At 43.1% G+C, this 60,784-nt stretch overlaps 1 protein-coding gene and 1 non-coding gene across 2 annotated transcripts; both read left to right on the top strand.

The window, feature by feature from the left end:
• Positions 1 to 1,863: 1,863 nt before the first annotated feature.
• On the top strand, positions 1,864 to 37,830 carry PELP1 (proline, glutamate and leucine rich protein 1). Its single transcript, XM_053570358.1, has 17 exons — positions 1,864 to 2,161; positions 23,001 to 23,065; positions 23,457 to 23,562; positions 26,792 to 26,941; positions 27,180 to 27,251; positions 32,568 to 32,627; positions 32,910 to 33,060; positions 33,224 to 33,353; positions 33,501 to 33,588; positions 34,000 to 34,088; positions 34,168 to 34,284; positions 34,400 to 34,547; positions 34,699 to 34,858; positions 35,557 to 35,612; positions 35,774 to 35,980; positions 36,090 to 37,553; positions 37,686 to 37,830. The coding sequence occupies exons 1-17, from the start codon at positions 1,913 to 1,915 to the stop codon at positions 37,776 to 37,778; spliced, it is 3,405 nt and encodes a 1,134-aa protein (XP_053426333.1). The 5' UTR covers positions 1,864 to 1,912; the 3' UTR covers positions 37,779 to 37,830.
• Positions 37,831 to 52,466: 14,636 nt separating this feature from the next.
• LOC128571371 (U6 spliceosomal RNA) lies at positions 52,467 to 52,574 on the top strand. The gene has a single exon (XR_008375799.1). It is a non-coding gene; the product is annotated as a U6 spliceosomal RNA (small nuclear RNA).
• Positions 52,575 to 60,784: the final 8,210 nt, after the last annotated feature.

Here is a 60,784-nt window from a genome sequence, read left to right as displayed (position 1 = left end):
GATTCTGGACGGTGCCTGTGGCTCAAAGAGTGTGGTGCCAGTCCCATATGCTGAGGGTGGCGGGTTCAAACCCAGCCCCGGCCAAAAAAACAAACAACAACAACAACAACAACAACAAAAAAAGAAGTATGGAGATTCCTCGAAGAAGTAAAAGTAGGGCGGGGCATGATGGGTCACAATCTCAGCACTCTGGGAGGCTGAGAGGGTGGATTGTCTAAGCTCATGAGTTCAAGACTAGCCTGAGCAAGAGCAAGACCCGTCTCTAAAATTAGCCAGATGTTGTGGTGGGCACCTATAGTCCCAGCTACTTGGGAGGCTGAGGCAAGAGGATTGCTTTGAGCCCAAGAGTTTGAGTTGTTGTGAGCTATGATGCCATAGCACTCTACCGACGGGGACAAAATGAAACTGTCTCAAAAAAAGAAAAAAGAAAAAAAAAAGAAGTAAAAGTATACCTATCATTTGACCCTGCAATCCCACTATTAGGCATTTACCCAAATTAAAAAAAAAAGGACATTTTACCACAGGGACATTTGCACTCAAATGTTCATAAAAGCTCAGTTTACAACTTCAAAGATGTGGAAGCAACCCAAGTGCCCATTAACACGTGAATGGATTAATAAACTGTGGCATATGTATACCATGGAATACTATTGAGCCATACAAAGGTGGAGATTTTTCCATCTTTTGCAACAACCTAAATGAATTTGGAGAACATTCTCCTGAGTATCACAAGATTGAAAAAACAAGCATCACATGTACTCAATACTAAATTGAAACTAGGAGATTAACAATCACAAACCCACCCTAAAGAAAATCTCAATTAAATTCAAAAAGGAGGAGTTAGAGGTAGGGGTAAGGGGTTCAGTAGCTTTCCTAATGGGTACGATGCGTAGACACATGGCACATTCCCTGGATGTAGGACAAAGATACAACTCTGACTTTAACCTTTCATGTGTAAATTAATATAACCTAATGTTTTGTATCCTCACATTAATCTGAAATTTAAAAAATAATAATCAAAGATAGAGGTATTTAGGTGTTCTCTGCAGTGACTGTATTACTTTTTTTTTTTTTTTCTTTTTCAGTTTTTGGCCGAGGCTGGGTTTGAACCCGCCACCTCCGGCATATAGGGCCGGCGCCCTACTCCTTTGAGCCACAGGCACCGCCCTGTGATTGTATTACTCAATGAGGCAGCCATTAAGTACTCAGCAACGGAATTGTTGAGCCTCAGTGCGCGCATTTCTTTCCTATCATGGTGTGTATCTCTTGGAGCTGCCATGAAGATTTAAAAAAAAAATAATATATATATACATATATATAGTGTAAATAAGCCCACGATATATACTGAATGAACACAGCCAAGGGCTGACCCTACTCTTGTCAAATAAACTGCATTTATGTATTTGTGCATGGACTAATACTAGGAAAAGTATGCAGGTTACTGGGGGGAGGGGAGAAAAGAGGCTTCTCTTGTTATTTTATGCTTTTTCGTATTGTTTGAATTTGTTTCTGTAACGCACGTATATTGTATAATTTCTGAAGCTGCAGTTCGGTAGGTGGCTATTAACTTATTCCTAGGCAGACGATTTCCGGAGATTCCGTTTACTCAAGGGAAAATCTTTCGGACTCTGGCGCCTTTTGTCCGGACCACCTCCGACTCGCCTCTGACCCGCCTCCAGCACGCCCCAATGGCCAGGCATCCCTTAGCAAACCGGGAACCGAACGCCTGCCGCCCGTGTGCAAGAGTCCCTCTACCCGGCGCAAGTTCTTTCCCGGCCTCAGCCCGCGTGTCCAACCTCCTTTCCCCCAGTGCGCAGGACCACAGCCTCCTCCTCACGCCCCCTCCCCATGAAGCGTCCGTCGCAGTTTGTTTGCGTCAGCGCGCCACGCCACAACTAGAGCCGTGGGGAAGATGGCGGCAGCCGTTCTTAGTGGACCCTCCGGGGGCTCCGCGGCTGGGGTTCCTGGCGGGACCGGGGGTCTCTCGGCAGTGAACTCGGGCTCGCGTCTTCGCCTGCTCCTGTTGGAGAGCGTTTCCGGGTTGCTACAGCCACGAACGGGGTCCGCCGTTGCTCCTGTGCATCCTCCGGTCCGTTCGGCCCCACATTTGCCCGGGCTCATGTGCCTATTGCGGCTGCATGGGACGGTGGGCGGGGCCCAGGTGAGTCCGAGGCCTGCTTGTCCGCGGCCCTGTAAGAACGTTGGCGGGTTACCTGTGCGCCGGGATTGCGGTGCACTGCAGCAGCAGTAAAGAGGTTGAGGGGAGAAGAGCTGAGGGCAGACAAGGAATCCGGGTTATCAGTCCGGGCGAGATTCATGAATTTGCTCTTTATCCGCTATTCATGAGTTTCCTTAGAGGAAAAAATGGGCCTTATTTCTGTTAATAAGCTGTTGGTAGACACGCAGGAATGGATTGATTTAGGCTAGGTCATTCACTGGTGTATGATCTTCAGCTTCTTTTTCTCTGGCGATATCTGTTTTGGGGATTCTTTCGGTTGAGTTAATGGGCATATTTATTTGTTTATTTTGAGACAGTCACAAGCTGTCGCCCTGGTTAGAGTGCTGTGGTGTCACGGCTCACAGCAACCTCAAACTCTTCGGCTTAAGCGAGTCTCTTGCCTCAGCCTCCCAAGGAGCTGGGACTACAGGCGCCCGCCACGGCAACCAGCTATTTTGTTGTTGTTGCGGTTGTCATCGTTGCTTTAGTTGGCCAGGGCCGGGTTTGAACCTGTCAGCCTTGGTGTACGTGGCCGGCGTTCTACACGCTGAGCTACAGGCGCCGCCCTAATGGGCATATTTAGCAATGAAAATTTTCTGAGCTGTTACTGAAAGTCAGATACTACTCCAATTACAGACGTTGATGGCCACTTACAAAGTTCTATGAAATATCATGAGAATTGAATAGCGGAGGGTCTCCAGCTTAATCTGGAAAACTGCAGAGATTTTCTAAAGGAACTTGAACTTATTTATTTACTTTTTTTAATGACAGTCTCACTTTATTGCCCTGATAGAGTGCTGTGACGTCACAGCTCACAGCAACCTCCAACTCCTAGGCTTAGGCGATTCTCTTGCCTCAGCCTCTGGAGTAGCTGGGACTACAGGCGTTGGCTACAACGCTTGGCTATTTTTTTGTTGCAGTTTGGAGGGGCTGGGTTCGAACCTGCCACCCTCGGTATATGGGGCTGGCGCCTTACTCACTGAGCCACAGGTGCCGCCTTGGAATTTATGTTTTTAATTTTTTATTTTTTTGAGACAGAGTCTCACTTTGTCACCCTTGGTAGAGTGCCGTGGCTTCCAGCTGACAGTCACCTCAAACTCTTGGGCTCAAGCAATTCTCTTCTCTCAGCCTCCGGAGTAGTTGGGACTATAGGCTCTTGCCACAATGCCCTCCTATTTTTAGAGACTGGGTCTTGCTCTTGCTCAGGCTGGGCTTGAACCTGTGAGCTCAGGTAGTCCACCTGCCTCCTCCTCCCAGAGTGCTGGGATTACAGGCTTGAGCCACCACTTCCAGCCTAGGAACTGGAATTTAAACTGGGACCCTAAGGATGAATAGGGGTTGGGTAGGGAAAAAAATGGGAAGGGCAGTTCATGAAGAGGAAAGCTCTTGCCGGAAGGCCCTGTGGTAGGAAGAAACAGAAAAAAATGGCATTTGTTCCTGGGACTCATATGGAAGGGAAGAGAGTGGGTAGAGATGATGTTGGTGCGGTGGATAGGCACAGCTTTGTAGTTTGAGATAGCATCCTTTGGACTATTTTAAGAGCAGAATTTGACAAGCAAACTGGAAACCTAATTGTCACCCTGAACTCTTTCTTTTTCTTCACACTCTCCATAAACAATCTATCCAGTCCTGCTGATTTTATCCTGAAAAACTTTCAGATCTGTCCACTCTTTCCCATTGCTCCCATCCTAAGTTGAACGCCCATCATCTTGCCCATGTGAGGGTACTGTGTGGCTAGTCTGTGGTAGTTGTTCCTTTAAGTATGTCTTAACCTTCCCTACTCTCCTAGTAACCCTCAAATTCTACCCATTTTTCAAGACTCATGTACAAGAAGTCTTCCTAGTCCACGCCTTCATTCATGGGACCTTTCCAACTTTGTGCTTTCCAACTGGGTTGCCACAACCTCTTAGGTAATTCGGTAATTTTGGCCCCATGTTTATCAGTTTGCTTTAACATTGCTCCTTATTTGTTAGTCTTCCTTATCGCTGAAAGTGACAAAAGTATTTCTCTGCTATTTCAGCCCAATTTCAGAAGCAGAAACTGCTTATATATTTTCTCTTCTCTCTAAATCCCTGTCTGATTCACGTAGTTCTCTTTAATTATATTAGAGTGGTGATTTTTTTCTCTTATCTTGAAACAGATGCAGAAATGTCTTTCATAAGTATTTGTGAAATATTATCTATCCTGCTTTAAATGTGTAATTTCTTTCATCATCTCTTTTAAGACTTCTCCCTCATTGTTACCTACGTGAACTTATTTCTTATTTTCCCTGAATGTCTAAAGTTTAGTAGAATTTTGAGTAAAGAAGCTAAGAGTGATGTGGGAAACTAGGGTCTCCCTTTAATATTTTCTGTACCATATTTTGGGTACGACTGCCTTGAATTTTTTTCTACTTGTGTCTTTTCTGTTGGATTCTCAATATATGAGACCAGTGGAGGGTTTCTCTGGATTCCCCACAGATTTTCATTCAACAAACATTTTTTGAGTATCCGTTCTGTTTTAGGTACTATTCCTCGTCCTTAGGTAGGTGGGTAAATAAAACGTGTTTATTTCATTCAGAGAACTTATAGGCAAGATGAGAAAAGATGGTAAGTAAATAGGCTTGGCTCTTGAGAGAAAGAGAGCTCCATTATTATTATTATTATTATTATTATTTTTATTCTACAGCTCCATTATTTGATCCATCCATCTACCAACTTGGTGTTCTGCCATCTACCATGGGTGCCATAAACTCAGTAGTTTCAAAATGGAATTACCCAGGCACGGTGCCCAATTTCTAGCTTGAATTATAACAACAATCTTCTAATTGGTTTCCTTGCCTTCAGTCTTGCCCTCTTTTTTTTTTTGAGACAGAGCCTCAAGCTGTGCCCTGGGTAGAGTGCTGTGGCATCATAGCTCACAGCAACCTTCAACTCCTGGGCTTATGTGATTCTCTTGCCTCAGCCTCCCAAGTAGCTGGGACTACAGGTGCCCACCACAACGCCTGGTAATTTTTTGGTTATAGTTGTCATTGTTGTTTGGCAGGCCCGGGCTGGATTTGAACTCTCCAGCTCTGGTGTATGTGGCTGTCGCCTTAGTGGCTTGAGCTACAGGCGCTGAGCCAAGTCTTGCCCTCTTTAATCCATTCTCTCCAGGGGTCCTCAAACTGCGGCTCATGGGCCACATGAGGCGATGTGGTTGTATTTGTTCCTGTTTTGTTTTTTTACTTCAAAATAAGACGTGTGCAGTGTGCATAGGAATTTGTTCATAGTTTTTTTTTTTTTTTTTTAACTATAGTCCGGTCCTTCAATGATCTGTGGGACAGTGAACTGGCCCCCTGTTTAAAAAGTTTGAGGACCCCTGCCTGGAGTGAGCTTGCTTTCTTTTCTTTCCTTCTTTTTTTTTGAAACAGAGTCTAACCCATAGGGCCAAGTGTCAAGCTCATAGTAACCTAAAACTCTTGGGCTCAAAGGATCCTCTTGCCTGAGCCTCCCAAGTAGCTGGGACTACAGGCACCATGCCAGGCTAGTTTTTCTATTTTTAGTAGAGATGGGGTCTTGCTCTTGGTCACATTGGTCTCGAACTCCTGAGCTCAAACAATCCACCTGCTTTGGCTTCTCAGAGTGCTAGGATTACAGGTGTGAGTCACTGAGTGCAGTCTGTAGTGAGTTTTGTTTTTTCTTTTTGCAGTTTTCTTTTTGGCTGGGGCGGGTTTGAACCTGCCACCTGCGGTATATGGGGCCGGTGTCCTACTCCTTTGAGCCACAGGCGCCACCCTGGAGTGAGCTTTTTAAAGTAATTTTCTTATACTGTTTGCAGCCTTTTAAAGTACTTTATTATCTAGACTTTTTTGCTTTTTGCTTCAGGGCCTTTGTATTTTGCCATTCTCTTGGAATCCCTGTTTGTACTCACCCGCCCCCCCATCCAATTTTTATTTTTTTTCTTTTTTAGAGACAGAGTCCCACTTTATCGCCCTCCGTAGAATGCTGTGGCATCACAGCTCACAGCGACCTTCAATTCCTGGGCTTAGGCTATTCTCTTGCTTCAGCCTCCTGAGTAGCTGAGATTACAGGCACCTGCCACAACACCCGCCTATTTTTTTTTGTTGCAGTTTGGCCGGGGCTGGGTTCGTACCCGCCACTCTCTGAATATGAGGCTGGCGCCCTACCCACTGAGCCATAGGTGCTGCCGCCCCATCCAGATTTTTCAGTTCTCTTATTTGTGGCTGCCTCTGGGAAGTCTTTCCTGACTACCTATGATTAACAGTTTATTATACTGTCTCATATGTATAACTAAGCTTCCTTCCACATTCACACAGCTAGTATTTGTGTATGTAATTAAAAAATACATAAAATTGCAAAGATAGACAATTTTTTGAACCATCTTACCCTATGCTGTACTCATCTGAATTTAACGGTGAACATTTGCCAATCTTATTTATTTATTTATTTATTTTGCAGTTTTTGAGCAGGGCCGGGTTTGAACCCGCCACCTCCAGTATATGGGGCCGGTGCCTTACCCCTTGAGCCACAGGCACTGCCGTGCCAATCTTATTTCATTCCTCCCCAACTATGCCTCTTTTTTTTTTTTCCTGAGACAGAGTCTCAAGCTGTTGCCCTGGATAGAGTGCTGTGGTGTTATAGCTCACAGCAACCTCCAACTTGGGCTCAAGCCATCCTCTTGCCTCAGTTATTTATTTTTTGAGGCAGAGTCTCACTTGTTCACCCTTGGTAGAGTGCCATGGCATCTTAGCTCACAGCAACCTCAAACTCTTGGGTTCATGCGATTCTCTTGCCTCAGCCTCCCAGGTAGTTGGGACTATAGGAGCTTGCCACAGTGCCTGGCTATATTTTAGAGATAGGGTCTCGCTTTTGCTTAGGCTGGTCTTGAACTCGTGAGATCAGGCAATTCACCTGCCTCAGCCTCCCAAGTGCTGGGATTACAGGTATGAGCCACTGTGCCTGGTGCCTTGCTGTAGTATTTTTTTTTTCATTTTTTTTTATTAGTAAATCATAGCTGTGTACATTAATGCGATCATGGGGCACCATACACTGGTTTTATAGACCATTTGACATATTTTCACACTGGTTAACATAGCCTTCCTGGCATTTTCTTAGTTATTGTGTTAAGACACTTATATTCTACATTTACTAAGTTTCACATGTACTCTTGTAAAATGCACCATAGGTGTAATCCCAATAATCACCCTCCCTCCGCCCATCCTTCCCCCTCCCTGCCCTCCCTCTCCCCCTTCCCCATATTCTTAGGTTGTAACTGGGTTATAGCTTTCATATGAAAGCCATAAATTAGTTTCATAGTAGGGCTGAGTATATTGGATACTTTTTCTTCCATTCTTGAGATACTTTACTAAGAAGAATATGTTTCAGCTCCATCCATGTAAACATGAAAGAGGTAAAGTCTCCATCTTTCTTTAAGGCTGCATAATATTCCATGGTGTACATATACCACAATTTATGGGCACTTGGGCTTTTTCCATGACTTAGCAATTATGAATTGGGCTGCAATAAACATTCTGGTACAAATATCTTTGTTATAATGTGATTTTTGGTCTTCTGGGTATATACCTAGTAGAGGAATTATAGGATTGAATGGCAGATCTATTTTTAGATCTCTTAAGTGTAGTCCAAACATCTTTCCAAAAGGAATGTATTAATTTGCATTCCCACCAGCAGTGTAGAAGTGTTTCCTTTTCTCCACATCTATGCCAATATCTCTGGTCTTAGGATTGTGATATGGGCTAATCTTACTGGAGTTAGATGATATCTCAGTAGTTTTGATTTGCATTTCTCTGATGATTAAGGATGCTGAGCATTTTTTCATATGTCTGTAGGCCATGTGCCTGTCTTCTTCAGAGAAGTTTCTCTTCAAGTCCCTTGCCCAGCCTGTGATGGGATCACTTGTTCTTTTCTTGCTTATACGTTTGAGTTCTCTGTGGATTCTGGTTATTAAACCTTTGTCAGAGACATAACCTGCAAATATCTTCTCCCTTTCTGAGGGCTGTCTGCTAGCTTTACTTACTGTGTTCTCAGCTGTGCAGAAGCTTTTTAGTTTGATCAGGTCCCAGTAGTGTATTTTTGAAGCTGCTTCAATTGCCTGGGAGGTCTTCCTCATAAAATACTCACCCAGACCGATTTCTTCAAGAGTTTTCCCTGCACTCTCTTCTAGTATTTTTATAGTTTCATGTCTTAAGTTTAAATCTTTAATCCAGTGAGAGTCTGTCTTAGTTAATGGTGAAAGGTGTGGGTCCAGTTTCAGTCTTCTACAGGTTACCAGCCAGTTCACCCAGCACCATTTGTTAAATAGGGAATCTTTTCCCCACTGGATGTTTTTAATTGGTTTGTCAAAGATCAAATAATGGTAAGTAGCTGGGTTCATCTTTTGGTTCTCTATTGTGTTCCATACATCCACCTCTCTGTTTTTGTGCCAGTACCATGCTGTTTTGATCACTATCTATTTATAGTATAGTCTGAGGTCCGGTAGCGTGATTCCTCCTGCTTTATTTTTATTTTTGAGTAATGTCTTGGCTATTCGAGATTTTTTCTGATTCCATATAAAACAAAGTATTATTTTTTCAAGATCTTTAAAGTATGACAGTGGAGCTTTAATAGGGATTGCATTAAAATTGTATATTGCTTTGGGTAGTATAGACATTTTTTTTTCCTTTTTTTGGCCGGGGATGGGTTTGAACCCACCACCTCCGGCATATGGGACCAGTGCCCTACTCCTTGAACCACAGGTGCCGCCCGGTAGTATAGAAATTTTAACAATGTTGATTCTTCCCAGCCATGAGCATGGTATATTTTTCCATTTGTTAACATTTTCAGCTATTTCTTTTCTTAGAGTTTTATAGTTCTCTTTATAGAGATATTTTACGTCCTTTGTTAGATAAACTCCCAAATATTTCATCTTATTTGGCACTACTGTGAATGGAATAGAGTCCTTAACTTTTTTCAGCTTGACTATTGTTGGTATATATAAAGGCTACCGATTTATGGATGTTGATTTTGTAACCTGAGATGCTGCTGTATTCCTTGATCACTTCTAAGAGTTTTGTAGTAGAATCCCTGGTGTTTTCCAGATATACAGTCTTATCATCTGTGAAGAGTGGAAGTTTGATCTCTTCTGACCCTATGTGGATTCCCTTGATCGCCTTTTCTTTCCTAACTGCGATGGCTAAAACTTCCATTACAATGTTAAAGAGCAGGGGAGACAATGGGAAGCCTTGCCTGGTTCTTGATTTGAGTGGAAATGATTTCAATTTAACTCCATTCAATATGATATTGGCTGTGGTTTTGCTGTAGATGGCCTCTATTAGTTTAAGAAATGTCCCTTCTATAAGTGTTCTAATCATGAAGGATGCTGGATATTGTCAAAAGCTTTTTCTGCATCAGTTGAGAAACTCATATGGTCTTTGTTTTTTAATTTGTTTATGTGCTGAATTATATTTATAGATTTACCTATATTGAACCAGCCTTGAGACCCTGGGATAAAACCAACTTGGTCATGATGTATAATTGATGTGTTGCTGGATTCTGTTTGTTAGGATCTTGTTGAATATTTTTGCATCTATATTCATTAATGATATTGGTCTATAATTTTCTTTTCTTGTTGGGTCTTTTCCTCATTTGGGGATCAGAGTGAAGTTTGCATCATAGAATGTGTTGGGTAGTCTTCCTTCTTTTTCTATATTTTGGAACAGGTTGAGTAATATAGGTACTAGTTCCTCTTTAAAGGTTTGGTAGAATTCTGATGTGAAGCCATCTGGTCCCGGACTTTTCTTTTTAGGGAGATTTCGTATGGTTCATGCTATTTCAGAACTTGATAGAGGCCTGTTCAACATTTCCACTTGATTCTGGCTAAGTCTTGGAAGGTGATGTGCTTCGAAGTATTGGTCAATTTCCTTCAGATTTTCATATTTCTGAGAATAAAGTTTCTTGTAATATTCATTAAGGATTTTTTGAATTTCTGAGGAATGTGTTGTTATTTCATCTTTGTCATTTCTGATTGATGAAATTAGATATTTTACTCTTTTTTTCCTGGTTAGGTTAGTCAAAGGTTTATCTATTTTATTGACTTTTTCAAAAAATTAACTTTTTGATATATTGATATATTGTATAATTCTTTTGTTTTCAATTTCATTTAATTCTGGTCTAATTTTGGTTATTTCTTCTACTGGGTTTGGGGTTGGAATGTTCTTCCTTTTCCAGTTGCTCGAGATGTCTCATTAAGTTGTTAACTTCCTCTCTTTCTGTTCTCTTGAGGAAGGCTTGCAAGTGCTATAAATTTCTCTCTTAGGACTGCCTTTGTGGTATCCCAGAGGTTCTGATAATGCGTGTCTTTGTTGTGGTTTTGTTCCAAAAATTTGGAAGTTTCCTTCTTAATCTCATCTATGACCCAGCTATCATTCAGCATAAGGTTATTTAACTTCCATGTTTTTGTATGAGTATGCAGATTCCTGTTGTTACTGAGTGCAACTTTTATTCCATGGTGGTCCGAGAAGATGCAAGGAATGATTTCTATTCCTTTAAATTTACTGAGGTTAGACTTGTGACCTAAGATGTGATCGATTTTGGAATATGTTCTTGGGCTAATTAAAGTATATGTATTCAGTTTTATTGGGATGAAATATTCTGTAGATGTCTGCTAAATCCAAATGTTGGATGGTTAGGTTTAAATCTAAAATTTCTTTGCTCAGCTTTTTGTTGGAGGATCTATCCAACACTGCCAAAGGAGTGTTGAAATCTCCGACTATCATGAAGCTGGAGGAAATCAAGTTGCTCATGTGTGTTAGTTTCTCTTACAAATTGAGGCACATCTGGTTGGGTGCATAAATATTAATAATTGAAATCTCATCATATTGAGTATTACCCTTAACAAATATGAAGTGACCATTCTTAGCCTTCTTTACTTTTATTGGTTTAAAGCCTGTTGTATCTGCAAATAGAATTGTAACACCTGCTTTTTTCTGATTACCATTTGCCTGATATGGACGACCATCCTTTCACCCTGAGTCTATATTTATCTTCTAAGGTAAGATGTGATTCTTGTATGCAGCAAATATCTGGCTTGAATTTTTGTATCTAGTCAGCCAACCTGTGCCTCTTTAGAGGACAGTTTAAGCTGTTCACATTAATGGAAAATATCGATAAGTCTGGTAAATTTTTGAGTATCGAGTTTTTCGAAAGTCCAGTGGACATTTTTAATCCTTTTGCCACTGTGGAAATTGGAGTTTGCTCAAAAGTTTTTGCCTAAGTTTACTTTTGTGGTAGAGGATTGGGCTGGTCATTATGGAGGCTAGGTCTGAGAATATCCTAAAGAGCTGGTTTGGTTATGGCAAATTTTTTCAACATGTGAATGTCATTAAAGTATTTAATTTCTCCATCATAAATGAGACTCAGTTTAGCTGGATAGAGGATCCAAGGTTGAAAGTTATTTTGTTTTAGGAGAGTAAAAGTCGATGACCACCCTCTTCTGGCTTGAAAAGTTTCAGCAGAGAGATCAGCCATTCTAATATTCTTTCCTTTGTAGGTAATGGTTTTCTTATGTTTGGCTGCTTTCAGAATTTTGTCCTTCATATTAACTTTAGTGTAGTTAATTATGATGTGCCTGGGGGATGTCTTATTCAAGTTGAGTCATGCTGGTGTTCTGAAACTGTCTGCTATCTGAATTTCAGAATCTCTGGCATGTCTGGAAAATTCTCTTTCATAATTTCATGGAGAAGGGCCTCTGTGCCTTGCGAAGCCACTTCATCGCTTTCAGGGATTCCAATGAAGCAGACATTAGCCTTCTTCGAATTATCCCAGAGCTGGCTGAGAGAATGATCCATTTTTGCTCTCCATTTCTCTTCCTCTTTGAGAGTTTGGGAGCTTTCAAAAGCTTTGTCTTCAGTGTCAGAAATCCTTTCTTCTACTTGCTCCACTCTGTTACTGAGGGATTCTACTGTATTTTTTCAGATCTTTGAGGACTGCAATTTTTTGGCTTCAGTGTGTCAAAATCTTTGGTGGTTTTGTCTTTAAATTTTTTTTTTTTTTTTTTTTGTAGAGACAGAGTTTCACTTTATTGCCCTCAGTAGAGTGCCGTGGTGTCACACAGCTCACAGCAACCTCCAACTCCTGGGCTTAGGTGATTCTCCTGCCTCAGCCTCCCGAGTAGCTGGGACTACAGGCGCCCGCCACAACGCCCAGCTTTGTCTTTAAATTTGTTGAATTCTTGAGACAACTTTTGAATTTCTCATTCCAACTTTTGAATTGCTCCTTGAATTTCTAATTCCAAATTTTCCTCCATTCTATTAATCTTGTTTGTAATCCAAATTCTGAATTCGATTTCTGACATCTCGTCCAGCTGTTTATGAATGGGATCTTCAGTTACATCTGCCATATCTGTCCTTTAGTGGGGGGGGGGGGAGTTGATCTACTCTGGTTATTCATGTTACCAGAGTTTTTCTGTTCATTCCGCCCCATGATTATTTTATACCGTTTGACTTTTCCCTTAGAGCTTTGCTGAGGACCCATACAGTACTACGGCCTGAGAAACTGGGGACCTGTTTGGTGTGGTGGGGCTAAGCGGCTCTGTCTTGTTTTCAGCTGGTCTCTGTCCAACCCTAGTGAAACAGTTACTCTGGGTTGAAGTCTCAGCTGTGGAGAAATACCAGCAATTAAGTCACCCCGCCCCCCACAGGTAACAATTGGAAAAGGAAAATCAAACCTTCCTACAACCACACACCCAGGGCACCACTTGGATAGTCCTTGGGCGATTGGCTCAGTTCAAAAGGTCCAAATCAATTGTCTCAGTCAGCAACTGTCTCAGGTGGGAGAGTTTAAAAGGTCTCTGGCAACTAGATCACAGGGATCTGCTGACAACTCAAATATGACCTGCTCCGGTGCTCCGTGAAGTCAGGAGGACCCACCCAGCAAATGGATTAGTCTGGGAAGGTTGATGCCTCCTTCCCCACCTTGCACCTCTGTCACACCCAGTCACTGATAACCCCACAGGGCTGTGACCCAGTTGCCTCCAATGAGCAGATACTCCAGGGGTTTGCACCTGCCTGAATCACAAGGAGGTCTATGTGTGCTCAGCCAGGCCGCTGCTCCCTGCCACTATCTGGCAGGGGAAGGTGAGGCCTGACAACCTTGGGAGGCTGGGGCTGTTCACTCAGTTCCAGCCCCGCCCCTGATTGATGTTACTGACAGAACAGAACAACTTTGCGGAATTTGTTTCTGTCTCTGCTAAATTTCCCTGCAGAAGAGAAGCTGTTTTGAGTTCCTGGAACCTGTGCCTCAGGCCCTGTCTGTGCTGTTGTAGTTTGTATTCGCAGCCTCTGTCAGTTCCAGCCTCTGCCTGCACTCCTTTGTTTAGGTTGATGATCCCCTGAGGGCTGGGTGCAGAGGCTCAGTAAAGCAGTCCTCTGGGTCAGCCCCACCCTGGGAATCTCCCGGCTCTGTGTGTGCGTTTTCTAGTCCCCATGCTCTTCCGCCGGTGGTTGCCACCTGAGAAGATGCTCGGCCTTCTCTGGCTGCCCAGAGAGAAAGTGGGTGTGTCTCTAGAATATCTGGGGGTGAGCCCTGTTGTTGCCAAAAATGGCTGCTGGTCTGCACCTCGGGGCACTGCTGCTCCGGCGCGGTTCCCTCTCAGCTGACCATCCTCTCCTTACTCCTGTGCCGCTGAATCAGCACTGACCAGCTGCAGTCCAGGCCCTGTCCACATCCCTCAAGAAATAACCCAAGAATCGATTCCTGGGGGACAGGCCTTCAGACCTCAGAGTGAGAGGGGAGGGGAGTTCTGGGAGCTCAGAATTGCAGGTAGAGAATATATATAGTTTTACAGTTTTATGCCTGGCAGGAGAATGCCATGGCACTTTAGTAGGGGAAGTAGGTCCAGTTTTTAGAGGGTCTCTCCTGTGGTGTATAATTTTTGAACTCTGCTTGTTTGTTTATGGGGTACTCTGAGCCGTTCTATGGGGGAGGAGACTCCCATCTGCTTGGTGATGGATTTTGTACCTTTTGTTTGTATCCTTGGGGTCACAGCTCACCTCAGCAGGGTTGATGTGCATTCTTCAACCTTCTCTCTTGGCGCAGCGCTAATCCACCAGGTTACTTGCTAAATTTCTGTCCTTTAATTCTCCTTCTGGATGGGAAGCTCTGGGTGTTGCGATGGGTGCCTGTAGTCCCAGTTACTCCAGAGACTGAGGCCCCTCGCTGTAGCATTTTAAAGCAAATCACAGATACTTCTTTTATAACTCTTTTGTTCTTTTTTTTTTTATTTTTTTCCTGACAAAATTCCATTCAGAAATAGCTGTACGCACTTTGAAGGACTGAGACAGTGTCTTGTTCTGCCTTGAATCCCCAGGACTTAGTACTGTCCTTTTCTCTAGCCAGTAGCTAAAGATCTTTTAAAAAATGTTAGCAAGATTACAGCATTCTCCTGCTTGAAATTGTGCTATGCATAGGGTATCCTTTGTGTACCTCTTGACTTATTCTAATTCCGAGACAACTATTTTGAACCTCCTTTTCTTCAATATCTGTGATAACTCTTCTTTATTCTCATTCTTAGCAGATAACCTTCTCATTTCACTGGCCTGAGAATTTCCACAGGCTCCTACTGCCATATCTACCAGCTTACCTGCCTCTCTGCCCATGCACTTTGCCTTCCCTCTCAGTACTAGGGATGAGCTATCTAAGGCCACCCCTTTCCTTCTGCATTAGGCTTGTCCCCTCTTCATTTACACAGATACAGTCATGGGCTGCATAACACCGTTTCAGTCAGTGCTGGACAGCATATACAACAGCGGTCCCATAAGATTATAATGGAACTGAAAAATGGCTGTTGCCTAATGTCAAACTGTCATTATGTCACAGTGCAGCACATCACCTGTTTGTGTGATGCTGATGCAAACAAACCCATTGCACTGGGTTGTATAAAATTATAGCACATATAATTATGTACAGTACATAATACTAGGTAATAAACTACTGTTTTACTGGTTTATGTGTGTACTATATTTTACTTTTATCATTATTTATTTTATTTTTTTAAATTGGGACAGAGTCTCACTTTGTCACCTGTAGAGTGCTGTGGCATCACAGCTCAAAGCAACCTCCAACTTTTGGGCTTAAGCAATTCTCTTGACTCAGCCTCCCAAGTAGCTGGGACTACAGGTGCCCGCCACAGCGCCAGGCAATTTTTTGTTGCAGTTGTCGTTGTTTAGCAGCCCCGGGCCCGGTTCAAACCTGCCAGCCTCAGTGTATGTGGCTGGTGCCCTGCTCATTGAGCTATAGGCTCCAAGCCTTTATCATTATTTTAGAGTATACTCCTCTACCTAATAAGGAAAAAGTTAACTGTAAAACGGCCTCAGGCAGATCCTTCAGGATGTATTTCAGAAGGAGGCATTGCTATCATAGGAGATGACAGTTCTTTTTTTTTTGAGGCATCTCACTATGTTGCCCTCAGTAGAGTGCTGTAGTGTCACAGCTCACAGCAACCTCAAACTCTTGGGCTTATTTCTCTTGCCTCAGCTTCCCGAGTAGCTGGGACTACAGGCTCCCACCACAATACCTGACTATTCTGTGGTTGCAGTTGTTGTCTAACAGGCCCAGGCTGGGCTCGAGCTCACCAGTTTTGGTGTCTGTGGCCAGCACCCTACTCACTGAGCTACGGTGCCAAGCCAGGAGATGACAGTTCTGTGGATGTTATCACCTCTAATGATCTTCAAATGGGACAAGAGTTGGAGGTAGAAGACAGTGACATTGTTGATCCTGACCCTCTGCAGGCCTAGTTTTATTTATTTATTTTTATTTTTTATTTTTTTGAGACAGTCTCGCTACGTCTCCCTCCATAGAATTTTGTGGCATCACAGCTCACAGCAACCTCAAATTCTTGGGCTTCAGCGATTCTTTTGCCTAAGCCTTCCAAGTAGCTGGGACTACAGGCACCTGCCACAAATCCTGGCTACTTTTTATTGGCAGTTGTCATCATTGTTTAACTGGCCCGGCTGGGTTTGAACCTGATACCCTTGGTGTATGTGCTAGGCGCCATAACCACTGTGCTATGGATGCTGAGCCAGGCCTGCTTTTAATGTGTCTTAATTTTTCTTTTCTTTCTTTTTTTTTTTGAGACAGAGCCTCAGTTTGTTGCCCTTGGTAGAGTGCCGTGGCATCACAGCTCACAGCAACTTCCAACACCTGGGCTTAGGTGATTTTCTTGCCTCAGCCTCCTGAGTAGCTGGGACCACAGGCACCCACCACAACTCCTGGCTATTTTTTTGTTGCAGTTTGACTAGGGCTGGGTTCGAACCTGCCACCCTCAGTATATGGGGCTGGTGCCCTACTCACTGAGCCACAGGCGCTGCCTGAATGTGTCTTAATGTTTCTTAAAAAAAAAGTTTAAAAAGTAAAATGAAAAACAAAACCCTCATAGAATAAAGATCTAAAGAAAGAAAATACCTTTGTGTAGCTGTGCAGTGTGTGTTTTAAGCTTAGTGTTATTACAACAGAGTTATTATAAAAGAGTCAAAAAGTTAAAAAGATTTAGTTTAAAAAGGAAAAACATGATAGACTGCTAAGGTTAATTTATTGTTGAAGAAAGATTTTTTTTTTTTTAATAAATGTAGTGCAGCCTCAGTGTACAGCGTTTGTAAAATCTACAGTAGCATACAGTAGTGTTCTAGGCCTTCACATTCACTCACCCACTCACTCATTTACCTAGAGCAAATTCCAGTCCTCCAAGTTCCATTCATGATAAGTGCTCTATAGAGATACATCATTTCTCATCTTGTGTAGCATATTTTCAATGTACATTTTCTGTGTTTATAGATAGGTTTAAATGCATAAATAACTACTATAATTGCCTATAGTTTTCACTATCTGCCATGCTGCACAGGATTATAGGAACAGTAGGCTATAGCATATAGTCTAGATGTGAATATAGGCTGTACTGTCTAGGCTTGTGTAAGTATATTCTATGATGTTTGTGCAGTAATGAAATCACCTAACAATGCCTTTCTTAGAATGTATCCTGTTATGCAGTGAATTTACATTGTTTTAGTAGCTTTCATCATCAGCTTCCTTCCTTTTTTTTTTGAGACAGAGTCATAGTATGTTGCCTTCAGTAAAGTGCTGTGGCATCACAGCTCATAGCACCCTCTAACGCGTGGGCTTTAGTGATCCTCTTGTCTCAGCCTCCCAAGTAGGTGGGAGCTTTCCCCTCTTTTTTTTTTTTTTTTGAGACAGAGTCTCCCTGTGTTGGGCTGGGTAGAGTGCCGTGGCATCACAGCACACAGCAACCTCCAACTCCTGGGCTGAAGAGATTCTCTTGCCTCAGTCTCCCAAGTAGCTGGGACTACCGGTACCCACCACAATGCCCAGCTATTTTTTGGTTGTAGCTGTCATTGTTGTTTGGCAGGCCTGGGCTGGATTCGAACCCTCCAGCTCTGGTGCATGTGGCTGGTGCCCTAGCCACTTGAGCTACAGGCGCCGAGCCTCTAAAAGTGTCCTTTAAAGCAAAAGAAAAACAATTTCTAGTTCAGGGTTGAATGCAGGGTCACATGTTGCATTTAATTATCATATGTCTGTAGTCATATTGAATCTGAAATAGTTCTTCAGTCTTTGTTGTATTTATTTGACATTGTTAAAAGATTAGCACAGGATAGTTGTACTCTTTAATTTAGGATACCTCTAAGTTTGGTTTGTTTGCTGATTCTTCCTAATTAGATCGAAGTTGTATATTCTCAGTAGGAATACTGTAGAAAAGTATTATCATTCTGGATGCATCTTATCAGGAGTGCATATACTAGGTTAAAGTGGAATCTGCCAGGCTTCCTTAACGTTACAAAGGTATGATTCTTCCATTTGTAGTTAACAGGTGTCTTCTAGGGAGATGATATGAATGTCTTGTGTTTTACTGACCTTTCACTTGTTTAACAGGTCCTTGCCTCAGTGAATTATTGCTATGATGGTGTTCCATTGAACTCATTCCATTTAGGCTTTTAGCTTAACCATTCGCCAGAACAATCCTTTGCTGGGTGAAATGGTAACTCCTGAAGGTCACTGGTGAAGTTCAAAGGTGAAATTTGGGTCTTCATACTACTTGACCATTTGATGCAGTTGGTTATTCTTTCTGTCTTGAATAATTGTTTTCACTAGGCTTCTGGAATACCTCTCCTCTCTCTCTCTCTTTTTTTTTGTTTTTTTGAGACAGAATCTTATTTTGTTGCTCTGTTAGAGTGCTATGGTGTTAGCTAGCTTACAATAACCTCAGACTCCTGGGTTCAAGCAGTCCTCCTGCTTCAGCCTCCCAAGTAGCTGGGACTACAGGTACCCACCTCAATGCCTGGCGCATTTTTCTGTTTTTAATAGAGACAAGGTCTTACTCTTGCTCAGGCTGGTCTTGAACTCCTGAGCTCAAGGAATTTTCTGCCTTGGCCTCCCAGAGTGGTAGGATTACAGGCATGAGCTACCGTGCCCAGCCACCTCTCCTTTTTTTTTTTTTTTGAGACAGCGTTTCACTATGTTGCCCTGGGTAGAGTGCTGTGGTGTCACAGCTCACAGCAACTTCAAACTCTTGGGCTCAAGCGATTCTCTTGCCTCAGCCTCCCAAGTAGCTGGGACTACAGGCGCCCGTCACAACATCCGGCTGTTTTTTTGTTGTTGTAGTTGTTTAGCAGGCCCAGGCTGGGTTCAAACCTGCCAGCCCGGGGTATGTGGCCAGCGCCCTACCCACTGAGCTATGGGCGCCAAGCCAACCTCTCCTGTCTTGATTCTCCTATTGCCAGACTGGTCAGCCTTGTCCAGGAAAGACTTTGTTCCTTCTCTCTGACTATGAAAGGTTTGAGTGCCCAAGAACCCAGTCCTTGCACTGCTTCTCTTCTCTGTTTTGACTCATTCTCCTGGTAAAACTGATGCAGGCTCATTGCCAGCAACTGCTAAATTCATGTTTTTAACCAGGATTTCTCTTCTTAACTTCAGACTTGTCTACCCAGTGCCTATTTGGCATCTCCAGTTTGTTGTTAGTTAAGCAGACATTACAGATTTAACATACCTAAAACTGAACTCCTGAGCCTTAACCCCGTAACTCTTTCCCCCTGCATTATTCTCCTTCTCATTAGATGACAACTTCCTATTTCTGTTTGCTCAGTTAAAAACCATGGAGTTATTTCTGACTCTTCTGTCTTCCTTTCATATCCAGTTTGATATCAAATCCTGTTGGCTCTACCTTCAGACATGTCCAGATTCTGACTGCTTTGTATCCCCACTATTACCTTGTTCTGCACACTGCATCATCTCCTGCCTGGATTGTTACAGTAGCCTCCTTAGATCATTTGTCTGCTTCTGCCTTCCCCACAAAGCAACTCAAGTGTTGACATTAAAAGAAAACACCCCCCAAAACAACGAACAAGTCACTTATCTGCTCAATTCCCCTCTCCCTCTAAGGCTTTTATCTTATCCAGTGTACACGTCAGGGGTTGCCTGTATGGCACTACAAAGTCTGGCCCCGCTACCTGTAACTTTATCTTTGATGGCTCCCTTCAATGCTTACTCTTCTCCAGACTTCTTGCTGTTCTTCAGATGTACCAAGTGAGGTCTTATGACTTTCGCTGTTTTTTTTTTCTTTCCTCTGCGTGGAACAGCTTTTGGTTATCAATATGCCTTAAAAACACAGTTTTATTGAAACATGATTAACATACCATATAAGTCACTCATTTAAAGTGTACAATTCAATGGGTTTTAGTATATTTGCAAAGTTGTGCAACCGTCACTGTGGTTGGTTCTAGGATATTTTCAATACTTCATAAAAGAGGCCTGTACTCATTGTTCATCAATCTTATTGTCTACCAGGCCCTCCTTGGCTGCCTCCCACCCTCAACAGACACTGATGTACTCTTTTTCTCTATAGATTTGGTGTTCTGGCCTTTCATATTAAATGCATTGTACGGTGTGTAGCCTTTTGGATCTGACTACTTTGACTTAGCATTCAATTTTCTAGGTTCATCCATGTATCAGAGCTTCATTGCTTTTTATGGCCTTTTATTTCATTGTATGGATATATAGTAGTTCCCCCTTACCTGTGATTTCACTTTCCATGGCTAACTGTAGTCTAATGGTGGTCCAGAAATATTAAATGGGCCCAGCATGGTGTGTAATTCCATCATTGTGGGAGGCTGAGGTGGAAGGATTGCTTGGGCTCAGGAGTTCAAAACTTACTTAAGTGAGAGTGAGACCCTGACTCATTAAATAAATGAAAAAAGCCCAGCTGGGCACCATGGCAAGCATCTGTAATCCCAGTGGCTTTGGGAGGCTGAGGCAGCAGGATGCCCGTAGCTGAGTCTGAGGTTACAGTGAGTTATGACGCCACTGCACTCTGTTCAGGGCATAGGGTGGGACTCTACCTCAGCAAGAAAAAAAAAAAAAGAAGGAAAAAGAAAAAAAACCAAAAACATTAACTGGAAAATTCCAGAAAAAAAATCCATATGTTTAATTTAATTATTAATTAAATTTGTAATTTTTTTTTTTTTGGAGACAAGTCTCACTCTGTCACCCTGGGTAGAGTGCCAGGGCATCATAGCTCACAACAACTTCAAACTCTTGGGCTCAATCTGAGTAGCTGGGACTACAGGTGCCTGCCATGATCCCCGGCTAGTTTTTCTACTTTTAGTAGAGATGGATGCTCACTCTTGCTTAAGCTGGTCTTGCTTCTGAGCTCAAGTTGATTTACCTGCCTTGGCCTCCCAGAGTGCTAGGATTATAGGCATGAACCACCGTGCCCAGCACTTAAATTCATGTTTTAAATTGTATGGCATTCTTAGTAGTGTGATGAAATCTTGAGCCTTTCTGCTCTGTCCCACTGGGATGTGAATCATGCCTTTATCCAGCATATCCATGCTGTATACACTTCCTACCCACAAGTCACTTAGTAGCTATTTCAGGTATCATCAGATCAACTGTCTTGGTATCAGAGTGTTTGTGTTCAGGTCACTCTTAACATCATAATGATCCCAAAGTGCAAGAGTAGTGATACTGGCATATTGTTATAATTATCCTATTTTATTATTGTTGTCTCTTTCTGTACCTAATTTACGAATTAAACTTTATTATAGGTATGTATGCATAGGGAAAAACTTAGTATATATAGTGTTCGGTACTATCCGTTGTTTCAAGCATCCACTGGGGGCCTTGGAAACACATTCCCTGTGGATAATGGGGGACTACATTTTGTTCATCTAGTCATCGGTTGGTGGATATTTGGGTTGTTTTCACTGGTTATTATGAATAGTGATGTGAATGTTTACATACAAGTTGTTGTGAGGATTTATGTTTTTTTTTATTCCTTTTTGGTTTTATTTTATTTTATTTTTTTTTGGCTTTTTTATTTTATTTCATTGCTTATTTTTTATTTCTTTACTTTTTTTTTGTTGTTGTTGAGACAGGGTCCCACCCTGTGCCCCTGAGCAGAGTGCAGTGGGCGTGGTAGCTCACCGCAACCTCAGACTCAGGCTGCAGGAACCCCCCTGCCTCAGCCTCCGGAAGCCGCTGGGATTACAGGCGCTCGCCGCGGCGCCTGGCTGGGTTTTTCCATTTTTTTTGTGAGTTGGGGTCTCACTGTCGCTCAGGCGAGTCTCGAGTCTCGAACTCCTGAGCTCAAGCGATTCTCCCTCCTCAGCCTCCCACAGTGCTGGGATTACAGGCGTGAGCCACCGCGCTGGGGATTTATGTTTTCATTTCCTGGAAGTAGAATTGCTTGCGTATGTTCATTTTATGTATAACCTTTTGAAGAACTGCCAGACTGGTTTCCAAAGTGGCCACCATTCTACATTTTTAGTAACAGTTTATGATGAAGGTATCAATATGTCTTGTTCTCCCTTTCCTTTAGGTCTTTGCCTAAATGGCCTGTGTCGAGGTGCCTTTTCTGTACTCTACTACGTAAAACACTATCTCCCTTCCCTTGTCTGGGCACTCCTTTCCTTCTGTACTCTGGTTTAGTCTTCCTTGTAGTACTTAGCACTGTCTGACATACTATATATTTACATTGCCTATTGTTTGTTTTCTGTTTCCTCTAACTAGAAAATAAGCTACTTAGCACCTAAAACAGTGTCTCTTATGAAGTATATGTTAAATAAATACAGAACAAATGAACATTTCCTTCCATAAGAGGAGGAACCTTATTTATTCAGCTCTGTATTCCTGTACCTGACCCCATGCATAGAAGGTGTTTGTTGAAAGGGTGAGTGGTGCATGCTATTAGAGAGATGCAGGTGCAGTGAGAGAAGGCTGGCCATCCAGGGGATGGAGAGGGTACTTAATGGGAAGGCTGATGAGGAGATATCTTTCATGGGTTTCTGGATGCAAGAGAAGGGGAGGTTTTGGAAAGACTGCCAGGAACAGGAGGAGGAGGATTTGTCTGTGGGTAAAGGAAGAAGGGTAATGGATGAGTTCAGTGTCCATTCATCCCAACACTTATAGATGTCTCCTCTATGCTAGGTGCTGTCCTAGGGTACAGAGGCCCCAGGACATCTTTGAAGTCTGATAGTGGGATGAGTTGCGCTATCTTCCATTTGGTACTACTTTTCTTGTGGAGGGCAGAGGGGAAGGGGTCAGGCAAGATATAACTTCAAGAAAGTTTGGGAGGCTGCTGTGTGCATTACCTTCAGGCCTCTACAGGGATGGCCTTTTGGCCTCAGAGGATGTGTGACTTCAGAAAGACTTCACAAGTGCTAGCAGAGGGAAGTGCTTGGAGAAATTCTGTGTCTTTATCATCCTATTCCTGACTCATCTGCCTATGTTTCTTCCTCCAGAACCTCTCAGCTGTTGGGGCATTGGTGAGTCTCAGTAATGCACGTCTTGGTTCCATCAAAACTCGGTAAGGCTTGAACCCTGTTTTTTCTCCAGGGGGGTATTCCCTTAGGAAGTGGACTTTATGTATATCTGTTAATCTATTGTCCCCGCCCCAATTTAGGAAATTTCTCCATTCTTAAGAGAGTAGAGAGTTTCATTCTCTTCGTGAGCTCACTTGTTTTGAACCCCACCTTTATAGGTCCCAGGTTTCCTACTCCCCACCTGGAATTTTTGCTGATCCCTTCTTTTCTTGTTGCCTCCATCTCACTCCAAGTTCTCCAAGTATTTCAGGAGTTAGAAACCACAGTGGATTTGGGGACAAAGTCTTGCTATAGCCCAGTGAGAATAAAAGGTCAGTGGCTTTCTCTGAAGTCTAGCTTGTGCTCACTTACATTACTCTCTTTTTTTCTTGTAAGGTTTGAAGGCCTATGTCTATTGTCTCTGCTGGTAGGGGAGAGCCCCACAGAGATATTCCAGCAGCACTGTGTCTCTTGGCTTCGGAGCATTCAGCAGGTGTTGCAGGTAAGAATTCAGCTGCCCTCCCTACCCCCCTTGGTCCTGTATGTTGTATGTTCTTTGAAGCTTGGACATTTAGTTCTGAGGACAGAATAATTAGAAACAATTCCCTGATAGCAGGGAAATAGAAATAGAAACATCTTTATAAGCTTCCTGACATTTTAAAAACTACTGGGTTATATTCATTCATCCTCCGACCTTTTGCACATTGTAACCTCTGATTATAACTTCTGACGGTTTAACTTCATTGTTAGCTTTTCTCTTTTCTAATGTAAAGTTCCTTTTTTCCAGGTGTTTTGCTTGTTAGTTAGTTTGTTTTTGGCCTACTCCTTGTTCCTCTGCTAATGTACATTTTGCCCTCCCTTTACATGCTGTCATGACATCTCCACGTATTCAATAGCATTTTCTGAGCTATTGAATGGCAGGCTGTGTGCTAAGCTCTGCGGAGACAGTAATGGATACTTGACTCTGCCTTCATGGTGCTTAGCTCATGGAGCTTAGCATCTAGCACTTTTTCTATGAAGTAAATGTTTACAGATAAGGAATGTTGCCTGTGCAAACCACACATTGTTTCTGTGCATATTGTTTGTTTTCCAACCCTTTAAAAATGTAAAAACCATTTTTAGCTTGTAGGCCATGTAAAAACAGTCACACACAAACCATAGTTTATTGATTCCTATTCTAGTGGAAGACATTTTAATTGGATAAGTATACAAATGAGTGGAATGATTCACTGAGGTAGGTACTGTGGAGGTAAAGACTGTAGCATATGAAATGAGACTCTGACCTCATCTTGGGTGATGTGGGTAGTGGTGATCAGGGCCAGATGTCCAGGGAGTGCTTTTCTGAAAGCCTGAGAAGGCCTGAGAGAAGAGGTGCTTGGCCTGTTTGAAGAATTCTGAGCATGCTGCTATGTCTGAAGTTGAGACAGGTAGATGGGGACCAAGCCATGTATGGCCTTGTAGGCCATGCTGAGGATTTTGGTTTTTATTCTTGAAGTAGTGGCAATTCATGGAAGGTTTTCAGTGAAGGTGAGGAGGTGAAGGTGGTGACATGATCAAATTTTCATTAGAGAATATTGCTCTGGCTGCTTTGTGGAGAAAGGATAGAAGGGAGCAGAATGGAAGCAGGTAGACCATATCGAGGGGCACTAAAGTAATCTGGGAGAACGTGCACAGTGGCTGGGCCCAGGATGGTGGCAGTAGATCTGATGAGAAGGAGGTAGGTTTGAGAGGGATTTAGTGGCAAAGTAGATAGGTCCTGATGCTGGATTACTGTTAGGGAGAGGATGTGTCCATGATAACTCCTGGATTCCAGAATACTGGAAGACAGTGAGGCTCAGAGGGAAGAAAAATACCATGGGTGTGGCCTTGGGCTTCTTAGTAGGTTTCCCCCTGATTTGGTGCTAGTGGATGGATGTGGCCAGGCATGTTATATTGTCCTTGAAGGTTCAGTGTGTTGGCATTGTTTTATAAGGGGGAAGAGTCTCAAGTGTTTAAATGGCAGTTAAAAGTCAGGATGAGAGTATCAAATTTTTTTTTTGCAGTTTTTTTGGCTGGGGCTGGGTTTAAACCTGTCACCTCTGGCATATGGGGCTGGCGCCCTACTCCTTTGAGCCACAGGCGCCACCCAGTCAAAATGGGTTTTTTTATGGACTAGATTTAAGGCATATTCACTTTGAATGGTCAGGTAGAGGAGGATAAGCTTAGCTTATAAAGGAAATAGAGACAGGGCAGCGGAAAGGAGATAACCAGATTTCTGGGTTGGGTAGAATCCAAGGGAAGAGTCATTTTCATTTATGCCGCTGCGAGGTGGAACAAGATGCAGACTAAGAATTGTTTATCAGGTTAACTCAAGGATTGCAAGACCCTAGTGAAAGTATTTTCGGTGGAGCAGTAGACACTGAGGCCAGATTGGCATGGGACAAGAAGCAAGTGGAAGAAGGGAAATGGAACACGGGAAGATAGGCAGTTGTTTCAAGATATTTGGCCCTAAGGATAAGGGGAAGAAATTGGGCAGTTTTTGGGATTTGGCAAGTAAAGTATGGGTTCAAGGAAAGGTTTTCTAGGATGGAAGAGACTGGCTACATAAATGCCAGTGGGAAGAATCTTTTTGGCAGGGATTGGTTGGAAATGCAGGAGAAAGAAAGCTGGTTGATAGTTAAGATTCTGAGAGGAAGGTAGTACCTAAAGCACAGTGGAGAGATTGTCCTTGGGGGGGAGGGGCATCCCCTCTGCTTTGGCACGACGAGGGTGGATGAGGATGAAGATGAGTGTCTCAGGTTTGAGAGTAGAAAGTGAAGGCTGTTCCATCTTAGGGCTTTAGTTTTCTCTGTGAAGTTGTAGGCAAGTTTAAACAGGTGACAGTGGTGGGAGAAGTTGGAATTTGGAGTTTGAAGAGAAGATTTAAGTAATGGAGAGAGCAAGAGAGAAATGCAGTAAGATTACTGGACAGTATTGAAGGCCTGTGTGTAATGGTGGGCCCACCTATTTCTCTCGTAGTAAGTATTCTCATTTGTTTTGTTGACACATGGCTTCCTCTGGAGATAATGTGCTGAATGATTTTTCCATAGATTCATGTTAATTTTTCAGGAAAGTCCTTCTAAATCCAAATCATTTTTCTTCATGGAAGGTTTTCAGTGAAGGTGAGGTGGTGAAGATTGATCAAGCTAGGAGCAAGCTTGGAGAGGTGGCACATTAGTTTTTTGAGGTATAATTGGATGTCAGCTTTATGTTAAGAACAAGTGGGTGTTCCCCTCTAGGTTAAATGTTCTCTCTTTGTCATCCTCACCATTGGCCTAACCATTGGGCACCCTCTTACTCAGATGGAAGGTTGATCAAGCTAGGAGCAAGCTTGGAGAGATGGGACAGTTTTGTTGTGGCTGAGGTTTATTTTTCAGTCCAAAAAGAATTCTCCATTCCCAGAGAAGTGTAGCATGGGAGAATCAAAGAACTCTCACGATCTTCCAGTTAGATCTTTAAAGTATGGCTTTGTTACCCTCTTTTCCCCAAATTCCTTGGACCCCAGATGTCCTTAACGCTAAAATATAAACACATGCCCTTTCTGTAGACAAATAATGTTGCTCTTGGATACTTTGTGTTATGTCCTCTTTTCAGATTTGATGGTAATGTTGACCTTAACTATGGTATTTCTCAGAACCGCCATGTTATGCCTCCTACCCTCCTTGGTGACAGTTAAGGTGAGGCTGGAAGCAAAGACTGTTGTCATTCTTTAGTCCCAGGACCCACCCCCTACAATGGAGTTGGCTGTGGCTGTCTTGAAGGACCTGCTCCGATATGCAGCTCAGCTTCCTACGCTGTTCCGGGACATCTCCATGAACCACCTCCCTGGCCTTCTCACTTCCCTGCTGGGTCTTAGGCTAGAGGTGAGACACCTCCTCAGCTCTACCCTGGACCCTGAGTAGTGCTTACCCTCACTCACACTTCTTAGATTAAAGGATGTGATGGGGGATAGGATTAAAGAACTGAGAAGAGGGAGGAGCCCAGAAAAAGTAACTTGTGGAGAAAGGCCTTTCCAGGCTGGTGGGATGAGATGGGCAGATATGGGGTCATAGGGCTCTCAGCCTTCTCTTCTTCCTTCCTTATTTTCTGTTTTTCCCACAGTGTGAGCAATCAGCGTTAGAAGGAATGAAGGCTTGTATGACCTATTTTCCTCGGGCTTGTGGTTCCCTCAAAGTAAGTATTCATAGAAAGTCCTCTCCCTGCTAACATAAGCCTTGATAAGCTCTCTTACCTCAGATTCTGATCCCGAGATTTTTAAGCACCTGTCTTCTGATTGTCCTTTAAAATCAACTGTCTCCATAGCTATCATTAAACAACCTCATAGCACTTACTTAATCCTCACATGTAAAGAAGCCAGAATTGAGTAACTTGCCTAAGATTGGCAGGGGTGGAACCTGTGTCTGATGCCCAGGCCTTTAACCGTGGGCTCCTTCTTTTTTCTGCTCTGCCTTCTCTGTATCTCCTGCCTGCTTTTCTTCCATCCTTCCATCCATCTTATTTTGTTCCTGAAGCTTTTTAAATTTCCTCTAGGAAGCTTTCCTGACTTACCGCTTTCCTAAGACAAGTTTCCCAAACTTTTTTTTTTTTTTTTTAAGACAGTCTTATTTTGTTGACCAGGCTAGAGTGCCATGGCTTCAGCCTAGCTCACAATAACTTCAAAGTTGTGGGTCCAAGCAGTCCTCTTGCCTTAGCCTCCTATCTGGAGGCACTCGCTCAGCCTCCCGAGTAGCAGGAGGCATCTGCCACAACATTGAGCTAATTTTTTCTGTTTTTAATAGAGATGGGGTCTTGCTCTTGCTCAAGCTGCTGATCTCCAACTGCCGAGCTCAAGGGATCTTCCTGCCTTGGCCTCCCAGAGTGCTAGAATTACAGGCATGAGCCACCATGCCCAGCCTCTCCCAAACTTCTTTCTGCTTATATTCCTGACTAAACTCCCTCTGTCACTTCCCCATCCTTTCCCCCAAGTTGTCATGACCCATGCAAGGTGACCATATAACAGAGCCTTACTAGGTCAGACCTTCAGGTCAGGGTATATGTGCATCAGGTGAGGAAGGAGGTGAGGGAAACCATTGCAGTTGTAATTTCAAGGTGATAACAGTAACAAACATGAATAGTTTGCAGATTCTACCAAAACAGTAACAAAGGAACATTTGTAATTGGCACATTAGTTTTTTGAGGTATAATTGGATGTCAGCTTTATGTTAGGAACAAGTGGGTGTTCCCCTCTAGGTTAAATGTTCTCTCTTTGTCATCCTCACCATCGGCCTAACCATTGGGCACCCTCTTACTCAGATGGAAGTACGGATCTGTAGACAGTTGGAATTGGTAGAAAATTAATAGTTTTTTTGTGTAACTGGTGTGGTTAACTGTATTGGCTATCAATATTACCAATTATGGGGCATGTTTGCTCTTCAAATTGTTTTGAAAGTAAGATCACGTGGTTCTTTGACCAAATCAAGAAAGTCGGCTCTTGAAGGGAAAGGAAACTGGTATTTAGTGGAACTCACTATATGCCAGGCAATCCCCTGAATGTGTTATCTCATTTTATCATTCTTATTACTCTGTGGACTTGGTATTACTGCATTTTACAGAGGAGGAAACTAGTTTAGAAGCTTGTAAGTGAAATTACATGCTCCTTGAAATTACAACTGCAATGCTTTCCCTATACAACCCAAGGTTATATATCTGGTAGTTGTGGGAAAAAAAGCGGGGGAGCAAATAGATTTCCACATTAGTGGTAGCTCTGATCAATTGTTAGTTAGCTGTGTAGATCACTGTCTTGAGAAGGATTGTGAATCGGAGCTCCGTGGGCATGAGTGCTTGGTCAGAGAATCCATTTGCTGTGGCTTTAGTAACTGGTTACTTATAGTATCTGAAAAGTTCTCGACCATGTGATATTTCTCAGTGATCGTGGGGTCATGGCCTTCCTGATTCTCTGTTTTCATATGAATGCCACTTATCATAGCTAATAGAATCTTTGGATAATCAGGACAAGATTTTTGTCAAGAAGGTATGTGGAGTAACTGATGGACTTCACTAAAAATTAGTAAAACTTCGTAACTAAAGTTTTACTAAGTTTAGTAAAAGCTGCCTGTCTTGTAAAATGTCTTATTTTGGTTCAGCTCTGTTTGGTATTATCTTTCTCTACCTGCATCCTAACAAGAAAGAAGAGGGAAATCCAGTGTTAACTTACCACGGGGTAGGAATTTGAATAGTCATGGAGACTAGAGTGCTAAGTGTTCCCCTGCTGTTGTCTCTTAATTTTTGGTATGAGTAATCAGGGAAATTTATCTGTAATTCACAATCTTTTGTCAGACACTTTTTTGAAGTTAGAGCAAGCAAACATTCTTGTGTTATTCCAGGGTATCGCTGCCTTTATTTCCCTAAGAATAAAGTGTTTTCTATAGCATTTTCCTCTGGAGGATCTTGTCTCTATTGCCAAAACCTCGGATAAGAATCCAGTGTATGAAAAGGTCCCATGGGTAGTTTGTACTTGGAAAATCTTGCAGACTCTTACTTAGGAAACTGATAATTACCATTTGAAATGTTTATCTGTTCTCTGTCTCACTCCCCTCCCAGGGTAGCTGTAATCTCTAAGCTCAGGGTTACTCCCCTCAAATGACATGACTCAAGCATTCTGAATCCACCAAGTAAGTCCCTGTAGAGACTTTATTCGCTTTCTCCTCCTTGCCAAATTGATAAGTAGTTCCTTGGAATGAGTGGGAATGCTAACCCACTCTTGGAATGAGTGGGAATGCTACCCAGACATGCCGTGTATGTGCGCGCACACCCGCGCATGTTTTTAGTGAAATATTGCAAGGGAGCTGTTAATTTGGTTTACTTTGTGGGTTAGCCAGGGCAGACCTTGTGGTTAGAACCATGTCACTTTACTGTGCGTTGCTTTGTTGCAGTCACATAAGCCGACTTCTGTTGGCCTTGGCCCAGCTTTTTGACTCAGTGTCTTAGGGAAACCTTGAGCATTATGTTGTCCAGAGAGGCCTAGTGCCACTATAATTGGGGCTTTGGTAGCTTTCTCAGAACTATCATTCTTGGAGAAGCCAATGAGTCAGTAGAACTTGGTGGTTACTCTTGTTTGGTTTGAAGTGTTCTGAATCGCTACTACATCAGACATGTACATGTCTCCAAGTCCCAAGGAAACTGGTTCTAGATCATCTCCTGCGTAGGATCGGCAGTCCCTGTGTCATGGTCAGCAAGAATCCTGAGGTGTAACATGCAAAACTAAATGTGATTCCTGCCACAGGGCAGATGGCAGGGAGTCCTTTGATTGTTGGTTCCTAAACCACACACTGACAGAGGCTTTGTGTATGTGATGCCTTTGCTCCCTAGATAAAGTCGGTGCTCCCTTGCCCAGGATTTAAAGCCTCAGTCTGCTTCTCAGTTGGCATTTTCAGGTTCTGGAACTTTCCTCATTATTTCCCCCATTTGGCCTCATTATTTGAATTTTCCCCTCTGAGCTGGCTCAATCCTACCTTCCTTAGCCTCAGCATCATTCCCTCTTGACCCTGTCTCTGTCCCCTTCTCTGTACAGTAACAGTGGTGGCTCCAGCTGCTTGTTTTCCGTTCACTTGTTCTGTATGCACAACTCACTCTTATGTCCCTCTCAAGGTAGAAATCCTATCTTCTTTCTGTATCTCTAGTACAGTATTGTTAATCTTTTTTTTTCTATGTACATTTTTGTTGTATTCCTTGTTTGTTCATAGAAGTAAAATTGCTGTGAAACAAGAATGGGAATCAACATAATTATGAATAAGAAACCCAAGAGAATAATTAAGCTAATCCTTAAAACATACAGTTTCAAGCTTACCCAAAAAATTAAAACTAGGCATTCAAATTCCCCCACCCTCCCCTACCTTTTTTTGTTTGGGATTCATTGAGGGTAGAAAGAATTAGGTCACACCGATCGCATTTGTCAGATAAAGTCCCTCTTAAAATTGTATCCTGCCCCCAAGAAGTGTTGTTAATCTTTTTTGTTCCATGGACCCGTTCTCACAATATTCTTTTCTTTTCTTTCTTTGGAAATAGAGTCTCATTTTGTTGCCCTCAGTTAAGTACCATGCATCACAGCTCACAGCAACCTCAAACTCTTGGGCTTAAGCGATTCTCTTGCCTCGGCCTCCCATGTAGCTGGGACTACAGGCGCCCACCATAACGTCCGACTGTTTTTTTGTTGTAGTTGTCACTGTTGTTTGGCAGACCTGGGCTGGGTTCTAACCCGCCGACTTTGGTGTATATGACACCCTAGCTGCTGAACTACAGGCACCGAGCCTACTCTTTCTCCTTTTCTTTGCTTTTTGTTTTTTTTTTCGATACAGAGTCTCACTGTGTTGCTTTCGGTAGAGTGCTCCATTGTCATAGCTCACAGCAACCTCAAACTCCTGGGCTCAAGCAGTTCTCTTGCCTCCGCCTCCAGAGTAGCTGGGACTACAGGTGCTTGCCACAGCGCCTGGCTATTTTTAGAGACAGGGTCTCACTCTTGCTCGGCCTGGTCTTGAACCTGTGAGCTCAGGCAATCCACCTGCTTCGGCCTCCCAGCCCTTCTTATAAATGTGTAAAATAATATATATGAAATTACAAGGGAAGAAAATCCTGTTGAAATGAAATTATCAAAATAGTTGTAAGAATTGTGATAGAGTAGTGTGTGTCTATTAATATGTTAAATAATAAGATCTAGAGGTAGGTCTTATAACTACCATGATGTCAAGGCAGTGATGCATGTGAATGATGTTTCAAGATATGTTATAATGTGGAGTGAAAGTGAATGAGTTCTGTTGGTGACAGTCACACGTACTGCTGATAGTACTCTGGCTATTTGCATTTATATTTGAAGAAAACACTATGTTTCACTAGTAGGTTAGTGAAAATAATGATGTAATTGTTTTCCCTCATCCATGTTCACAGGCCCCTTTGAGTCTACCCCTAAATAAATTTAGGCCTTCAGTTTAAAAACTGCTGTTCCAGTGCCTTCCCATAGCAGGCGGAGAAAACGTTTGCTACCTGACAGGTCACTCCTCTGAGATTTGCTGCCTTAGTTCTATTCCACCAGTCTGCCCTTCTCTTTTGACCTTGTCCTGCCCTTATACCTCTGGATAGTATCTCAACTTCCAGCTCAGGCCCTTGTTTTTGTGTCTAAGCTGGTAGAGGTGTGTGTGTGTGTGTGTGGGGGGGGGTGGTTGCTTTTCGGTACTCTATTCTTTTGTTCTTACTTTGCAAAAACTAGTAGGAGGGAGCCCAGTTGTTTGTGGGGAAGGGACCAGACCCTTTCTCTGCAAACAGGAGGCTAACGATTAGAGCTGGCATTGAGGATGTTTTTCTACTGTGACATCATTCTGGTATATCAATGTCCAATAGAGTGCCTCCTTAGGAAAGAAAAAGACCTAGACTTAGTGTCTACTGCAGGAATGGACAGGGTGTACATCTCTGGCTCTTGGAGCTGGCTCAAGCCTCTTCCCTTTTTTCCCCTGTATTTAGGGCAAGCTGGCCTCATTTTTCCTGTCTAGGGTGGACTCCTTGAGCCCTCAGCTCCAGCAGGTAATGGGAAGGGAGGGAAGTGGAGAGCCTGGGGATCTGAGGCTGGAATGTCTTCTATTGCTGCTTCTTGGCTTTCTGAGTTACTGCTTTTGGACCATGTTTCCACTTCTCTCTCTGTTAACATTCTGCACCTTCTGCCTTCATGTGCCTATCTGGGTTCTTTGACCTCATGGCCCCTTCTTATGTTTCCCTCAGCGCTCTCTTTGATCTCTCCCTCTTTTGTGTTCTTGGGGTTGGGGGTTCTCTAGATTCCCATCTGACCCAGTTTCTGCCCTTCTGCAGTTGGCCTGTGAGTGTTATTCCAGGCTGCCCTCTCTAGGGGCCGGCTTTTCCCAGGGCCTGAAGCACACTGAGAGCTGGGAGCAGGAGCTACATAGCCTGCTGGCCTCACTGCACAGCCTGCTGGGTGCCCTGTATGAGGGAGCAGAGACCGGTAGGGACCATAGATGGTTGTCAATGGGATGGTGTTTGGGAGCTGGGCAGGAGGGAACAGGAAGGGGCCCAGAGAGGTGGGCACATGGTTTCTAGGCAGATTGGATTAGAATATAGGCGAGTCATCTACCACAAATGTGTAAGGTAGTTTTGTTTCTGCCCAGTGCCTGTGCAGAATGAAGGCCCTGGAGTGGAGACACTGCTTTCCTCCTCAGAAGATGGTGATGCCCATGTTCTTCTCCGGCTTTGGCAGAGGTTTTCAGGACTAGCTCGCTGCCTGGGACTCATGCTCAGGTGTGTGTAGGTGTTGGAGGGAGTAGGCCTGGAGCAGGAGGGATTGAGATGGGAGTATTGTGTCTATCATGAGGAAGGGGATTGGGAGATGCGTGGAGTCTCACTAGGGAGCCTGCTCTGAGGGTCTCCTGCTCTGATTCTCTTTAGCTCTGAATTTGGGGCTCCTGTGTCCGTCCCTGTGCAGGAAATCCTGGATGTCATCTGCCGGACCCTCAGTGTCAGTGGCAAGAATATTGTAAGTGGTCTTTGTCCTCTGTTCATCGCCATTTTTATGGGACCTAAAGTTGTCATAGACAGCTGCCTGCTTTTGTCCAAATACGATTACTTCCTGTGCATGTCCAGCATACGTGCACACTGTCAGAACAAATTTGCCCACAAGTATCAGGACCACTTGCAGCAAATGCTTCCCTAGGGGAAGGGGAATTTGGGAATCCGCTGAGTCTTTGCTGAGATTCTCAACCAGCCCTCCTTTACCCTCCATGCGGGATTATTTTAGAATATGGGAGTTTGATTTTATTGGGAGAGCTGGGGTTGGAGGCTGGGTTTCTTACCTGTGTGTACATATGTAGTCTGTCCCTAGTTCTGTCTCTCTTTCTGGCTCTTGCCTTATTCCCCTACTGCTTATTTTTGCTCTTTTTTTCTCCAGAGCTTGCTTGGAGATGGTCCCCTGCGTTTGCTACTGCTGCCCTCTATTCACCTCGAAGCCTTGGACCTGCTCTCTGCACTCATCCTAGCGTGAGTGGGACTGGGCAGGCTGTGGTGAAGGGATGGGACATGCCGGAAACGAGGGTCACCATTCTGTCTCTGCCCCTAGGTGTGGAGGCCGGCTCTTGCGCTTTGGGGTCCTGATCAGCCGCCTGCTTCCCCAGGTCCTCAATACCTGGAGCATTGGCAGGGATTCCCTCTCTCCAGGCCAAGAGAGGCCTTACAGGTGACCATGGAGGAAGGGAATAAGGAAGAGAGGGTGGGTGGGGGGATGCAGGTGGGCTGGGTGTTCTGTATGTTGCTTTTCTATTAATAACTTGCCCTCTTGGTTCGCACCATAGCACCATTCGGACCAAGGTGTATGCGATATTAGAGTTGTGGGTGCAGGTATGTGGGGCCTCTGCAGGAGTGCTTCAGGGAGGAGCCTCTGGAGAGGCCCTGCTCACCCACCTGCTCAGTGACATTACCCCTCCAGCTGATGCCCTTAAGGTGAGTGAGGCCTCAGCTCCTTCTCAGGCCCTAGGACTCTGACCCTGCACCCTTTGTCAAGATGTGCCTCCTTAGCAGACACTGTGTCCTGACTCTGTCCTGCCTTCCTGTTTGTTTGTGTGTGTGACTTTTTGTTTCCCTTCGCCATCAGCTGCGCAGTCCCCGGGGGAGCCCTGATGGGGGCTTGCAAACTGGGAAGCCCAGTGCCCCCAAGAAGCTAAAGCTGGATGTGGGGGAGGCCATGGCCCCACCTAGCCACCGGAAAGGGGATAGCAATGCCAACAGTGATGTGTGTGCAGCTGCACTGAGAGGTGGGTGTGACCTGTGCCCTGGATCCCTGATGTTCTGGAGTGACAGCCCAACACCAGCTGGTAAAGTAGAGGGTGTATAGAAAAGGCAGAGCCAGTTTAGAGCCTGCAGAGAGGCCAGGCTCTAAATTGCAGTTGCTGTGGCTGCAGGTGGTCTTGGGTCCTGCTGTTAGACTGGGGGTTTTGGTAGTTGACATTGCCCCTCCAAGGTCTCAGTTATCTCATTTATTCAGCAAACAACTTTGCGTTATCTACTCTATATGTCAGGTATAGTTCTAGTACTTCGGGGAAAAAAAATGTCTGCCTCTGAAACTTAACATTCTCACTGGGTAGCCTGCCTGGTGGAGCTTCCTGCTTCCAATGCAACTGCTTATCTATCAACAAATTACTAGTTGGATCTGTGCAGTTAATGGGTGGCTTTCCCTTGGGTCCCATATATTTTCACTGCCTGCCACCCCTCCCCCGTGTGAAGGAGAGAGGTAATTCTTCCCAGATATATCTGTAATGCTTAACCTACATTGTCTCATTTAAATACTGCCAATAGCCCTGTGTAGTAGAGGTACTTTAATGATACCTGTTTTATAGTTGAGAAAGCAAACTCAGAGAAGTTAAATGACTTGGTTGAGGTAGCTGGGCTGTTTTCTTCAGAAGCCCTTGCGCTCAATGCCGTTAGCGTGCCTCTTACCACTCTTTATCCCCAGGACTCAGCCGGACCATCCTCATGTGCGGGCCTCTCATCAAGGAGGAGACTCACAGGGTTAGTACAGCCTGTTCCCTGTGGAGACTGGGGAGGAGACTGTCACTGTGCACGCTGGGGTGCGTGCCCCACGGGTGGATCCATTCAAACCTGGGATAGGCCCTGGAGAAAGGTTGGGTGATCTTGGTAATGTTTCTAGGTGTGTTCTGTGTCCTTTTCAGAGACTGCATGATCTCATCCTACCCCTGGTCATGGGTGTCCAGCAGGGTGAAGTCCTCGGCAGTTCCCCATACACCAGCTCCTGTTGCCGTCGTGAGCTCTACCGCCTGCTGCTAGCACTGCTGCTGGCGCCTTCTCCTCGCTGCCCACCTCCTCTTGCCTGTGCCCTTCAAGCTTTTTCCCTTGGCCAGCAACAGGACAACCTTGAGGTAACTGCCGACTGGGGCCGAGCCCCTCTTTGGTTCCTGGATTTCTCTTTCTGGCCCCACGAGACCCTGTATTCCTGATATTCACACTTGGCTTTTCTTCTTTTCTCAGGTCTCCTCTTTCTGCTCAGAAGCACTGGTGACCTGTGCTGCTCTGACCCACCCCCGGGTTCCTCCCCTGCAGTCTATGGGCTCCACCTGCCCTACACCTGCCCCAGTTCCCCCTCCGGAGGCCCCATCTCCCTTCAGGGCCCCACCTTTCCATCCCCCAGGCCCTATGCCCCCTGTAGGCCCCATGCCCTCAGCAGGCCCCATGCCTTCGGCAGGCCCCATGCCCTCGGCAGGCCCCATGCCCTCGGCAGGCCCCATGCCCTCAGCACGCCCTGGACCTCCAGCCACAGCCAACCACCTAGGCCTCTCTGTTCCAGGCTTGGTATCTGTGCCCCCCCGTCTCCTTCCTGGCCCTGAGAACCACCGGGCAGGCTCAAATGAGGACCCTGTCCTTGCCCCTAGTGGGACTCCCCCACCTACTATACCTCCAGATGAAACTTTTGGAGGGAGAGTGCCCAGACCGGCCTTTGTCCACTATGATAAGGAGGAGGCCTCTGATGTGGAGATCTCCTTGGAAAGTGACTCTGATGACAGTGTGGTGATCGTGCCTGAGGGGCTGCCACCCCTGCCACCCCCACCACCCTCAGGCACCACTCCTCCCCCTGTGACCTCCGCTGGACCACCGACAGCCTCCCCTCCTATGCCAGCCAAAGAGGAGCCTGAAGAGCTTCCTGCAGCTCCGGGGCCTCTCCCACCGCCCCCACCGCCACCCCCACCAGTTCCTGGTCCTGTGACACTGCCACCACCCCAGTTGGTCCCTGAAGGGACTCCTGGTGGGGGAGGACCTCCAGCCCTGGAAGAGGATTTGACAGTTATTAATATCAACAGCAGTGATGAGGAGGAAGAAGAGGAGGAAGAGGAGGAGGAAGAAGAGGAGGAAGAAGAGGAGGAGGAAGAAGACTTTGAGGAAGAGGAAGAGGATGAAGAAGAATACTTTGAAGAGGAAGAAGAAGAGGAAGAAGAGTTTGAGGAGGAATTTGAGGAAGAAGAAGGTGAGTTAGAGGAAGAAGAGGAGGAAGAGGATGAGGAGGAAGAAGAATTAGAAGAGGTAGATTTGGAATTTGGCGCAGCAGGAGGGGAGGTAGAAGAAGGTGGGCCTCCACCCCCGACCCTGCCTCCAGCTCTGCCTCCTCCAGAGTCCCCCCAGGTACAGCCTGAGCCAGAGCCAGAAGCCGGACTGCTGTTGGAGGTAGAGGAGCCAGGGGCAGAGGAGGAGCATGGGGCTGAGGCAGCCCCCACCCTGGCCCCTGAAGTACTCCCTGCCCAGGGGGAGGTTGAGAGGGAAGGGGAAAGCCCCATAGCAGGGCCCCCTTTTCAGGAGCTTGTTGAAGAAGAGCCCTCTGCTCCCCCAACCCTGCTGGAAGAGGGGACTGAGGATGGGGGTGAGAAGGTGCCACCCCCACCAGAGACCCCTGTAGAAGAAGAGATGGAGACCGAGGCTGAGGCCACAGCTCTCCAGGAAAAGGTGAGAGGGTCCTCTTGGATGGGAGGGTGGCACTGGCAGGAGAAGCGGGAGAAGGGGGAGAGGTGTGCCCCAGCCTAACTCATAACTGTATGTGTGCGACTGTTTTAAATCTTACATCTTTGTTCCTAAAAGGAGCAGGATGACACAGCTGCTATGTTGGCCGACTTCATTGATTGTCCTCCTGATGACGAAAAGCCACCACCTACCACAGATCCTGACTCCTAGCCCCCTACTGTGCCCCCACTCCTTGTTTCCAATAAAGTAATGTTGCTAGATATTAACTGCTGCTTCTGCCTTTTGCCACTACTGAGTCTCCAGTCAGAGGTCCAAGTGTCTGCTGAACTTTTCAGGGTACCCATAGTATTCTGCAAATGGTTCCATAACTACCTTGTCTCCATTGGAGGAACTGTTGACTTAAGGGGTAATGGATTGTCTTCTGCTTAGCAAGGTAGTATCAGAATTTTAGAATTTTTGGCCTGATGCTATTTGCAAGGTTGCCTGTGTGATTAAACTGCAAGGAGTTAGAAGATGGAATCCTGCTTGTGAGTTTGTATTTCAAGGGTGGGAAATGCCTAGGCCATTTATAGGGTCAAAACCTGTGTAAACACATACATGCCCACATATGCACACACATCTGAAATAGCCGGCTGAGGATTGTGGTCAAAGTTAAGAAAATTAAGAAAAAGGATATGTCAGTTCTGCTATGTCACCCTGTCACCCTTGTCAGTGCCGCTTTGTCACCTTGTCACTGCACCCAGGAAACAGCCTGTACACGGATTGAAGGTACAAGTCTGCAAGAGGTGGACTCTGCATAGGTGCAGGAGATCCCCGAGTAACCTCCGCTGTGGACATTTATTGAAATGCTCTACAACAGGTGTGGGGGCCCCATGTACAAGGACTACGTGCTTAATGATCGCTACGGGCTCCACTCCCACCCTGTTGCATCACAAATGTTCAAGGTCCAGCACCTGCTTACTAAGAAGCAACGGATCTTAGCTAGTTAGCACACTCAGTTGCTTGAGGGTTTGTCTCCAGGCTGCAAAACATCTCTTTGAAGGCTAGGAGATTGTCCTGCTTCCAGAGCCTCCCTCAAGAACCTCCCACTATTCCTACAAGCATGATACTCAGTCTTCTACAGGTATAGAGGGTTTAGTCATTGAATTCTGTGAAATTTGAACATTGGGCATCACAAATTAAAGGGTCCTCCATAGTGGGATTGGGAATGAGTTCTGGTCTGTCCAATGACAACATCCCAGCTTTCCCCAGCATCTACCTGAAGCTGCTTTACTCTGTGATCTGGACATTTCCCTGCCAGTGTCTGGCTCCTTTAAACACATATTTAGTATAGGCCTTGCTGAGATGCCTGTGTGAGCACGAACCTAGAGGTATGTCTGTGAGGGTACCAAAACTTACGGGCTTTACCCATGTCTGTTGAGTTATGAATGTCAGTAAATTGTCTTGGAAATTCAGAAGAGGTAGTCATTTCTCCCAACTTAATATATCCTAGAGAGCTTCTTTCAGGAGGTGGCAATTGAGCTAATTTTTAGAAAGTTAGCAGGATTTTAGAAAGGTATCACCTCAACTTGTTATTTTGAAAAAAAGAAGCAAACCTGCAGAAAAGTAGTAGAATGTATACCTGGTACAATATATAACCTTTGCCTAGATTCACCAATGATTAACATTTAGCCATGTTAGCTTTTATCTGTGTATCACTGTATCTATGTGTAGAGGTGTGTCTGCATGTACACATTACGTATTCTGTAGGCCTGTACACATTCTGTTTTTTTGAGACAGGCCTACTGCTCAGACTAAAGTGCAGTGGCACAGTCACAGCTCATTGCAACCTTGAATTCTTGGGCTTAAGTAAGCCTCTCAGCCTCTCAAGTAGCTGGGATTTAGGCCCTCCCCACCACACCTAGCTACTTTTTTTTTTTTTTTTTTAATTTGGCCGGGGCTGGGTTTGAACCCGCCACCTCCGGCATATGGGACCGGCGCCCTACCCACTGAGCCACAGGCGCCGCCCACCTAGCTACTTTTTTTATGTTTTTGTAGAGACAGGGTCTTGCTATGTGGCCCAGGCTCGTCTCCGGGTCTCAAGTGATCCTCCCCACCCTCTCAAAGTCTTGGAATTATGGTGTGAGCCACTGCACTTGGCCACATTTCTTTTTTCATGGGACCATATGAAAGTAAGTTGCAGACATGGCCCTGCTTGCCTAAAATTATTCAACATAAATTATCTTCTAAGATTAGGAAGATTTTTCTACACAATCACAATACCATTATCAAACCTAAGAAAATGTAATTCAATAATAACATGATATGCAAATTTTCCTACTTATCCTAAATGTCTTAGGATAATGTTTCCTTTATTTTTTTCTGAGTCAAATTCAAGAGGAATTTCTTTTAGGTGGAGAAGGCCATTTAAGGCTTAAGGATCACTGCGAGTTCAAGAGGTGCAGAAGTGTGAGAACTGCAATAGTGATTTTTTTTTTTTTTTTGAGAAAGTCTCAGGCTGTCACTCTGGGTAGAGTGCTGTGGCATCACAGCTTACAGCAACCTCCAACTCTTGGGCTTAAGCAATTCTCTTGCCTCAGCCTCCCAAGTAGCTGGGATTACAGGTGCCTGCCACAACACCCGGCTTTTTTTTTTTTTTTTTGCAGTTGTCATTGTTTAGCTGGCCCGGGTCAGGTTCGAGCCCGCCACCCTCGGTGCATGTGGCTGGCGCCATAACCACCGTGTAAAGGTAAAGAACTTGATTTCTGAAAACTATAAATAGGTAAAATTGGTCTTGACCCTGGGGAAGAAGATAGAAATGTTTCTAATTGTATTTTGAGTTGATAGGTTCACAGGGCACAAAAGGTTTGTTGGAAAGTCATCTCATCCCTGTTTTGTAGCCACTCAGATTTTCCACCCAGAGCAGCCAGTATGATCAGTTTTTACATATTCTTCCCGAGATGATATGTGTATGAGAGCATATGTGTATAAGAGCAAATATATATGAAAAATTTTATTTTATACACAAATGGTGGTATCACTTAAGATAAATCACTTAATTTCACTGTTAGGGGGATTTTAGGAAAACGGAATCCCCAATCTGTAGAAGTAATGTGGTCTTTATTTCCACCTGCATGCAGATGGGGTGAAATCAAGAAAGGAATCCACTATTAGGGGGATTTTAATTCAGTGAATATTTATTGAGTACCAATTATGTTCTAGAGGCACTACTCTCTCTATGTAAAATAACTGTAGATCCACAGGAGGTTGCAAAGATGGTACTGAGAACCATAGGGGTGACCAGGTGCCCTTTACTCAGTTTCTCCTAATGGTTATATCTAAGCTGATCGTAGTACAATATCAAAACCAGGAATGTGATCTTGGTAGTGATAGCCACTGTTTTACCAGCTGGAGAAAGAGTGGTGCCATTATGGGGTTGATATTCTAGATGTGTAGCGGGGGTGGAAGTAGATGATAAACAAGATCAGAAAGTATATTGGATGGTGAGGAGTGCAACAAGATTAAAGAAAGGGGGATGTCTGCGTGGGTGTGTTTTTCAACACCTTAAGTTGAAAATTTTCAAACGGAATTTGAAAGAATTACCAGGAACACCATGCTTCTACCTTGTTACTGCGTATTTGTGTGTGTGTGTGTGTATCTGTGCAATTTTAAGTACAGTGGTCAAGGAACCTCATGCTAAGAAGTTGATGTTGAGTGATGGCCCTAAGGAGTTGAGAGAGAGCTATGCAGAGTTCTGGGGCAGAGTTTTCTGGGCAGAGGGCATGGCAAGTATAAAGATCCCAAAGCAGGAGCATTCTTGGTGTGTTCAAGGAAAGCAGCAGGGAGGCCAGTGAGGCTGAAAAGGGGGGAGATGAGGTCTGAGAGAGAGCAGAGTGGAAGTGGGAATGTTTGGATGGGCCAGTGATGTAGAGTCTAAGGCTTCTCTCTACTCAGTGGTATGGAAAGCCACTGGAGGGTCTTTTTTTTTTAATTGTTAAAACATAGCTGTGTAAATTGGTGCAATCAAGGGGTACAATGTGCTGGTTTCATATACAATCTGAAATATTCTCATCAAACTGTTCAACATAGCCTTCCTGGCATTTTCTTAGTTATTGTATGCAGACATTTGTATTCTGCATTTAGTAAGTTTCGCCTGTACCCATTCTAAGATGCACTGTAGGTGTGGTCCCACCCATTATCCTCTGTCTACCCTAACCTCCCCCCTCCCGTCCCCTTCCTTGGCCCCTCCCCCATATTCTTGTGCTATAGTTGGGTTATAGCTTTCATGTGAAAGCCATAAATTAGCTTCATAGTAGGGCTGAGTACATTGGATATTTTTTTCTTCCGTTCCTGAGATACTTTGCTAAGAAGAATATGTTCCAGCTCCATCCATGTAAACTTGAAAGAGGTAAAGTCTCCATTTTTCTTTAAGGCTGCATAATATTCCATGGTATAGATGTACCACAATTTGCTAGTCCATTCGTGAGTCGATGGGCACTTGGGCTTCTTCCATGACTTAGCAATTATGCATTGGGCTGCAATAAAGATTCTGGTACAGATGTCTTTGTTATATTGTGATTTTTGGTCTTCTGGGTATAAACCTAGTAAAGGAATTATAGGATCGAATGGCAGGTCTATTTTTAGGTCTCTAAGTATTCTCCAAACATCCTTCCAGAAGGAATGTATTAGTGTGCATTCCCAACCAGCAATGTACAAGTGTGCCCTTTTCTCCACATCCATGCCAACATCTCTGGTTTTGGGATTTTGTTATGTGGGTTTCTCTTACTGGGGTTAGGTAATATCTCAAAGTAGTTTTGATTTGCATTTCTCTGATGATTAAGGATGATGAGCTTTTTTTCATGTGTTTGTAGATCGTGTGTCTGCTTTTTTTTTATTGTTAAATCATAGCTGTGTACATTAGTGCAATCAAGGGGTACAATGTGCTGGTTTCATATGCAATCTGAAATATTCTTATCAAACTGTTCAACGTAGCCTTCATGGCATTTTCTTAGTTATTGTATGTAGACATTTGTATTCTGCATTTAGTAAGTTTCACCTGTACCCATTCTAAGATGCACTGTAGGTGTGGCCCCACCCATTACCCTCCCTTCCCCTTCCCTGCACCATAACCACCTCCCTCCCTCCACCATAACCTCCTCCCTCCCTTCCCCTTCTTTGGCCCTTTCTTCATAGTCTTGTGCTATAGTTGGGTTATAACCTTCATGTGAAAGCTATAATTTAGCTTCATAGTAGGGCTGAGTACATTGGATACTTTTTCTTCCATTCCTGAGATACTTTACTAAGAAGAATATGTTCTAGCTCCATCCATGTAGACATGAAAAGAGGTAAAGTCTCCATCTTTCTTTAAGGTTGCATAATATTTCATGGTATACATGTACCACAATTTGCTAGTCCATTCGTGGGTTGATAGTCACTTGGGCTTTTTCTATGACTTAGCAATTATGAATTGGGCTGCAATAAAGATTCTAGTACAAATGTCTTTGTTATATTGAGATTTTTGGTCTTCTGGATATAAACCTAGTAAAGGAATTATAGGATCGAATGGCAGGTCTATTTTTAGGTCTCTAAGTATTCTCCAAACATCCTTGTAGTAGGAATGTATTAGCGTGCATTCCCACCAGCAGTGTAGAAGTGTGCCCTTTTCTCCACATCCACGCCAACATCACTGGTTTTGGGATTTTTGTTATGTGAGCTACTCTTACTGGGGTTAGGTGATATATCAGAGTAGTTTTGATTTGCATTTCTCTGATGATTAAGGATGACGAGCTTTTTTTCATGTGTTTGTAGATCGTGCGTCTGTCCTCTTTAGAGAAGTTTCTCTTCAAGTTCCTTGCCTACCCTGAGATGGGATCACGTGTTCTTTTCTTGCTACTACGTTTGAGTTCTCTGTGGATTCTGGTTATTAAACCTTTATCGGAGGTATAACCTGCAAATATTTTCTCCCATTCTGAGGGCTGTCTGCTTGCTTTACTTACTATGTTCTTGGCTGTGCAGAAGCTTTTTAGTTTGATCATGTCCCAGTAGTGTATTTTTGATACTGCTTCAATTGCCTGGGGAGTCCTCCTCATAAAATATCCACCCAGGCCAATTCCTTCAAGAGTTTTCCCTGCACTTTCTTCAAGTATTTTTATAGTTTCATGTTTTAAGTTTAAATCTTTTATCCAGTGAGGGTCTATCTTAGTTAATGGTGAAAGGTTGGGTCCAGTTTTGGTCTTTTACAGCTTGCCAGCCAGTTCACTCAGCACCATTTTTTAAATAGGGAATCTTTTTCCCACTGAATGTTTTTAATTGGTTTGTCAAAGATCAAATAATGGTAAGTAGCTGTATTTATCTCTTGGTTCTCTATTCTGTTCCAGATATCTACTTCTCTGTTTTTGTGCCAGTACCATGCTGTTTTGATCACTATTGATTTATAGTACAGTCTGAGGTCTGGTAGCGTGATTCCTCCAGCTTTGTTTTTATTGCTGAGTAATGTTTTGGCTATTCGAGGTTTTTTCTGATTCCATATAAAACGAAGTATTAGTTTTTCAAGATCTTTAAAATATGACAATGGAGCTTTAATAGGAATTGCATTAAGATTATATATTGCTTTGGGTAGTATGGACATTTTAACAATGTTGATTCTTCCCAGCCATGAGCATGGTATGTTTTTCCATCTGTTAACATTTTCAGCTATTTCTTTTCTTAAAGTTTCATAGTTCTCTTTGTAAAGATCTTTCACGTCCTTCGTTAGGTATATTCCAAAATATTTCATCTTCTTTGGCACTACTGTGAAAGGAATAGAGTCCTTGACTGTTTTTTCAGCTTGGTTATTGTTGGTGTATATAAAGGCTACAGATTTATGGGTGTTGATTTTGTAGCCTGAGACATTGCTGTATTCCTTGATCACTTCTAAAAGTTTTGTAGTAGAATCCCTAGTGTTTTCCAGATATACGATCATATCATCTGCGAAGAGTGAAAGTTTGATCTCTTCTGACCCTATGTGGATCCCCTTGATTGCTTTTTCTTCCCTAATTGCAATGGCTAAAACTTCCATTACAATGTTAAAGAGCAACAGAGACAATGGGCAACCTTGCCTGGTTCCTGATCTAAGTGGAAATGATTTCAATTTAACTCCATTCAATATGATATTGGCTGGGGGTTTGCTGTAGATGGCCTGTATTAGTTTAAGAAATGTCCCTTCTATACCAATTTTCTTAAGTGTTCTGATCATGAAGTGATGCTGGATATTATCAAAAGCTTTTTCTGTGTCAATTGAGAGAATCATATGGTCTTTATTTTTTAGTTTGTTTATGTGCTGAATTACATTTATAGATTAACATATATTGAACCAGCCTTGAGACCCTGGGATAAATCCCTCTTGGTCGTGGGTATATAATTTTTTTGATGTATTGTTGGATTCTGTTTGTTAGGATCTTATTGAGTGTTTTTGCATCAATATTCATTAGTGATATTGGTCTATAATTTTCTTTTCTTGTTGGGTCTTTCCCTGGTTTGGGGATCAAGGTGATGATTGCTTCGTAGAATGTGTTGGGTAATATTCCTTCTTTTTCTATATTTTGGAAGAGGTTTAGTAATATAGTTAGTAGTTCTTCTTTAAAGGTTTGGTAGAATTCTGACGTAAAGCCATCTGGTCCTGGGCTTTTCTTTTTAGGGAGATTTTGTATAGTTGATGCTATTTCAGAACTTGATATAGGCCTGTTCAACATTTCCACTTCGTTCTGGCTAAGTTTTGGTAGGTGGTGTACTTCCAGGTATTGGTTGATTTCTTTCAGATTTTCATATTTCTGAGAGTAGAGTTTCTTGTAGTATTCATTAAGGATTTTTTGAATTTCTGAGAGGTCTGTTGTTATTTCATTGTTACCATTTCTGATTGATGAAATTAGAGATTTTACTCTTTTTTTCCTGGTTAGGTTGGCCAAAAGTTTATCTATTTTATTGATCTTTTCAAAAAACCAACTTTTGGATTTATTGATCTGTTGTATAATTCTTTTCTTTTCAATTTCATTTAATTCTGGTCTAATTTTGGTTATTTCTTTTCTTCTGCTGGGTTTGGGGTTGGAATATTCTTCCTTCTCCAGTTGCTTGAGATGTCCCATTAAGTTCTTAACTTCTTCTCTTTCCGTTTTCTTGAGGAAGGCTTGCAGTGCTATAAATTTCCCTCTTAGGACTGTCTTTGCGGTATCCCAGAGGTTCTGATAATTTGTGTCTTCATTGTTGTTTTGTTCCAAAAATTTGGTGATTTCCTTCTTAATCTCGTCTATAACCCATCTATCCTTCAGCATAAGGTTGTTTAGCTTCCATGTTTTTGTATGGGTATGCAGATTCCTGTTGTTATTGAATTCGACTTTTATTCCATGATGGTCTGAGAAGATGCAAGGAATAATTTGTATTTTTTAAAATTTGCTGAGGTTAGATTTGTGGCCTAGGATTTGGTGGATTTTGGAGTATGTTCCATGGGCTGATGAGAAGAATGTGTATTCAATTTTGTTGGGATGGAATGTTCTGTAGATGTCTGTTAAGTCCAGATGTTGAATGGTTAAGTTTAAATCTAAAATTTCTTTGCTTAGCTGCTTTTTGGAGGATCTGTCCAGCACTGCTAAAGGGGTGTTAAAATCTCCAACTGCTATGGAACTGGAGGAAATCAAGTTGCTCGTGTCTGTTAGAGTTTCTCTTATAAATTGAGGTGCATTCTGGTTGGGTGCATAAATATTAATAATTGAAATCTCATCATATTGAGTATTACCTTTAACAAATATGAAGTGTCCATCCTTATCCTTCCTTATTTTGGTTGGTTTAAAGCCTATTGCATCTGTGAATAGGATTGCAATGCCTGCTTTTTTCTGCTTTCCATTTGCCTCAGTATAGATGACCATCCCTTCACCTTGAGTCTGTATTTGTCTTTTAATGTAAAATGCGATTCTTGTATGCAGCAGATATTTGGCTTGAGTTTTTGTATCCAGTCAGCCAACCTGTGCCTCTTTAGAGGACAATTTAAACCATTCACATTAATTGAGAATATCGATAAGCCTTTTGAGAGTCCGGTGGACATTTTTAATCCTTTTGTGACTGTGGAAGTTGGAATTTGATCAAAATTTTCTGGGTGGGTTTACTTTTGTGGTGGAGGATTATGCTGGTCTTTATGGAGGATAGGTCTGAGAATGTCCTGGAGAGCCGGTTTAGTTATGGCAAATTTCTTCAACATGTGAATGTCATTGAAGTATTTAATTTCTCCGTCATAAATGAAACTCAGTTTTTCTGGGTACAGGATCCTGGGTTGAAAGTTATTTTGTTTTAGGAGATTAAAAGTCGATGACCATCCTCTTCTAGCTTGAAAGATTTCAGCAAAGAGACCTGCAGTTATTCTAATATTCTTGCCCTTGTAGGTGATGGTTTTCTTTTGTCTGGCTGCTTTCAGAATTTTCTCCTTCATATTAACTTTAGTGAAATTGATTATGATGTGTCTGGGGGATGTCTTATTTGGGTTGAGTTGTGCTGGAGTTCTGAAACTGTCTGCTATCTGAATTTCAGAATCTCTTGGCATGTCTGGAAAGTTCTCCTTCATAATCTCATGGAGAAGAGACTCTGTGCCTTGTGAAGCCACTTCGTCGCTTTCGGGGATCGATCCCTATAAGATGAATATTGGTTTTCTTTGAATTATCCCAGAGCTCTCTGAGAGAGTGATCTGTTTTTGCCCTCCATTTCTCTTCCTCTTTGAGAGTTTGGGAGCATTTGAAAGCTTTGTCTTCAATATCAGAAATCCTTTCTTCTGCTTGCTCCATTCTGTTACTGAGGGATTCTACTGTGTTTCTCAGATCTTTGAGGGCTGCAACTTTTTGTCTCAATATGTCAAAATCTTTGGTCATTTGGTCTTTGTTGAATTCTTGAGATATCTGTTGGGTTACTGCTTGGAATTCTAATTCTATCTTATTTGCTATCCAGATTCTGAATTCAATTTCTGACATCTCTGCTATTTGTTTGTGCATGGGATCTTGTGCTGTATCTGCCCCATTGATCCTTGGGGGAGTTGATCTACTCTGGTTATTTATATTGCCAGACTTTTTCTTTGATTTTGCCTCATGATTGTTTTTCACCATTGCCTCTGGCCATCCTCAGAGTTGGGGAGGTGTCTCTCCAAGATTAGACCCCAGCGTGATCACTCTATTGTTGCAGATCTTTGTAGGGAGTGACCCTGTGTAGTTCCTCTGGGGCTTCCCCAGCCAGGGAGTTCTGGTTGTGGAAGCAGCTCTGGAGTGTGACACACCAGATCCAGCAAGGGTGGTAGCAGAGACTCCAGTTAGAGACTAATTCAACTAAGAGATGATGCTTTCCACCAAGGTGGAGAAGTGGTTGGATTCTAGATAGTTTTTGAAGGTGGAATTAACAGAATTCAGAGATTATTCCATTTCAGTTCATATATAATTTCCCCAATTCTCTTTTTGACAGTTGCCTAGAATTTCTCATTACACCATAATTTTTTAAACCAGTCCTTGACTGATGAATAGTTACCTTTTATTGCCACAAAAAAACATGTACACACATACCAATGACACGTGTACATGTCACTTTTCACATAAGTGACTATTTTTAGGATTAATTCCAAGAAGTAGTAATGTTGACTCATTTCTTTGTATCAGTTTTTGCCCCACCAGAAATATGGGTATTTTGCCAAACCAAAGTATGTTAACAGACATCGTGATATATGCCGATGTGTTAAATGGAAATTGGCATGTCGTGTTCGATTTACATTTCTCTTATGACAGAGTTTGAGCCTCTTCATATGTTTAAGATCTTGAATTTCCTTGTTCATATCCTTTGCTTATTAAGTTGTTATTTTTCTCATTTCATAATTCTTTATATATTAGCATTAGCCCTTTGTCTATAATAAGAGTTGCACTCTTAACAGTTTGTTATTGCCTTTTTTTTTTTGCAGTTTTTGGCCAGGGCTGGGTTTGAACCTGCCACCTCCAGCATATGGGCCTGGCGCCCTACTCCTTTGAGCTACAGGCAACACCCTTTGTTTTTGCCTTTCGACTATGTATGGTGGTTTTTGTCATGCTTAAAATGTTTAATTTTTTTTTTTTTTAGAGACAGAGTCGCAAGCTGTTGCCCTGGGTAGAGTGCCTTGGTGTCATAGCTCACAGCAACCTCCAACTCTTGGACTTAAGCAGTCCTCTTGCCTTAGCCTCCTGAGTAGCTGGGACTATAGGCGCCTGCCACAATCCCCAGCTTATTATTATTATTATTATTATTTTTTTTTTTTGTGGTTTTTGGCCGAGGCTGGGTTTGAACCCGCCACCTCCGGCATATGGGACCGGAGCCCTACTCCTTGAGCCACAGGCACCGCCCCCCCAGCTTATTTTCTGAGACAGCGTCTCCCTCTTGCTCAGGCTGGTCTCAACCCTGTGAGGTCAAGGCAGTCCACCCACCTGAGCCTCCCAGAGTGCTAGGATTACAGGTGTGAGCCACTGCATCTGGCTAGTTTATTTATTTTTTTTTTCTTTTGCGGTTTTGGCTGGGGCTGGGTTTGAACCCAGCGTATGGGACTGGCGCTCTACTCCTTTGAGCCACAGGCACCACCCAATTTTTTTTTTTTTTTTTGAGATGGAGTCTAACTTTGTCACCCTCTGTAGAGTGCAGTGGCATCATAGCTCACAGCAACCTCAAACTCTTGGGCTCAAGCAATCCTTTTGCCTCAGCCTTCCAAGTAGCTGGAACTACAGGCACCTGCCATAATGCCTGGTTATTTTTAGAGATGGGATCTCACTCTAGCAGTCTGGTCTTGAATCTGTGAGTTCAGGCAATACACCTACCTCAGCCTTCCAGAATGCTAGGATTATAGGCATGGGCCACCACACCTGGCCTAATTAATTTTTTTTTTTTGAGACAGAGTATCACTCTGTTACCAGACTAGAGTGCCATGGCCCAGTGGCAAGTTTGTCAACTTTATTGTCAGACCTTTGTATGACAACGCTCTGATGGTCATCAGATCATGAAAAGATGGGATTGTTTACTAAATGACTTGGACAAAATAATAAATTTGGATTTGTACCTTATGCCTTACACTTAAGACAAATTCCAAATGGATTAAAGCTTTTCATGTAACGATTGAAACCATGAAAATACTAGTATTATGAAAACATGGTGTCATAAGAATATTAGGATAAAATCTGAGACTTAGTAATCTTTTAATATCATCCCAAACCCAGGAGCTTTAAAAGAATGATAAATTCAACTAATAAAAATAAACATTTTTAGGTAGGATGTGGTGTCTCATGCCTGTAATCCTAAATCCTAGCACTTTGGGAGGTTGAGGCAGGAGGATCTCTTGTGCTCAGGAGTTCTAGACCAGCCTGAGCAAAAGAAAGACTCCATCTCTACTAAAAATAAAAAAAATTAACTGGGTGTTGAGGGTAGGCAACTGTAGTCCCAGCTACTCCGAAGGCTGAGCAGGAGGATCACTTGAACCCTGGAGATGGAGGTTGCTATGAGCTAGGCTGATGGTGAGGGCACTCTAGTCTGGGCAACAGAGTAAGACTCTGTCTCAAAAGAGAAAAGAAAGTTGCTTGGTGGTATTTCACAGGGATCAGACTACGGTTCTGTCTTGAGGCTCCTTATGTGAGTGCAGGAGAAAGATGTGCCTGAGAAGTAGTAGAGGAATTCAGAGGCAGGTGGAGGTCTTAAGGGAGCCTTCAGGCCTCAGTTTGGAGGAACAGGTGATATAGTTAGGAAGCATGAGGATGCAGGGGCCAGGTGGTGGAGGGCCTTGAAAATTGCTCAGGAGTTTGGGCTTTAAGTAGTAGGGATTCCTTCAAAATTAATACTTGAGCAAGGAAGTGACTTAATTTATAACATTTTTGATCTGATTTGTTAGCCTCTGGAGGACAATTGGAGCCCAAGAGGGCTGGGGAAGCTGCAGCCTTGGGGTCACATGGGGGCCTTCTGCATCCTTGAGTGCACCCTTTGACTGAATCCAGATTTTACAGAACAAATCCTGTGAAGTTTGGATTTGGTTGAGGGGATCGCACATGGGGATCTGGTGTGGAGATGCTTAGCCCCTCAGACTGAGTTCTGGTGTGAAAAGGCTCAGCCACTCAGGCTGAGATCCCTCAGCAGCTCTCAGTGTTCATGTCACATGTCTGTCCCTGCCTGCTCCCTCTTAAAGACTGAATGCGAATGCACAAAAGAATGGGCTGGGACTATAAGGTGCCCCTGGGACTGCACCCTCTTCCCTTTGCTGCCCCCATTGCCTCGAACAAGAGAACTTTGAGGAGTGGCCCTCAGAGCACAGATCCTATGGCGTTCACAGGATGCCACGTCCCCAGCCCTTGTCTCTGTGGGGTCATACTGATCCTCAGTCCTTGGGCCCGATTCACTCCCTTTTCTAGTCTGCACCTTCCTGGGCCCAGGTGGAAATCTTTTTTCAAACACTGGGCCTGCAACTTGCCCAAAGGATTGCCTTAAATAGTAACACACCTGTAGTACCCTCTGGACAAGGGTTGTGTGTTAGTCATTCTTTTCTCCCTGTGCTTCAGGACAAAATGCTTGGCATAAAGGAGGTATTGCTGAGAGGCAAGTAAATGAAATGTTTCTGTGTGTGACCCAGAGCTCCAGAAGACGTGTCTGTGTTTAGTCCTTTGTGATTTATGCTCCATCTCCTGAATCTCATGCTGTTCTGATGTTTCCCAACACTTTAAACTCAGTTGTGCCCTACATTTCTTCACCTGTCTGACCTCCAACCCCGTCAAGCTATTATGTCCTCTGTTTCTCCAGCTCCCACAGTGCTTAAGCCACACTTTTGGGTCTGAAACACTAAGAATCTAAACCCATTTACAGGGTGGGCTCGGTGGCTCACGCCTGTAATGTTAGCATTGTGGGAGGCAAGGCTGGTAGATCCCTTGAGGTCAGGAGTTTGTCATCAGCCTGAGCAAAAGTGAGACCCAGTATCTACTAAAAATAGAAAAACTAAGCAGGGCGAGGGAAAGAGGGAGGGGGTTGGGCGTCTTGGTGTGTGACACAACTTTTGGGGGCAAGACACAATTGTAAAAGGGACTTTACCTAACAAATGCAATCAGTGTAACCTGGTTTCTTGTACCCTCAATGAATCCCCAACACTAAACAAACAAACAAACAAAAATTAAAAAAAAAAAAAATAGAAAAACTAGCCGGGCATGGTGATGGGTGCCTGTAGTCCCAGCTACTTGGGAGGCTGAGGCAGGAGGACCACTTGAGCCCAGGAGTTTGACATTGCAGTGAGCTAAAAAAAAATTTTTTTTACCTACCAAGAATGCTATCTTGTCCATCTTCAAATTTCCCCAACTGTCCCACTAATGTCTTTTATAGCTGTTTGTGAATTTCAGCTTTCTGTGTCTCGTCTCTGACCTGAATTCTGTCCCTTATCCCATTCTGAGCTCATCTCATCCCTGACTGTCACCCATATTCATTCATGGCCCTTAGTTGAATCTTTATAGCATAGGCCACCTCTGCTAACTCCTACTTAGCTGCTAAAGCATTAGATTCCAGAATTAATCCTTACCTCTTTCTTTCTCTCCCGTCAAAGGAAAAATAATCCTAACTAATAGAAGATTTATAACTTTTAACTAAGAAGACACCTGTTGAACAAGAATATCACATGTTAGGCAAGAATAAGGTCCAGGTTGTGGCAGGATTGATAGATTAGGAGGCTCCCACCAAGCATCTCTCTTTTCTAGCCACAATAGTCATCAAGGGAGCCTTTGACAACTGGAATACAACCTAAAAAAAGTCCCAACTTAGGTTTTTTTTTTTTTTTCTCCCTGGCACCCAGGCTGGAGTGCAGTGACATCATCATAGTTTTATTGGTTGGATCACTTTGGTTTCTGCAGAACACTGAGTGCTGGTACTCAAAAAGACCTCTGAGTGCTCACTTCAGCAGCACATATACTAAAAAGTTGGAATGATACCAAGAAGATTAGCATGGTCCCTATGCAAGGATGATAGCAAATTCATGAAATGTTCCATATTTTTTTATGGCCAACAAACACATGAAAAAATGCTCATCATCTTTAATCATCAGAGAAATGCAAATAAAAACCAATCTAAGATATCACCTAACCCCGGGAAAATTCAGCCACATCACAAAGTCCCAAAACACCAGATGCTAGTGTGGATGTGGAGAGAAGGAAACACTTCTACACTGCTGGTGGGGTTGCAAACTAATACAACTGTTATGGAAAGAAGTATGAAGAATCCTTAAAGAATTAAAAGTTGACCTTCCATTTGATCCCACAATTCCATTACTAGGTATTTACTCAGAAGAACAAAAATCATTTTACCACAAAGACATTTGCTCCAGAATGTTTATTGCAGCCCAATTCATAATTTTCAAGTCGTGGAAAGCAGCCCAAATGCCCATCAATCCATGAATGGATTAACAAATTGTGGTATGCATATACCATGGAATACTATTCAGCCATTAAAAAGATGGAGATGTCTTCCCAACTTGGGCCCAGCAGAATGGCTCCCGAAAAGAAAGGTGGCAAGAAGAAGAAGAGCCGGTCTGCCATCAATGAGGTGGTGACTTGAGAATATACCATCGACATTCACAAGTGCATCCATGGAGTGGGCTTCAAGAAGTGTGCCCCTCGGGCACTCAGAGAGATCTGGAAATTTGCCATGAAAGAGATGGGGAGTCCAGATGTGTGCATTGATGCCAGGCTCAACAAAGCTGTCTGGGCCAAAGGCATAAAGAATGTCCCATACCCTATCCATGTGTGGTTATCCATCATCATAATGAAGATGAAGATTGGTTACCTCTGTACCTGTTACCACTTTCAAACATCTACAAAGAGTCAACATGGATGAGAACTAACTGGTGATTGTCAGACACATCAAATAAAGTTATAAAACCACCAAAAAAAAAAACAAAAAACAACAACAACAAAAAGAAAAGATGGGGACTTTACATCTTCTATGTTTACATAGAACAAACATATTCTTCTTAGTAAAGGATCTCAAGAATGAAAAAAAAGTATCCAATGTACTCAATACTATTATGAAACCAATATATAAACACTTACACATTCATATGAATGATAAAAAACAAATACAGTCTAAGAAGAGGGAGGGGAGAGGAAAAAGAGGGGAAGAGGGGGGAAGAGTGATGGGTTGGAGGAGGGGGGGTATTTGCAGGGATCTAGCCTAATGTGCACAATGCAAGGGTATACTTCAAAATAACTAAGAGTAAATTATTATTATTATTATTATTATTATTATTATTATTTTTTGAGACAGAGTCTCACTATGTTGCCCTTGATAGAGTGCCATGGCATCACAGCTCACAGCACCCTAAAACTCTTGGGCGTCAGCGATTCTCTTGGGACTATAGACACCTGCCACAACACCCGGCTATTTATTTGTTGAAGTTGTTATTGGTGTTTGGCAGGCCCAGGCCAGGTTCAAACCTGTCAGCCCTGGTGTATGTGGCTGCCACCTTAGGTGCTGAGCTACAAGTACCAAGCCACTAAGAGTAAATTATAAATGTCTTACCACAAAAAATAAGTAAGTGAGGAGATGGTTATGTTAATCGATTTGATTTAAGCAATCCACATTATAAATCAAATCATTACATTGTACTCCATAAATGTATGCAGTTATGATTTAATAAAAAATTAAAAAAGACCTCTGAACTTACAAGGATACAATTTCTCTTGTAACAACACAGTGAGAACTCAAGTTTTTGTGGAATGAATGAAACAGATAAATAAAAGAATGGGGAAGGAATTGACTGGAGAACAGGCGGCAGGCAAAGAAAGTTTGGGATTGATTATAGTGATGTCCTTGTTAACTGGCATTGCAGGTAGGCACAGGAGAAAGCAGTGAGGTAACATAAGAGCACAGAGGATTTAAGGGGGATACTAAGGTCACTACAAAAGTTTTGAGACAGACTCTTATGGTCCATTATTTCACTTGCAAGAAATACAGTTGACAGTAGTGTCCTTCCTGATTCATCCATGCAACTTTCGACTGGCTCAGGTTGTTGGTATTGCTGTGAGGCCTTCATTTGTTTCATCTGCATGTGGCATTCAGTTGGTGTCTGCTATGGAGCTGGGAAGAGAGTGCTTTCATGTGATGATTTTCTATGATTTTAAAAGTAGGTTAAAAGGAGTCTCAAAGCCTTGAGCGTTTATAATGGGCTATCGGAGACCTTATTCCTTCCCATGCAACAATTTTTCAGTGGTTTTTAAGAATTTAGCAGAAGCCAGACTTCACTGAAGGACATGTAGTGGGCGTCCAGTGGAAAGACTAGTTTGTGAAAACATTCAAGTGACATTTAAGGACATTGAAGCAGCACTACAGATTGGATCACTGGCAGTGTCCCAAATCCCTCATGATCATCTTTGAGCCAGGAAGTTTCATCCCAATGGGTGCCTATACTTTGACAGACAGGCACAAGTGCATCGTGTTGAATAGTGTGATGAAATGCTGGTCAGAGTCAACAGAAGCAAGTCGAGATATGTTCCCCACATTGTTACTGGTGATGAAACCTGGATTTATCAATTTAATACAGAGAATAGGCGTCAGTAACAGTGGGGATTTTTTTTCCTGATGAAAATCTACCGGCAAAGTGAAGTGGCCCCAAAGTGTCAGAAAGAAAATGGTTGCAAATTTCTTCTCCAAAAGCAGTTACGTTGCAACTGTTTTTCGGAACAAAGGACTGTTACCACCCAGTGGTAACAATGTCCCTATCAAAGTTTCCTTGAAGCTTCAAGAACCACAGCCAAGCCCAGGACCCCAGGGGGACTATCTTGTACCATGACAATGCGTCAGCCCACAAGGACAACACCCATCATCCAGTTCCTGGAGTCCACAGAGGTTAAACTTACGACTCATCCACCCTATAGCCCTGACCTGGCCCCATTCTCTATAATAAAAAAATTGCATGCTCCGAAGAAGCTTCTTCAGCCCTGAAGAAGCTGTCCATAATTGTGAAAGCAAGTTTACAGTGTGGCAGGAAAATGGTGAATTAAAACAGACAGACACTTACACCAACACTATAGAGAAAGGAACCTTTAATTGCTGGTGAGAACTCAGGTGCCTCAAGGTGGGAGATGCTGAGTTCTGAGGAAAATGTTTTTTCCAAACTCTTTCATACTTTTTTTCTTTAGCTCAATATCAGCTGTATAGTTATCAGTTACAACAAAGGTACAAAGATTATCTTTATATTAATGATTATAGTTCTGAAGAAACCAGGGTGTTGTTATCTGTGACATAGTGTTTTCCTAAAGTTATTTTAGCTCAGTGTAAAATCTCTTGTGTTTAAAGGAGGAGTTCTTCCGCAGCTGCCTGCTGCTTTCTCGGGATCATTAAGAAGTATAAGATTTATTTCTTCTTCATTCATCGATCAGGAATGGGGTCTCATCTCATTCATTATCGGTATCCATAGCTACTTGATAATATCATTGAGTCTTGAATACTTTGCTGCGTTCTCTTTTATCACAATTGTAGAGACTATGCCCTTGAGAAACTGAACAAAGATGGGTAATAAGGCAAAAGCAAACATCCTCCAATTATAAAAAGAAAATGTATAATCATAGTTTTAAATCCTCCTAGTTTGGAAAACCATCCAAGAATCTGGGTTAGGGTGGCACCTGTGGCTCAGTGAGTAGGGTGCCGGCCCCATATACCGAGGGTGGCGGGTTCAAACCCTGCCCTGGCCAAACTGCAACAAAAAATAGCTGGGCCAACGTTGTGGCAGGCGCCTGTAGTCCCAGCTGCTCGGGAGGCTGAGGCAGGAGAATCACGTAAGCCCAAGAGCTGGAGGTTGCTGTGAGTCCTGTGACGTCATGGCACTCTACTGAGGGCTGTAAAGTGAGACTCTGTCTCTACAAAAAAAAAAAAAAAAGAATCTGGGTTAAATTCATTCTACATTTGTATAGGTACATGAGATATTTTAGTTATCCTTTTAGTTGTATCGTCAATTACTCGTCCTTCAGCATCAATCTATAAGCAACAGTTAGTTAAATTGAAGTTTTCGCATACTTCTCCTTCAGCTATTAGAAGGTAGTCTAAGGCTAATTGATTTTGATAAATAGTATTTCTCGTTTGGGTTTCTTCATGGGCTAGTAAGGTTGAGGGTTTGCTGATTTTATTTGTTATTATTTTTAATATTGGTTGTAATCTGATTTAACACATATATTGGGGTTCTGTATTTCTATGACCAGTTTTAGTCCAGGTGGCTGGACCATAATACTGAATTATTTGCTGGAGAGGCCATTCATTGTCACTCCAATCTTCTATTATCACATCACGCTTTTTCTTTTTGGTTTAGAAGCATAAACTAGAAAACCCACCGGTTCTTTAGTCTTTAGGGGCAGTAGGAAGAAGGAAGGTTTGATCATACTTATTACACAACTCCTGTACTATCTACCAGGAGGCTTAATGTAGGCCCAGTGTCCGCAGATCCAGCGCAGACCCGGTAGAGCTGCCCAGTTAATGCTGATCCCCAGATAGTCCCAAGCAGCTTTGAGCTTTGGGAATCTACTCAGGGGGTTTAGTTCAGTTATGTCCTTGCTCTACCAGGTAGTTCCATCGGTGCTTTCATTATACCTTTTTAAGTCTAGACCTGACAGCTTCCCTACCAGGATGGTGAAGTTGTTTCTATCTCTGGCTTTCCAGGGCCATTGGCAGCTCATCATTGTCCTACTACAGACAAAAGAAGTTATATTTAAAGATTGAGCAATGTTTTCTGCCAGGTAGAGGAATACGTTTTTAGTTTTAGGAGGATAGTTTGGAGCAGGTTGTTGTAATTCATCATAGAAAGCCTGGTACAGGGTGGTGCCTGTGGTTCAAAGGAGTAGGGCGCTGGCCCCATATACCAGAGGTGGTGGGTTCAAACCCGGCCCTGGCAAAAAACTGCAAAAAAAAAAAAAAAAAAAAAGAAGAAGAAAGCCTGGTACATAGGCTTTGAGTTTCTTTGTCTTTCTTTCTTTTTTGAGACAGAGTTTTAGTATGTCATCCTCGGTAGAGTGCTGTGCTGTCACAGCTCACAGCAACCTCAAACTCTTGCGCTAAGGTGATTCTCTTGCCTCAGCTTCCCAAGTAGCTGGGACTACAGGTGTCTGCCACAACGCCCACTATTTTTTTGTTGCAGTTGTCATTGTTGTTTAGCTGGCCCAGGCTGGGTTTGAACCTGCCAGCCTGGGTGTTTGTGGTTGGTGCCCTACCCACTGAGCTATGGGCATTGCCCGAGTTTCTTTTTCTTATTTTACCTTTTTTTTTTTTTGAGACAGAGTCTCAGTATGTCACCCTTGGTAGAGTGCCGTGGTGTCACAGCTCACAGCAACCTCCAACTCTTGGGCTTAAGTGATTCTCTTGTCTCAACCTCCCAAGTAGCTGGGACTACAGGTGCCCACCACAATGCCCAGCTATTTTTTTGTTGCAGTTGTCATTGTTGTTTAGCTGGCCCAGGCTGGGTTCGAACCAGTTTAGCTGGGGTATGTGGCTGGCACTGTAACCACTGTGCTATGGGCTCTAAGCTGTCTTATTTAACTTTTAATTGTTATTCTCATGATAGAATCTGTTTCATTTGCATTTATTCCTAACATAAGGCTTTCACCTTTTGCCTATCTAGGGTCAGAAGGGTTGGTTATATTTAGTATCAATGGATTATAATTTCCCCAGTTACAACTAGAGGAGGGAGGCTTATTATTTTAATGAGTAACAATTTCTGGGGGTACAAGGTGAAGGAGCTTTTCCTTTTATTAAATGTAGTGGATTACTGTCATTGGGATTAATCCATGTGGCCCAAATTATACAAGGCCAGTACACAGGTACTGGACAGGTACCTAATTTGTGGCATATGTACTTATCTCTTTTAGTATATTGTCTTTCTCAAGATCGGATTTGAATGTGGTCCTTTATTACATTATTAAAAATTTGACCTGTATCAAGAGTTAGTAATACTTGTTTAGGTATTTCTTCTGTTTTAACTTGGGTTATTGTCTTTGTAGGGATATCAGTATACCACATAGCAAATTCAGTCTTCTCTGAGGATTCAGAAGGATTGTAACAAACAGCAGCCCTCTGGGGGGCACACATACTTGATGTTGGGTGTTATTATATATGCTTCCTTCAGGCTTTCCTGTACATTCATAACATGAGTAAACCACTAACACTGTTTTGACAGTTTGTCTAGTTTGGGTTACCTCTTGGATGCATTTTTCACGACCTTCACCATGTCTTGTTCCTAAGATTAAACAAGGAAGGTGACAAAGTCCAAAGCAAAGAATCAGTCCCACGTTGCTGCTGCTCATTCTCAAGCTTCTGCCTTGAGTAGACCAGTCAGCTCCCGGTACGTGACAGGGGCAGGGCTGCAGTCTGTTTTCTCAGGGTAAGGCAGTGGGGATGCTCTGGGGGTCATTGGACCATCCACTCCTCGTCACTGGCTGGTTTCACGTGTGAGGGATTATTTAGGAATGCCATCCAGCTTCACTGCTGCTGGTGTGGACAGGATCACTAATTAGGGGCCTTTCCACCGTGGGTTCAGCAGGCTCGGGCTCCAATCTTTAACCCACATCCCATTACCTAGAGAATAGGGACGGACTAGGGGAGGTAAACTAATAGGATATCTATCGCCCACCTATTCTGAAATCTTTTTCATTATTTTTCCCAGTGACATTCGTTGGTTAGTAAGTTCTGTTTCTCCCAGTTTTCTGAGTGTTCCTAGTCAATTTCTTAAAATAGGAGAGAGCCTGTGATATAGTATTTTATAGGGTGAGTACCCTGTTCTTTTAATAAGGAGGACATCTGATTTTAAACAGTGCTAATCATAAAGCCTGGATCTTTTGAAGTTTAGATTCTTGGCATATTTTCCTTATACTAGCCTTCATTATAGGCATCATGCAGTTTCCAGTCAATTTCCAACATGGTAGCAGTTATTTGTTAAGAATATATCCCGTTACTATAAGAGCCAGACAGAGCAATGCCAATTCAGAAAGAAAAGTGGCTGCTGTTTCAAAAAGTAAGGAGAACTCTTTTTTCTCTAGTTCCAAATGAGTAATTGACCTTGGGTCTTCTGCTGAGTGCTGGTACCTTATCTTTTTTTTTTTTTTGAGACAGAGTTTCACTATGTTGCCCTTGGTACAGTGTCGTGGCATCACAGCTCACAGAAACCTCAAACTCTTGGGCTGTTGTTTAGCTGTCCCAGGCAGGGTTGGTGTATGTGGCTGGTGCCGTAACCACTGTGCTATGGGCACTGAGCCACTGGTACCTTATCTTAAGGCCACTCATAACTTGGCAACCGCAGTTTTTAGCAGGCAAAATTGGCGCCTGTAGCTCAAGTAGCTAAAGTGCCAGCAACATACACCAGAGCCGGTGGGTTCGAATCTGGCTCAGGCCTGCCAAACAATGACAACTACAACCAAAAAGTAGCCTGGCATTGTGGCGGGTGCCTGTAGTCCCAGCTATTGGGGAGGCTGAGGCAAGAGAATTGGTTAAGCCCAGGAGTTGGATGTTGCTGTAAGCTGTAATGTCAAGGCACTCTACCCAAGGCGATAGCTTGAGGCTCTGTCTCAAAAGAAAACAAACAAACACACAAAAAACCAGACAGATACTTACACCAACAATATGGAGAAAAGAACCTTTAATTTCTGGCGAGAACTCAGATGCCTAAAGGCTGGAAATGCTGAGTTCTGGGGAAACAGTTTTTTCCAAACTCCTTTATACTTTTTTCTTCAGCTCAGTATTAGCTGTATAGTTACAGTTACAACAAATGGTATAAAGAGTTAATGATTATATTTCTCAAGAAACCAGGGTGCTATTATCTGTTACACAGTTTTTTTCCCAAAGTTATTTTAGCTCAGTGTAAAGTTTGCCCTTATCTTTGGAGGAAGAAGATTTGTTTTGCAGCTGCCTGCTGCTTTCTTGGGATCATTAAGAAGTCTAAGATTTATTTCTCCTTCATCAACAGTACTTGAAGAAAATGAGTGGAAAGAGTGTTTTCAAAAATGGGCACAACGATGTAAAAGTGCACAGATGTCATGGCGATTATTTTGAAAAAATATAGTAATCAAAATGATACTGTATTTCTTAATGTTTGTGTATCTCAAACCTTTTGTAGCATCTCGTGTGTGTGTGTGCACGCGTATCATCCTATTCCTTATCTTGTGTGCTATCTCTGCAATAGTTTTGAAAACTATTTTTACACCTTAATATTTTAATTTATAATTATTAAAATA

This window comes from Nycticebus coucang, chromosome 18, assembly GCF_027406575.1.
Source record: "Nycticebus coucang isolate mNycCou1 chromosome 18, mNycCou1.pri, whole genome shotgun sequence".
Taxonomy (NCBI): Eukaryota; Metazoa; Chordata; class Mammalia; order Primates; family Lorisidae; genus Nycticebus; species Nycticebus coucang.
Note: the sequence above shows the minus strand (reverse complement) of the source record. Positions and strands in the feature narration are given on the sequence as shown.

Bases quoted from the DNA above. Each gene is read 5' to 3' on its own strand.
- PELP1 (XM_053570358.1), top strand. From the start codon at position 1,913: ATGGCGGCAGCCGTTCTTAGTGGACCCTCCGGGGGCTCCGCGGCTGGG. The intron at 34,089-34,167 runs GTGAGTGGGACT...CTCTGCCCCTAG, and splicing joins CTCTCTGCACTCATCCTAGC to GTGTGGAGGCCGGCTCTTGC. The intron at 35,981-36,089 runs GTAACTGCCGAC...TTCTTTTCTCAG, and splicing joins AGCAACAGGACAACCTTGAG to GTCTCCTCTTTCTGCTCAGA.